Genomic DNA, 54,365 nt, shown 5'->3' on the forward strand with positions numbered 1-54,365 from the left:
TATAAATATCTCCACAAGATTATCAAGCAAGAAATGAAATTATTCAAAAGATATCAAGGAAATATTGGGAAGTAGCCCTTAATCCTCACTATGTTTCTGACTAGTGTAGTATCTGAAAGTTTTTTAGTTGGAAAATCATGCTGAAAATTATGCTCTTCACCCAACAATAGCACCAAATGATGATGCATCTTAATTTTTAAGATCACATCTTCAGAGGAAGATCAAATAACATTTCATTAAAATTTATCTGCTAATTTATTAAAATATTAGCATATTTAGTATTTGTTTTCTTTAATAACAGCTTTATTGAGGTACTAACTCATTTAAAGTGCTCAATGTTTTTTAGTATTCTACAGTTGTGCAACCATCACAATTAATTTTAAAACATTTTCATCACACCCCAAAAAGAAACCTTGTACACATTAACGGTCATTTCCCATCACTCACCCTTCCCCCAGCCTCCCAGCCTTTGGCAAATACTATTAACCTACTTTTGTCTGTATGGATTTGCCTATTCTGCACTTTTCATATGAATGCAATTATACAATATATGATCTCTTGTGACTGGCTTCTTTCATTTAGGATAATATTTTCAAGGTCCATCCAAGTTGTAGCGTATGTCAGTACTTCATTCTTTCTTATTGCTGAGTAATACCCCATTGTTTGGATATACCACATTTTGCTTATCTATTTATCAGTTGATGGGACATTTGGATTGTTTCTACTTTTTAGTTATCATGAATAATGGTGCTATAAACACTTGTAAACACATTTTTACGTAGACTTAAATTTTCATTACGTAGACCTACCTAGTACGTAGACAGACATAGGTTTCATCTAGGGTATATACCTGGGAGTGGAATTGCTGGGCCATATGGTAAATTTGTTTCAAAGTGGCTGTGTCAGTTTACATTCCCATGAGCAGTATATAAGGGCTCCAATTTCTCCACATCCTTGCTTTTACTCACCATCATCTGCAGTTTTTATAGCAACATTTGTTCTTATAAATGACACTGATATTTTATAATATATTAGACATCAAAATTTTGAATTATATTAAGTGTTTAATGATATTTTGCTTTATGAATTCTAAACTCTTTTAAAAAAACACTGATATTAATACATATTTCAGTCTTAAAGTTAAAATCCCAAGCTATCTTTTTTGCACTAGTTATTTCAATAAATAATTGCATTTTCTTATAACACTTCACATGATACATTATCTTTAAACCTCAGAACTAGGCAAAACTTCTCTTGTATTTTCCTTCTACAAAAAAAAAAAAAGAGAGAGAGAGAGAGCTATATAATTCATTCATTCTTTGTGCTTATTGCTAGAAATCTTAAAAGCTAGAGCTTTTTTTAGTTGGGAATTCTCACAAAACATTAACTGTTATCCGTTATGATCATTTTTTTATGATCATTGTTTTTATACCTCTACATTTAGTAAAAGCTAACATAATCCTTTTTAGAAATAGGGTATAAAAAAGTAAACAAATAAATATGCAGTAAGTATCCTTGATCTCCATAGAAATTTATTCCTAATTCTACAAATGATGAAAGTGAGGCAATGAAAAGTAAAAGTGACTTACTCAATCTCAGAAGCTTAGAGGTGGCAAGCTGGTAGACAGTCCCCCTACCAGTTCTTTATGCTACCCCATCCCTCTGTTTAAGACAGGCCTTTTCTGCCATTGGAAAGTATCCCAGAGTAGCTCCTGCAGAGCTAATGCTTAAACATGACAGATTCCCCATAAAAAGAACTTCATCTAATATTCTGTCCTAGTGGTGATAATTTTAAATATTCCAAATCCAATCCCCACAATGGCTTGCTCTGTATGATAGAAATAAATTTATTTTTTAGTGTTGACTCTGAGATGATAATTATGAAAATTTAAGTCATCAGTTTGCTACTAATGCTAAAAGAGATTGTATAAGATTTAAAAATCTATTATTTGTTTAATAATATGGGTTATAGTATCTGATCTCTGCAGTTAGCTTAAGGACAGGGGAGATGGGGTGCCTGTGTGGCTCAGCTGGTTAAGCCTCTACCTTCGGCTCAGGTCATGATCCTGGAGTCCCAGAATCAAGCCCCACATCAGGTTCTCTGCTCAGTAAGGGATCTGCTTCTCCCTCACCCTTCTCTCACTAGCTCTCCACCCACCCCCCCAAAAAAGCAGGGGAGATATTTCCAAACAGTTCCTGTTTGGAATAATTTATAGAAAGTTACTTTGTATTTTCTGTATTACTTTATAAAGTCACATAAAGGAATTGTCTACATGAAATTTGTGAATGCTTCCTTAAAGAAAGTGAATATGTATAAAAGTTATTATAGAAATGTATTTAGTATTCATTACTGTTGATATTGAATAGAAGTTTTAGTTCCAGATATAAGGTGAGAATACCATTAGTGGGAAACTAAGGTAGCTGTGAGTTATTTCTAGAAATATAAAGTCCCAGTAATTTTACTTATTAAGTTGGGCAAATAAATCATAGGTATGTTCCAAACCTAGGTAAAAGTTATAAAACAACCTAAACATATATAGAAAAATACAATAAACTGCATTAATCCCTTAAACAAACCTCTCTCCTCTCCTCAGTCTATCTCCACATTGAGACTTAAGTATTGTGAAGGCTTGCAATGTATGGTCTAAAGAATTATGCCATCACTATGAAGTAAGAAACATCATAAAATGATTTAAATCACTATGTGCTAAGTAATAGGACCTTGTAGTTGAATAAATACTGGTTTTCTAGCAAAGTACAGACCTTAGAGGTTGTATCATTTGCCGCCATCATTTTACAGATGTGGGACATAAAGATGAGAAAGTGGAACCTGTCCAAGATCTCCTAAGTTCATGGCAGGTTGGGAATTATAACCAAGCTGATTACTGATTGAAGGCTATTTCCATAACACCATCATAGTTCAAATCAAAGTTTAAACTCCATCTGATCTGTAGTTTTGTTTAAACCATCAGTTTAAAAGATCTGAACATGATATGGCCTATAACAGCAAAATGTTTTCATGAATTCACATTATTCACATTTCTAGTCAACTAGAAACCAAATCTAATACAGCAATGTTACTATCAGCACAGATTATGGATATATTATTAAAAGTAAGTGTAATAATGCCAACCTTCAGGCTTTTTAGGATATTTTTAAAATCATAAGCAATGCTATTAGATATTTTAAGATCACTTAGAAAATTACTTTCATAAGGCAAAGGAATAAACTTCTGGAAAAGGAGCTAAAAAGAAGTTTGATAGTTCTTTCTTATCTATTTCATTCCCTGAAAAATGAGTTAAACATTAACTTCACAAGTTGAATATTACATATGAAAAGAGGAAAGAAATAGAAATCCGCCCAGTTCTAGAATTACAGATTGAGTTTTGGAAGATGGTTTGATCTTGTAATCTTTTTTACTGGTCCTCTCTTGGCATTCATTGTCTTTGGTTAACTGGTTTATATCTTCCCCTGAAATAAAAACAAGTGTTAATCATTATTTTAAAGTCATCATTGTGTATCATAAAAACATATGCTTATAGTACCAACGTAAACAGCCATATGTTATACCATAATATCTCATTAACAAATAGAGAGAAAACCAACTCAAGGGCAGATAATCCAAAAGCCAGGAAGGAGATCATGAGGTGTCCTAATGTAGAAAGCTCTGACCAAAGAGGGATAAGAGGGGCCATTCTGATATTGCCTCTGGAAATATGAATTAAAGCTAAGAAAATAGAAGCCATTAAGTAGGGCAGGGAGAATAAAGAAATAAGATTCATGAGTAACCCAAAGGTATGTTACCTAAAATTATAATAAAATTGAAACTAAGACATAGCAAGGTCTGTGATATTAAAAAGATATAGAGAGTGAAGATGGCAGTTGATAATGAGAAGAAAAGTGAAGTAGAAGACTGAACTAGTTGAAATAATAACAGCAACAGTTTTAAAGCACATAAGTTATATCAGGAACTATTCTAAATTCTAATTATTAATTGATTCATATCAACCTCACAAAATCCCTATGATGTATGTTTGATTATTAGCCCTGTTAGATAGGTGAGAAAATAAGGTTATATAGTCTGTAAGTGGATCAAGAATTTGAATCCAGAAAGGCTGAGTTCAATGTCTATACCTTTAACTACTTTTCTGTATGGCAGACAACTAAAGTGAAGAACTATGAAGTTCTGCTCAGACTTTTAAAGATTCCTTGACCTCTAGTTTTAATATCTGTGGGCCCAGTTATATTGGAATTCCTGTTCTTGGATTTCCATGGGGCCATCTTTCCTTTATTGATTTACATGTCTTTATAAAGCCAACTTTCCCACCCTCTTACTTAAGAGTAGAGTCAGCTTCAATTCCCTGCAAGGTGCTTTTCAAAAATGTTTTACTCAGGGAGTGATGTCAGGAAAAATGACAGAATGACTTTAGAAAATTCGTTCCTCCATAAAAGCAATGGGAAAATTGGCAAAAATGGTGAGAAGCAACTTTTTCAGAGCTCTGGAAATTAATCAAGGACTTGAAGCAATTCTAGAGAATTCATTAAACACAGTACATACCACATACAACACACACACAAAGCTGAAACTCAGCAAAAACATTGAACTTTGTAGCATTTTAACTTGCCCTAGACCCCTTTCCCCAGCTTTGTGGTATTCCTATGAAAAAATTGAAAAACTGACCCAAATATTCATATGGAAATTAAAGGGACTCTGGACAACCAAAACAATCTTTTTTTTTTTTTTTTAAGATCTTATTTATTTATTTGACACAGAGAGACACAGCGAGATAGAGAGAACACAGCAGAGAAGTAGGAGAGGGAGAAGCAGGCTTCCCACCAGGCAGGAAGCCCGATGCGGGGCTCAATCCCAGGACCCTGGGATCATGAACTGAGCTGAAGGCAGATGCTCAACGACCAAGCCACCCAGGTCCCCACCAAAAAAATCTTGAAAAAGAATTAAATTGGAGGAATTACAATCATTTATCTCAAAACTTACCGAAAACTGAGTCATGAAGACAGCATGTAGGATTTATAGATCAATGGATTAGAACTTAGAGTCTAGAAATAAACTCATATGTCTATGGTTGATTTTTTAAAAGGGTGCATGACAATCAAATAGGGAAGAATAGTCTTTAAAACAGAGGTAGTGAAAAGAAGGGCCCTATGTACCCCAATGCTTATAGCAGCAATGTCCACAATTGCCAAATTGTGGAAAGAGCCAAGATGTCCTTCAATATACAAATGGATAAAGAAGATGTGGTCAGTATGTACAATGGAATATTACTCAGCCACCAGAAATGATGAATACCCAACTTTTGCATCAACATGGACGGGACTGGAGGAGATTATGCGGAGTGAAATAAGTCAAGCAGAGAAAGTCAATTATCATACGGTTTCACTTACTTGTGGAGCATAAGGAGTAACAGGGAGGACATTAGGGGGAGAGGAAAAGTCAGTTGGGGGAAATAGGAGGGAGAGCTGAACCATGAGAGACTGTGGACTCCGAGAAACAAACTGAGGGGAGGGAGGGGAGGGAGTGGGGGGATGAGTGAGCCTGGTGGTGGGTATTAGAAGGACACGTATTGCATAGAGCAATGAATCTTGGAACACTGCATCAAAAACTAATGATGTATTTTATGGTGACAAAAACAACACAATAAAAAGTTTTTCTTCAATAAAAATAAAATAAATGGTGCAGGACCATGGGATAGACATGTGCAAAAGACTGAAACTGGATGCCAGTCTCACACTATATATAAAAATTGACTCAAAAATGAATCAAAAAGAACTTAAACTATAAAACTCTAAGAAGAAAACATATGTATAAATCTTTGTGCTCTTGGATTAGGCAAAAATCTCTTAGATATGATATCTAAAACACAAGTAACCAAGAAAAAAAAATCCTAGGAAGCCAAGGTCAATTGGCTTCCACCCAAATCAAAACTTTTGTGCTTCAAAGGACATCATCAACAAAGAAAAAATAACAACAAAGAATGCAAGAAAATATTTGCAAAACATGTATCTGATAAGGTCTAGTAACCAGAATATATAAAGTACTTTTATAACACAAGAAGACAACAACCCAATTTAAAAATGAGCAAATGGGGGCAAGTAGATGGCTCAGTAGGCTAAGTGTGTGCCTTTATCTCAGGTCAGGATCAAGCCCTGCGCTGGGTTCCCTGCTTAGCAGGGAGCCTGCTTTTCCCTCTCCCTCTGCCACTCCCCCTGCTTGTACTCTTTCATATGCTCTTTCTCTCAAATAATTAAATAAATAAAATCTTTTAAAAAATGGGCAAAAGACTTAAATACGCATTTCTCCAAAAAAGATATACAATTGGCAAGGAAGGACACAAAAAGATGCTTAACATCATTAGTCTTCGGGGAAATACAAATCAAAACTATAATAAGAGTACAAATCAAAACTACAATTCACAAGTACTGGAATGGCTTTAAAAAAAAGGACAATAACAAATGTTGATAAATATGTGGAGAAATTGGAACCTTCATACATTGCTAGTGGGAATATAAAATGGTGCAGTTGCTCTGGAAAATAGTTTGGCAGTTCCTTAAAAAGATAAAAGAGCTATCAATTGACTCAGCAATTCCATTCTAAGGCATATATCCAACAGAATTAAAAACATATATGCACAAAACCTCATGTAAGAATGTTCATAGCAGCATTATTCAGAATAGTCAAAAGGTAGAAACAACCCAAATGTCCATCAACTGATTAATGGACAAACAAAATGTGACAGATCTAAGAACTGAAATATTATTCAGCCACAAAAAGTAATAAAGTACTGATATATGCTCCTACATGAATGAACATTGAAAAATTATGCTAAGTGACAAAGTCATAAGACTTTGAACATAAGAACACATACTGTTTGCTTCCATTTATATGAAATAACAAGAAGAAATAAATCTATAGAGACAGAAAGTAGATTAGTGAGTGCCAGAGGCTGGGGTGAGGGAGGAATGGAGAGTGATGCTAATGGGTAAAAGAGTTTTGGGGGGAGATGAAAATGTCCTTTTAAGCACATAGTGGTAATAGCCGTGCAACATTGTGTATATACCAAAAAGCACGAGTTTCACTTTAAAAGGGTAAATAAGAGCATGTAGAAGAATAAAACTGGACCACTTTCTTACACCATAAACAAAAATAAATTAAAAATGGAATGAAAGACCTAAACATGAGACAGGAATCCATCAAAATCCTAGAGGAGAACACAGATAGCAATCTCTTTGACCTCAGCCATAGTAGCTTCTGCCAGATGTATCTCCACAGACAAGGGAAACAAAAACAAAAATGAATTATTAGGACTTCATCAAGATAAAAAGCTTCTGGGCGCCTGGGTGGTTCAGTGGGTTAAGCCTCTGCCTTCGGCTCAGGTCATGATCCCAGGGTCCTGGGATCGAGCCCTGCATTGGGCTCTCTGCTCAGCAGGGAGCCTGCTTCCTCCTCTCTCTAACTCTGCCTGCCTCTCTGCCTACTTGTGATCTCTCTCTGTTAAATAAATAAGTAAAATCTTAAAAAAAAAAAAAAAGATAAAAATCTTCTGCACAGCAAAGGAAACAATCCACAATACTAAAAGGCAACCTGTAGAATGGAAGAAGACACTTAAAAATGACAGATTGGATAAAGAGCTAGTATCCAAAATCTATAAAGAACTTATCAAACTCAACACCTAAAAAACAAATCATACAGTTAATAAATGGGTGTAAGACAGGAATAGACATTTCTCCAAAGAAGACATACAAATGGCTAACAGACATAAAAAAAAATGCTCAACATCACACTGATCATTAGGGAAATACAAACCAAAAACACGAGATACCACCTCACACTAGTCAGAATGGCTAAAATTATCAACTCAGGAAACAACAGACATCAGTGAGAGTACAGCTAAAAGGGAAACCTTTTGGATTGTGGAGGGAATGCAAACAGGTGCAGCCACTCTAGAAAGCCGTATGGAGGTTCCTTAAAGTTAAAAATACAACTACCCTTCAACACAGCAATTGTACTATTAGGTATTTATCTAAAGGATACAAAAATAGTGATTCAAAGCACTACAAGCACTTCAACATTTATAGCAGCACTAGCCACAATAGCCAAAGCATGGATAGAGCCCAAATGTTCATCAACTTATCAATGGGTAAAGAAGATGTGGTATATGTATATACACAATAGAGTATTACGTAGCCATTAAAAAGAATTAAATCTTACCATTTGCAATGACGTGGATGGAACTAGAGAATAGTATACTAAGCCAAGTAAGTCAGTCTGAGAAAGACAAATACCATATGATTTCACTCATATGGTGAATTTAGGAAATGAAACAGATAAACATAGGGGAAGGGAAGGAAAAGTAAAATAAAGACAGGCAGGAAGGCAAACCATAAGAGACTCTTAACTGCAGAGAACAAAATGAAGGTTGCTGGAGGGGAGGTGTGTAGGAGGATAGGGTAATTGGGTGATAGGCATTAAGGAGGGCACTTGATGTAATGAGCACTGGATATTACACGGAACTGATGAATCACTAAATTCTACCCCTGAAACTAAGAGCACACTATATGTGAACTAATCTGAATTTAAATAAAATCTTGAAAGAAAAAAAAGGGTAAATTTTGGGTTATGTCGATTATAACTCAATATAAATATATATATATATATATATATATTTAAAGATTTTATTTATTTATTTGACAGAGAGAGATCACAAGTAGGCAGAGAGGCAGGCAGAGAGAGAGGAGGAAGCAGGCTCCCTGCTGAGCAGAGTGCCTGATGCGGGACTCGATCCCAGGACCCTGAGATCATGACCTGAGCCGAAGGCAGCGGCTTAACCCACTGAGCCACCCAGGCGCCCCTCAATATAAATATTTTTAAATGTATTTTGGGAACAAACCATTTCCTGTGCAAAGAGTTTCCTTAATCAAATAACAATGTTTTAGAATAATTTCATCTTCTGGTGTAATACAGAATTAACCACAAGCATTCAATTATATCATATTCAATTAAAAGCTCATTCTAGATATTTATTGTTTACTATACTAAATGCTTTTATATTATGTTAAGGGTATTTTAAATAGTTTCCTTAATATCAATCAGTTCTATAAGATCTAACTGACATGATTATGCCACTAATCATCAAAGTGAGGTACATAACTCTAAAAATGTTTAATTTCCTAGACCTCTTTTAGAACAGTGTTTTTTGAACTGCAGAATGCAACTCAATAGTAGATTGATTTAGTGAATTATAACAGCAGTACAAAAAAATAGGACAGAATAGAAAATACCAGCATGCATCACACATAATAAGGCTAAGTACTGTTTCATAATATTTTTCAGTTATATATGAAAATATATATGGGTATCCTGAGTCATAATATGCGATCAGTCACGGTCAACAAAATTTGGAAACAATTTTCCATTCCTGGAAATGGAACCATTTCCATTCCGTTCCATTCCATTCATGGATATAGTTTTTGCATACATGATAGTAGCTAAGACCCTTGCAAGATTATGCTAGCTTAACAGTGTTGTAGCTTTGTCACTTGCAGTTTCAAATTATTGTCATATGTTTTAACTCTTCCCACAAATAAATTCTTTGTTACTTTATTAATTCTTTATACTCAACAAAATATTATACATTATAGAGGAATAATAATAACTGATATTTACTGAACTAGGGATTTTTCAATGATCTCTAATTCTCATATCAACCATTTAAAACAAATTTTTTTTTTTATTTATTTGATAGAGAGAGTGAGATCACAAGTAGGCAGAGAGGCAGGCAGAGAGAGAGGTGGGGAAGCAGGCTTCCTGCTGAGCAGAGAGCCCGACGTGGGGCTCGATCCCAGGACCCTGAGATCATGATCTGAGCCGAAGGCAGAGGTTTAATCCACTGCGCCACCCAGGCACCCCTCATATTAACCATTTAATTTGGATTTTGTCATCCCTATTTTATAGGTGAGTAAACTAAATTTGGTTACTTACATAAAGCCACATTAAATAAGGCCTGACAGAGGCAATAATTGATTCATCTGTCTGCTCCAAACACAGTGTAAATTTTCATTTACACCTTACTTTTACCACACTCACTATTTTTAAAAATATCAGACTGTATTACCTACACAAATATTTATACTTGTATTTTGACCTGAGGTATTCTATAGTCATTCTAGTAGATGAACTTTTTCTATTTTTCTATTTTATTGAATATTTATGCTTTTTTCTTTTAAAATTTTTATTATTTTTTATTTAAAAAAATTTTTTTAAGTAAACTATACACCCAATGTGGGGTTTGAACTCATAACCCTAAGATCAAGTGTTGCACGCTTCACCAGTGAGCCAGCCAGGCACCTCTTGATTTTTGTCCTTTTTTTTTTTTTAAATATTTTATTTTTTTATTTGAGAGAGAGAATGCATGAGTTGGGGGAGGAGAAGAGACAGAGGGAGAAGCAGAATCCATAGTACTCTATGTAATAGATAATATTCAGTATCCCTCTTTGAAAGATTTCTTTTAATAGTATATCACAGTCAAATTGGCATTTTCTTTTTTTCTTTCCTTCCTCCCTCCCTTCCTTCCTTCCTTCCCACCTTCCATCTTTCTTTCAAGAGAAGGAAAAAGAGAATGAAGAGGGTGTGCACGGGTGGGGTGGTGGTAAGGGCAGAGAGAGGGGGAGAGAGAATTTTAAGCAGGCTCTGTGCCCAGTGCATAGTCCAATGCAAGGCTTGATCTCATGCACCTGAGATCATGATCTGAGCTAAAATCAAGAGTCGGACACTCAACCAACTGAGCCACCCAGGTACCCTGTTACGGGTATTTTCTAATGCTCTCGTTTATTCTGAGCATTAGGAAAACTCCAAAAGTCAGTATTTAACATTAGCATATGTAGGAATATCAACAAAGGGAAACCTTAAAAGCTACTAAAAATTGATTTCTAAAACACCACTTTAAGTATAACACATAATAGAAGAGTGAACAAAATAGATATGTAAGTGCCATGAATTATAATAATGCAAATACTCATATAACCACCACCGAGGTCAACAGACAGAACATTGCCATCACACTAGAAGACCTTGTGCTCCTCCCAATTATCATTCCCCTTCTCCTTCCCATCGGTAACCACTGTCCTGTCTTCTGACACCACAGTTTAGTTGTGCCTGTCTTTGAACATCATATAAATAGAATCATACTATATGTATTCTTTTATTTCTGGCCTCTCTTTCTCAAAACTGTAATAATTATCCATGACGTTGTGTGAGCTGTGATTTATTTTTATTGTTGTTATTATTCATATATATATAAAATGTATTCATGTTACTATTCATAAATATATGAATATTTGTTTTTATATAAGAATAATATATATTATGAATACATATCTCGTAAAATGTGGTTTCTGTGAACATGTTTTCCTTCTGGAAGTCTGGAATTTGTTATGTGCTAAGTAAGCAGAGGGTACCTACACAACTGGACCCAGGAAAAAATATGGGCACTAAGTATCTAATGAATTTCCTCAGAAGATAAAATTTCATGTGTTGTCACACATGTTCCCTGACCTACGGCTGGAGGAATGAAGTGTGTCCTCTGTGACCACACTACAGGACTTCTAGAAGCTTGTACCTAGTTTCCTCCAAACTTCCCCATATACCTTTATCCTCTGATGAGTTTTCTTTGTATCCTTTGGCTGTAATACATTTTAGCTGTATGCACAAATATATGCTGAGTCTTTTGAGTTGTTCTAGCAAATCACTGAATATGGGACTGGTCTTGAGGCTCCCCAGCACAGAAGTATAATATTTTTCATAGGGAAGTCATTTTCCAGAATTTAATGCTTTAACTACATTATATTTCTATGGCTATAAATGTATAGGATAATAAGTTATAACTTATAATATTTATGACTACTCAAGGAAGAATACACTTTTATCCACCTAGCCACATATTGGACAATATATTCCTTTCCCATGAATCTCTACCAAAAACACTTGCTATATTGCATATATCTTGAATGCCTGTATTTCAAAAGAATTCTGATTGATTGCTAATTTATATCCTGGTTTACATTTTTGGTATTAAGTTATATATGAACATATTCCCCTATATAGAAAGGTTATATAAGACAAGAATTGCCTGACAAATTATTCTATACTTAGTACAGAACAGGAAAAATTATGTGTAGACATAACCTCCTAAACTCATAAAACATTCCTCTCTTCTTTATCCTAAATTATTTTTGTTTGCATTGGAAAACACAGTTTAAACTGCACTGTTTTCTTACACTAATTTCATTGTCAGTATTTTTTCAGTAAAGAAGTTAAGGCTGGTAGTTTAATTGTATTTATGTTGTTCCTGGTATAGATTTAGGCTCCTCTTGGGTAGGGTATTGTTTTAGCCTAGAAAATAAGAGCTTGTCATGTTGGAAGACAAAACATATTCTTGGGATCTACAAAAATGTATATAAGTAGTGAGTAGAGAGCACAAATTTCTTTAGGTTCTTTTACCATCTGTTTGTTATTTTATATCATTGCTATAAAATCTAGAAGTTCAACTTCTAAAATATAATGGACACCTGTTTTGTCAGTATCATTCACATGCAAATATAATTAATTAGAAAGGAAAGATATAGTTAGACTTACATTTTCACTAGATTCTCTTTCATTCTAGGCAGTTGATCCATCTGTTTCCTTTTAAAAACTTGGTATGAGTCAGAGACCTGAAATACAAACATTTGAGAATTTGTTCTCTTATTTCATGACTGATTTTGGAGATAAGAGGAACAGTCCATTCTCAACTAACTCTTTTATAACCAGGTCCTTAAGTGGTATGCATAAGAGAAGCTAAAGAATAATGGGAAATTCTGGCTTTCTCCAGTATTTTTTTTTTTAAGATTTTATTTATTTATTTGACAGAGCGAGAGAGAGAGATCACAAGTAGGCAGAGAGACAGGCAGAGAGAGAGGGGGAAGCAGGCTCCCCGCCAAGCAGAGAGCCTGATGCGGGGCTCAATCCCAGGACCCTGAGATCATGACCTGAGCTGAAAGCCGAGGCTCAACCCACTGAGCCACCCAGGCACCCTTGGCTTTCTCCAGTATTAAGAGGTTTCTAAAGATTATGTAAACTCCTTCATCTCAACCCCACATTCCATGTGATTTTTTAAAAATAAATATAGAGGAAATTTTGACAATCATATCATCTTTGTGGCATAAAACCATTAACAGTTTTTGTAATAGATACTGAATATAAATAATACATATGTTCTCTCATTAAGAAAGACATAACAATAGAAGCTGTATGTATATTGAAATGGAGAAACAAGATCATATTTTCATTCTTGTCTGTTTTGAGATACTTCTGTGATACAAAAGTGGAGACTTCCTATAAGTGGTGTAAATAAAATTTCCAGTACAGGAAGAGTTGAGGCTGGTGACCTTAGAGACAGCAATTGAAGACATGAGTAAATGAGATCACTTGGTAAGAACACACAGAGAAGTAAGAGAGTTGAGGACATAAACTTGAGAAAGCAACTTTTAAGGGGCAGGAGAATTACTAAAGGCCATCCTTTAAAGAATAGGAAAACCCAGGAAAAAAAATAGTTCATGGAAGTCAAGAGGTGGGTGATATTCAAAAAAGTGAACATGGTTAGCAATATGAAATTCCTAAGAGATGTCTACACTGCCAGGAGGCTTGAAAAGGAGTCATTATGTTTGGCTATTAAAAGGTAAACTGTGCCAGAGCCCAGTGCTGTGGGTCAGAAAGTTGAAAGAGGTCAAAGATTAAAAGCAAGGCAGTGAGTATATCCACCCTTGCATGAAGTTTGACTGAGAAAAGGAAAGCTGAGGTAGTAGTTTTCTTAAGAGGGGGTAAAATAAAAGTTGGTTTCTGTTTTATTTTGGTGGAAGGGATGAGCGTCTTTGTGAAGACATTAGAGCATCTTTGCTAAGTGGGACAATTTTGGGCACACTGGACCAGAAGATGAAATTGATTCATTTATTCACTCAGCAAACACTAGTGAGCATCCACTAGGTTCCACTTCTAGTTTAGCACCAGGGCACAAAGATAAGTCATAGTTCTTACAATCTATTGGAGCATGATAAATAGATTGTACAATTCACTGCTTTGGCAGAGGTTTGCACAGGTGCTTTGTAAGCATAAAGCAGATGCTAGTTCAAGCCATCAGAGGCCTGGAAGAGTAGCTAATTAAGAGCTAAGGAAAGGACATTCGAGGCAGAAAAAGCAGGAAGGGCCTACAAGAATAAGACAGCATGGCATATGCAGGGACCATATATGTCATTGGTCTGGGGGCAGTACAGGGTGTGAGTATGGACACAACTGGAAAGGCAGGCACTGGGTGTTGGAAAGGACCTTGTAGACTACACTGAACTTTGTTGAAATCCCCTGGACAATGCAAAGTCACTGAAGGCTTTAAATAGGGAACATCACTGAGGTGCTTGGGTTGCTCAGTCAGTTAAGTGTCCAACTCTTGATTTTGGCTCAGGTCATGATCTCAGGGTCCCTGGGATCCAGCCCCAAGTCAGCTCCATGCTCAGTGGGAAGTCTGCTTGGGAATTTTCTCTCTCTCTCTCTCCCCCTCTCTCCCTCAAATTAATACATAAACCTTCAAAAAAAAAAAATAGGGAACAACACCATATCTATATTTCAGAATGATTTCTCAGGCAGCAGAGGGGAAAAAATAAGTATGGTGAGGGCAAGATTTTAATAGCTATGCTGTTGAGATTATATTTAAAGTCTAGATTTAAATCCGGGGAGCTCTAGTGTTCCTGGGTGGCTCAGTCAGTTAAGTGTCTGCCTTCAGCTTGGATCATGTTCCTAGAGTCCCTGGATGGGGCCCCCCATCTGAAGCCCTGGTTGTCAAGAAGTCTGCTTCTCCTTTTGCCCCCCCCCCTCCTTCCCACTCTCTCTCAAATACATAAAATCTTTTAAAAAGAAAATAAAAATAAATCTGGGGAACTCTATTTTCAAACAAACAATAATAAAATAGAGTTGTCCAAAAAGACAACAGAAACAGCTGGATAGTCTGGAACCTATGATGTAAGGAATTGCTAGTGTAACTTCTGTGGTAATTTAATATTTTAGTTTAGGGAAAAAAAAAACTATGGAAACACTTAAGAGTTGGTTTCACATCTTTGAGAAGCTGTCACATAGGAGATGTATAGAATTGTTCTGTGTTCTTTAGAGGAAGAAACCAAAACAAATGTTTTAAGGAAGGAGAATAAGGAGCATCATATGATGCTTTAACAATTCTAATAATTAGAATTGCCTGACAATGAAACAGAACAGCCTCAGGTTCATTACCTGTAAACCAAAACATTATATTCAACAATATCTCAGATCTACTGACAAAGTTCTATGTAGAACTTAAGTTTATTGTGTTACAAGTTCTACGCAGCCTTTCTGCCTGACTTTAATGCAATAAACCTATATATCTTAAAACTCAATGTCTGTACTCTATACATACTGCATAAATTAGAAAAGCACTGAGATATGGAAACACACAATTTCATTCAAAACAGTGAAGACAGCAGAAATATAAACAGCAGTCTCAGCAAATAGCTCTAGTTATCTACCTAAGAATCAATTATTTATGTATTCAGCATGGAAAGAACTGCAGATCGTCTCTTGACCTTTCCGGTCACCCTAATATCTACATGGTCACAACCGTCTTTGACTACAAAGATTAACAATTCATTCTAGAGTGAAAATCCTTATTAACATTTATACTGGAAACAGGATTAACATCTTCCTGGGAAGCTGTTAAAATAGGCTTTGATTATATGCTGAGTGAGCCTGTATAATCAGAGTAGAACCTATTCCACCTAAGTGAATTTTTCAGACAAACAAAGGCAAAGGAGGAAGGCTGAGGCAACTAGAAATTCTAATGCCCCTGTCACAGAGAGAGAGGCTAGGGAGATCAGGAAAAAAAAACAAAAAACACAGGAAAATAATGTTCACCATTTCCTAGAATTTAGAACATATTTATGGGCTAGGCATTTTACTCAGCACTTTACACACATTACATCTCTAAATGCTCACAAATCCCCTGCAAGACAATACTATTATTTCCCATTCTACCAAGAAGGAAAGAAATTAGGCCCCAAAAGGTCGCATTACAATTAAGTACCAGGCTGGGATTTAAATCCAAATTTAAATGACTCTAAAATCTGTGGTCTTTCCTCAAATCACATCTTGTAAAGCAGTTAGCATTTATGCTAGAACCAAAAGGAAGCAGAATTAGCATGTATGAAAAGCAGCAAATTCCAGGCGGAGAAATGGTCTGAGGAAAGGCATGAGGGTGCCTGTGCTGCAGGAGTAAGCAGTGATGCCAACTGAGTATCCAGGAACCATCAAGTGTGAACTGACTGTTTTACAAGTAAGAGACTACAAGGATTGATTCTATTTTGTCTCAATTTTTTTTTAATATTTTATTTTTTATAAACACATGACTATGTATTTCTTTTTTTTTTAAATAATTTTTTATTTTTTATAAACATATATTTTTATCCCCAGGGGTACAGGTCTGTGAATCACCAGGTTTACACACTTCACAGCACTCACCAAAGCACATACCCTCCCCAATGTCCATAACCCCACCCCCTTCTCCCAAACCCCCTCCCCCCAGCAACCCTCAGTTTGTTTTGTGAGATTAAAAGTCACTTATGGTTTGTCTCCCTCCCAATCCCATCTTGTTTCATTTATTCTTCTCCTACCCACTTAAGCCCCCATGTTGCATCACCACTTCCTCATATCAGGGAGATCATATGATAGTTGTCTTTCTCTGCTTGACTTATTTCGCTAAGCATGATACGCTCTAGTTCCATCCATGTTGTCGCGAATGGCAAGATTTCATTTCTTTTGATGGCTGCATAGTATTCCATCGTGTATATATACCACATCTTCTTGATCCATTCATCTGTTGATGGACATCTAGGTTCTTTTCATAGTTTGGCTATTGTGGACATTGCTGCTATAAACATTCGGGTGCACGTGCCCCTTTGGATCACTACGTTTGTATCTTTAGGGTAAATACCCAATAGTGCAATTGCTGGGTCATAGGGCAGTTCTATTTTCAACATTTTGAGGAACCTCCATGCTGTTTTCCAGAGTGGCTGCACCAGCTTGCATTCCCACCAACAGTGTAGGAGGGTTCCCCTTTCTCCGCATCCTCGCCAGCATCTGTCATTTCCTGACTTGTTTATTTTAGAACGCGCCTGATCTTGTCTCAATTTTCTAACTTAATCTTAGTCATTACTAGAAGTCCAGGCCTCCCTTTATTCACCACTGCCCTGACTTTCATTCCCAAATTGTTTTATACATCTCCTTATCAGCTCCAACCCCCAATCCTAACTCCCTTCCTCTCAATCTTTTCATGAATCTGCTGGAAATGCCAGAATAGTAATTAGCAGACTTATTTTATGGCAAACCAAGCCCTCAAGGTCTTCTACTTCCTTGCCTCACCTAGTTAATGTCCTGAAGACTCCAACCTTCTTTTTGGGTCTACCTCCCCTGACTATCACTGTTGAAACTCTTCAGAGCTATATTCTAAACTATCTTTTCTTTTCACCTTGTATACTCTCCCTGAAGCATTTCATTCATTCAAATGGCTTCATTTACTATCTCTATGCTAATATGGGAGATACAGACCTATCTCCCATATTAGTATAGAGATAGTAATGTCTGTATCTCCCATTTTTTATCTTTTCTACCCTGAGATTCATATATCCAACTGCTCTCTGGACACTTCCATGTAGATAGTGTGCATTGAAAACTAAACTCATATACTTACATTGAAACATACATCAAAATAAAGTTAACAAGGATTAACAAGGATTAAATAAATGTAAAATATTTAGCCAAGTACTAAAAAAAGATGTGATGTTATGAAATATTGCAACAAAGACTTTTAAACTATGATATCAGAAGCCATAAATAAAAGATAGCTCTGATAACATCAAAACAAAAACTCAGTAATACTAACATCATCATAAATGAAACTGAAAGGCAAATGGAAAACTATGGAAAATATGTATCATCCATAATTTACTGATTGCTTTCCTGTCCTGTCGATGTATGTGCACACTTGCCTATCCTGTATCATAAATACAACCTTTCTAGTAATCCTTTCTAGTAATAGCAGTGCTGTATCTAAGACAGATACATAATTATGTGCATAATTATGACATAAAATACCATGAATTTCATGATAGCAGAGGGATAACTGCTTATTGTTTGAATTCTAGAAATTATAGATCAAACTAAAAGGATAACTAAGGAAGCAAGTATGTAAAATATTCCCTTAATCTGGGCAAATTTTATCTCCTTTTTCTCCTTTTATAAAACCTATAAGTTTTCCTTTTACCTTTCATATTTAGAAACTTGGTAGATTTTTTCCCATAATTCCAATGTGTGTTTGTATACCAAACCGAACCAATCAAAAGTCTAGAAAAGTGAAAAATGTAACTTACAGTAGGAGAAAACTCTTAAAATTTAGAAGTAAGACAAGAAAAGTTACCCAAGACATCTCAGCTAGGTACCTACAGCACTCATCGTTGGTCTTGCGGTAAGCCTACAGGAAAAAAATACAAAAGTAAAGAATCCAACATCAGAGAGGATTTGCAATACTAGCAAGGCTATTAATAAGTAAAGTTTATGTCTCTACACTGTTTTTTAAAATAGTATAGGAAATAGTTTTATAAGCATTTTGTGATAATAATATAGTAGGTTTGTAGATAACATACTAAAAGTAATAGCAGTTACAAAGAAATGTCTAGTGTAGAATAAAAACAAACCCTTGATTCTTGTTCCAGTCTGAGTGCACAGTCTTTCACTTGATTTTCAAGGCTTCTTTTCTCTTTTTCTAGCTGTTTAAGTAATGTATTTAAGTATTCCTGAAAGTATAAATAGTAAATTTTACATGAACTCATATTCTAAATAATAGTAAGAAATTTCTTCACTGGCAAATGCCTTTACCTCATAACATTCTGTGACTTCAAATTCTATAATATGTACTTTTTAAGTAATAACAATAATAATAATTACAATATTTATTTAACCCTAACAATATTCCAAGTCAGTACTTGTGCTAAGTGCTTTCCATAGATGATTTCATTTAATCCTTATAAAAGCCATGAAGATGGCTAATATATTTATTTCCATTTTACTGTTGAGAAAATTGCATCTATTAGATGTTAAGTAACTGGTCCAAAGACACACAGCTAATAAGTGGTAGAACTGGAATTAGAACGCAGGTATTTTAGAGTGCCTGGCTGGCTCAGTCATTGGACCATGAGACTCTGGATCTCAAGCCCCACGTTGGATGTAGATTACTCAAAAATGAAATCTTAAAAAAAAGAAAAAAAAAAAAAAGGATCCAGGTAATCTGACTCCAAAGGCCATGCTAAACAATATTATTATATATTTTTCACATGACTGGTACCAGTGTAACAACAGTACAATAGAAAAGAACAGACAAATAGTTGATGACCAGGAAAATTGAGAAAATATTGCAGAGTAGGACAGTTCTGGAAACTAAGATCTCAAGCCAAATGTCATTCATCACAAATAGCTGAAGCTGAGTAGAGCTTTAGCCAAATGCCAGAAAAATACTGCATTATATAATTTGGTTTAAAACTTTAATCCCTAAACCAATAACAAATTATTTGCAGTAACTTCAATTTTTTCTCATATTCTTACACATTACCACATTAACATTAAAAAAACCCTCCAGACTGAATTCTACCTAACCGTTATTGGTCATGATTTAGATCACTGAAGTTATTAAAAGAAACATTTAAAGAAAAACAGAAGCATCTGATTTAAATCTCCACAAGCAAAAGTGCAAGATATTTTAGAGCTCATACCCTCCTCCTAAAAAACAGCTAATTCTCTAAAAACGTATTCTCTCCTAGATACTTGTTAATATAAAAAACTGTATCAATAGGATAATTAGGTCAGCTGAAACAGGCAAGTTCTTGTCTCTTAAAATAACATCGTGATAATACAAATCTCTTGGTTATGACAACTCTCCACTATGCATATTTGATTACCATTAAAATATAACTGGGTGATATTTCACAGGCAGGCCTTATTTGTCTTTGAAAACCATGCACTGGTGTCATAAATAGCTTTCAGTCTCCCTCCCCAAATAAAAACCTGCTCCAGAAGAAAGTCCATGAAAGCCCCACAAATTTAAGAGGTTAAATTGAGTTATCTTATAGAAAATTAAACCCTTATGAAATAAATCACTGCTCAAGTATGAACGGTTTTTGAAGACGTGATCAAGGAGTGATGAAAGTAGTTCAAATTTTTGCTGTATAGACCTTTGCTAGGAGAATTTCTAGCTTAGTCTACCATATATATGGTATATACTATAACTATAGTAATATGGTTTAGTTATATCATTTGTTAAATACATTTTTATAAATGTAAAAGAGAAAGAACCTACTCATTTTAATATTGTTTCAATGGGAAAAAGCATTCTAAGTTTTAAAAGAAATTAGCTTATCAAAAAACTACTAGAATACAAGTTATTTTTATATTAAAGATCACCTGTGTGAGATATGACCCAAAACTCTAGAAACTCATAGAAGAAATCATATGAAATAGGTAAAATTCAGGCAGGAGGCCTGCTTCTCCCTCTCCCATTCTCCCTGCTTGTGTTCCTGCTCTCCCTATCTCTCTGTCAAATAAATAAATAAAATCTTTAGAATCAATCACTCAATCAATCTGCCACCTCCTGCGATCTCCTTCTATATATGTCTTATCCATTCACTTCAATTATAAGCTATCACTTCTCTGATAATAAATATCACATCCAAATCTAATCTGTGTGCCTATCCTTAACATTTGTTTGACACCTCAAGCTCAGTTTTACCAAAACCACATTCTACAACTTTACACAACTTATATCCCAATAAACTCAATGCTTTAATGGTACCAAGCATAGATTTCTAATTTTGCAAGGGACATTTGGATTTCATTAAGTAGGAGTATTTTAGGAATTTTGTACATGGGAAGAAGAGTATGGGTTTGTAAGAGTGAATATGTCAAACAAAGCACCATTCTACTTCACTAATAGTTCTTCAATAATTTTGTACTCAAACAGCATGAATTATAAAACAGGCTATATACAAGATGTATATATACAAGATGTCAGCTACCTGTCCTGGTACTTTTATTAGGAATCCCTAAATTAAAAAGTGTTAAGTTAAAAATGGCAACATACTAAAGCTGGGAAAATCTGAGTATCAAACTGGATAATAATGCTAAAAATTATATAAAAGTATATAACATATGGGCGCCTGGGTGGTTCAGTAGGTTAAAGCCTCTGCTTTCTGCTCAGTTCATGATCCCGGGGTCCTGGGATCGAGTCCCGCATCAGGCTCTCTGCTTCGGCAAGGAGCCTGCTTCCTCCTCTCTCTCTCTGCCTGCCTCTCTCCTACTTGTGATCTCTATCTGTCAAATAAATAAATAAAATCTTTTTTTTAAAAAGGGTTAAAAAAAATAAAAGTATATAACATAAAATTATAAAAATCCATGAGTTAATCCTGATCTAAATTTTTCAAATAAATAAATAAAGAGAAAAGAAAGATTTTCTCCATAGTACAATGACTAATAAATAGTGAAAGTCATGGACAGGATAGTAATTATCAACCAAAAATATCAACAGATGCTAAAATAGTGGATGAAAGTCAATATGGAATGGTATATTTACATGCTGTCAAAATACTTCCCCATAAAATACCTTCTAATTACAAAGGGAAAAAGAATAACTGCAATGGAGATGCCTGACAGACATCTTCTTAATTAAGTGATCAAAGTTAATGTTAACAATTATGAGGCAAGTTGAAATAACCTCTCAATTGACTGGATGAAATAAGAACACTATTTGACTTATGTGGCATTCTTACAAAAAAATGTATAATTAGCATTTAATCATAAGGACTCATTAAACACACATACTAGGATATTCTACAAAATGTTTAGCAAGGAATCTTTGAAAGTGTCAAGGTTGAAAGTCAAAGAAAATCTGAAAAACTACTTTTTCCCCAGCTTTACTGAGGTCTAACAATTAAAATTGTAAGATGTACAATTACAACATAAAAGACATAAATTATAATGTTTAGGATGTAAAATGTACAATGTAATGATTTGAGATAGAAAGGTAGATAGATAGATAGATATGGTGAAAGTCTATTCTCCATCAATGAAAAACTATTTTGATTTAGGTCACTAAAGCACATGACAACTAAATGCAATATATGATCCTGAATAGGGCCTATTTGTATAAAGAATGTTATTGGGACAACTGATGAAACTGTATGAGCAGTGAAGAATCCGTGCTAATTTCTTGATTTTGATGGCTACACTATGATTGTGTAGGAGAAAGTCCTTGTGTATTGTAGTCAGAAGTGATAGCAACTTACTCTAAAACGGTTCTTGAAAACAGAAGTTTCTTGCACTATTCTTGCATTTTCTCCTGTAAGTTTGAAGTTATTTCTATATAAATAAAATTGGGGGCACCTGGGTGGCTCAGTGACTTAAGCCTCTGCCTTCAGCTCAGGTCATGATCTCAGGGTCCTGGGATAGAGCCCCACATTAGGCTCCCTGCTCAGTGGGGAGTCTGCTTCCCCCGCCCACTTGCCTCTCTGCCTATTTGTGATCTCTCTCTCTCTCTGTCAAATAAATAAATATAAATAAGTAAGTAAGTAAGTAAATAAATAAATAAATTTATAAATCCATCTAACAAAAAATGGCAGCATACTAATTTCATAAACTTATAGATATATATGGAAAGTGTTATTAAGCTGAAACTTCATATCAGATGTGGACCCCTTGCTTGTTCTTCTGACTTTCTTTATAACCACCCTCACCTTTAACATCTTGATTTCTTATCCCTCCGGTCTATAACACACCATCTCTAGCTTTGTGCCTGTTTGTTTCCCCTAGACTCAGTATAGAAACACAAAGTATTTTATTTTCTCTGGTTAACCTTTGGACTACTCCCACAAGTAGAATTCCTAGGACCCCTCTCACTTTTCTTCCTTGAGCCTGCTTCCTATTTGAATTTTAGATGCACTATACTTTGTTATTATGCCATAACTCAGGAAAGTAGGGTGGTTCATTGGGGCAACCTCATGGTAATAAGGCAAGCATTAAAAAAAGGGTCTCAATTAATGGCATTTATCATATCAATAGACTAAAAAAAATCACATGATCATATCAATAGATGCAGAAAAGGCAATTGACAAAATCCAACACCCAGTTATACAAAAAAGTCACAGTAAACTAGGAATAGAGAGGAACTTTCTTCACTTGATAAAGAATATCTTAAAGAAGAAGAAGAACAACAACAACTATAATACCACACACTTCATGGTTAGAATTGTGAAGCTTTCCCACTGAGATGGGATGGTACAAGGCAAGGATGACCCTTCTCACTTCTTACAATATCACACTGAAAGTCCTTGCTAATATAATAAGTCAAGAAAAGGAAATAAAATGTGTATAGACTGGGAAGGAAGATTAAGAAAAAACTATGTTTGCAGATAACATGATCATCCATGTGGAATACCCAAAATAATCAACAACAAACTCTGGAACTAATAAGTGATTATAACAAGGTTGCCAAATGACAACCTTGTTATATATGGAATATATAACAAGGTTAATATATGAAAATCAATTGTTTTCCTATAGAGTGGCAATGAACTTTGAAATTTTGAAGAATTTTGAAATTAAAAAAACACAATATCATTTACATTAGCACCCCAAAAGGAAATACTTAGATATAAATCTAAAAAGATATGGGTAAGATCTGGATAAGGATAACTAAAAAACTATGATGAACAAAATCAAAGAACTAAATAAATGGAAAAGATATTCCATGTTCATGGATAGGAAGACTCAGTATTATTAAGATGTCAGTTCTTCCCAACATAATCATTTTTTTTTTGAGATTCAATGCAATCTCAATCAATCTCAATCAAAATTCCAACATGTTATGGATATTGATGAACTTATTCTAAAGTTTATAGAAGTAAAAAATTCAAAGAGCCAATATGACATTGAAAAAGAAAAAAATTGGAGGACTGATGTTTACCAACTTCAAGACTTACCAAAAAGCTACAGTAATCAAGATTGGTACTATCAAAAGGATAGATATATACATAGAACAGAAAGCCCAGAAAAAGACCACCCAGAACAAATAGATCTTTTTTCAACTGTTTTTTCGCAAAGGAACAAAGGCAATGCCACAGAGCAAAGATAGTTTCTCCAACAAATGGTGCCAGAACAACTGGACATCCACATGCAAACAAACAAATCTAAGCCATGCCCTTCATAAAAATTAATTCAAAGTGGATCACAGACCTAAATGTAAAATGCAAAACTAGGGGCTCATGGCTGGCTCAGTTGGTTAAGAGTCGGACTTCAGCTCAGGTCATGATCCCAGGATCCTAGGATCAAGCCCAGCCATCAGGCTCCCTGCTCAGTGGGGAGCCTACTTCTCCATGCCCCCACTCATGTTCTCTGGCTCTCTCAGATAAATAAATAAATGAAATCTTAAAAAATAATAAAATGAAATGCAAAAATATATAACTCCTGCTATATAACATCATAAGATGACATAAGAGAAAACTTAGATGATCTTTGGTATGGTGATATTTTTTAGATACAACACGAAATGCACTATTCATAAAAGAAATAATAAAAGCTGATCTTCATTAAAATTAAAAACTCTGCTCCATGAAAGACAATGCCAAGAGAATTAGAAGATTAGCCACATACTGAAAGAAAATACTTGCAAAACACACATCTGATAATGGACTGTTACCTAAAATACACAAAGAACTCTTAAAACTCAACAACAAACAACCTGATTTAAAAATGGGCCAAAGCTCTTAACAAATACATCAAAGAAGATATACAGATGAAAAATAAGCACACGAGGGGCGCCTGGGTGGCTCAGTGCATTAAAGCCTCTGTCTTCAGCTCAGGTCATGATCCCAGGGTCCTGCACCGGGCTCTCGCTTGGGAGGGAGCCTGCTTCCCCCTCTCTCTCTGCCTGTCTCTTTGCTTACTTGTGATCTCTGCCTGTTAAATAAATAAATAAAATCTTAAAAAAAAAAAAAAGAAAAAAGAAAAAGAAAAAGAAGCATATGAGAAAATGCTCCATATCATATGTCATCAGGGAAATGCAAATTAAAACAACAAGGAGATACCACTACTCATCTATAAAAATGGTCAAAATCCAAAACAGTGAAAGTACCAAATGCCAATGAGAATGTGGAGCAATAGAAACTGTCATATAATGCTGGTGTGAACGCAAAATGGTACAGCTTCTTTTGAAGACAGTCTGGCAGTGGTGCCTGGGTGGCTCTGTCGGTTAAGGGTAGGACTCTTGATTTCTGCTCAGGTCATGATCTCAGGGTTAAGGGATCAAGCTCTGACTTAGGCTCTGCATGGAGTCAGCTTGTCCCTCTCCCTCTGCTCCTCCCCCTGCTTGTTCTCTCTCTCAAATAAATAAATAAAATCTTTTAAGAAAGAAGAAGAAGAAGAAGAAGAAGAAGAAGAAGAAGAAGAAGAAGACGACGACGACAGTCTGGCAGTTTCTTACAAAACTAAACATACTCTTACCATATGATCCTGTGATTGCACTCCTTGGTATTTGCTCAAAGGAGTTGAAACTTATGTTCCTACAAAAACCTGCATATGGATGTGTATAGAAGCTTTATTCATAGCTAAAACTTGGAAGTAACCAAGATGCCCTTCAGTAGGTGGATGGATAAATGAACTGTGATACACCCAGACAATGAAATATTATTCAGCACTAAAAACAAATGAACTATAAAGGCATGAAAAAACATGGAGGAGGGGTGCCTGGGAGGCTCAGTGGGTTAAATCCTCTGCCTTCGGCTCAGGTCATGATCCCAGGGTCCTGGGATCAAGCCCCACATCGGGCTCTCTGCTCCATGGGGAGCCTGCTTCCTCCTCTCTCTCTGCCTGCCTCTCTCCTACTTGTGATCTCTGTCTGTCAAATAAATAAATAAAATAATTTTTTTAAAAAAGGAGGAATCTTAAATACATATTACTAAATGAAAGAAGCTGATCTGAAAAGGTTATATGTCGTATGACTGCATCTATATGACATTCTGGAAGAGGCAAAACTATGCAGACAATAAAAAGATTAGTGGTTGCCAGAGGTTGGGGGTGGATAGTGGGAAGGAACACGTGGAGCACAGAGGATTTTTAGGGCACTAAAAATACTCCTTATTATATTACAAGGATGGATATATGTTATTATACATTTTCCAAACACACAGAATGTACAACAAGAGTAAACCCTAAGGTAAACTATGGACTTTGGGTGATTATGATGAGTCAGTGTAGGTTCATTCTAGTAATGGAATGAATAGTGTTGATAATTGGAAGTCTATGCATGTGTAGAGGTAAGGAGTATATGAGAAATCTCTGCACCTTCCTTCCAATTTTGTTAAGAACCTAAAACTGCTCTAAAGAAAAGGTATTAATTAATTAATTAATTTAAAAAATTGTCCTGGACAGAAAATGAGAATACATTCTGGATTTTGTAAAAACTGTATTAGTCATTAAGTACCATGAGTCATTAAAAGCAAGATATTTGTAATTATCCATTTTAAAAATTATTATAAACATCAGAAATCCTCTAAAATTAAAAAATTTTACTATAGTAACTTCAACATTCATTCTAGATTTTGCTTCTTTATTTTACTGACTCCAAAATGAACTATTCTTTAAAAATGGTTTTATCAAGGGCACATATTCTCTCATCCCATCACTTATAATCCATTAGAAGACCCATAACTTAAGCTCTTTCCAAGGAGCTTGTTTTAGCTAATTATATAATCAATGGCCACATACTAGAAAACTATAGCCTGAAAAGACATACTAAAGCCATAGCTCAGTTGAAGATTCCACTGGAAATTAACCAAAAAGAAATTAGATACATAAAAATTAATTTTTCTCTTATCATACAGGGGTTGCTTTGTTTTGTTTCTGATGTTAATCAGTCCTTAATATTTCACCTACACTCGTGTCTTAATTTGCTTGGAACTTCCCAACAGTACATTGAAACAACAGGGTAAGAATAAGAAATTTCAGGATACTTTTACATACGTGAAATCAAACATTCTTAGTTAAAATTTTTTTAAGTCCTTTTCTTCTATCCTAAGTAAAAACAAAGCTGTTTTAGCTACCTATCTTTTAAGCAATGGTAATTGCTATACTATACTAAAGAACATATAAAAGCCACAAGTAAAAAAATCACTCTACTGAATGCTTACAAAAGAAAAATAAAATACAATTAATCACAGCTCCTAGATAATGCTGTACTTTTTTCAATGAAGGCAATTGCAATGAATGAATGAATGCAGCCTTCTGCATGCTTAAATACCAAGTGCCCCCTTGTGGACAACATTGTTATTAGATTTATATATAAAAAACGCGTTACTGGTTTTGTGTTCAGAGGCTACACACCTGTATCCAAACTGACATATGATCTTTGGGGAGAACACAAATCTGGTGATATCTGGGAAAGAATACATGAGGAAGAAGTATCAGATGGGTTCTACAGATCTACCACTAGCCAGATGGCTAGTAGGAATTCCTCTTCTTGCTTTGTTTCTATCACATTCTTGAGAATCCAAGATCTCTTGGATTTCACTATGTGGCTGATATATCACTTAAACACAAATGTATTTAGGGGTGTCAATAGTGCTTTAGGCTGACTACTATTAATGCCTGGTTATTAGGTTCTAACTGTATACTTATGAATTTTAAAACAAAATTTCTAAGAATGTTCTTAAGGTAGAAATGACAAGAATGAACCCACTGGAATCATGACCGGATACTGTAGTGAGGTAATAATAGCTCCTTGGGAGGTCCAAACTGGGCTGGATATTTTCAGGCCCCATGAAGCAGCATAACTAAAAGAAGAATCTGACTCACAATAAGGGAATCACATTCAGGAAAATGATATGGGGCATCAGGATGAATAAAAGAGCAGGGTGAGGGGCCTGGGTGCCTCACCCTGGTGAGGTGAGCCTGGATGGCTCAGTGGGTTAAAGCCTCTGCCTTCGGCTCAGGTCATGATCCCAGGGTCCTGGGATGGAGCCCCGAGTGGGGCTTCTGCTCAGCAGGGAGCCTGCTTCCCTTCCTCTCTCTCTGCCTGCCTCTCTGCCTATCTGTGGTTTCTGTCTGTCAAATAAATAAATAAAAATCATAAAAAAAAAAAAAGAGCAGAGCAATGATTAAGGACATCAGAAATCAGCAGGTAGAACATAAATGGACCAAAATAGAAAACGATATGAGGGGAGAGTCTTGTTTCTTTAAAGGCTCAAAGTGCATGATGAAGAGACTAGTCTGGCTGTTTGAAAGAATTTGTAAGACTTAAAACCATCTCTTCCTTCATGCTTTTCCTGCTAAGCAGGGCAAGGAGAGAGATTTTATGGTTTGTCCTAAGGAAAGCTGAAACATACTTCAGAAGGGAAGCTAGGTAAATATCCACAAGTTAATATTTCAATAAGTCGATTGACCAAAGGATTAACTTACAAAGAGGCCATTCACCTAGGATTCTAAATTTACCAATTTATCCAAATCTTGCTTTTAGGAGAGTCTTCCATGCATGTGAACTTATAACCAAAACATATTCTTTTTCCAAATACATTTTTCCATGATGATAATAAATGCTAAGCCATTTTCATTAAGTTTTAGTTTTTAACAAATCGAACACTCTTTAAAATGCTTAGGTTATAATCATAGGAATGTATTCAAAGATTTAGATTTCAGCAAGTTAATTTCCCATTGAGTTGATTTTCTACAAATTCATCAAGAATCTTTCAGAGAACATTTAATGTCAAACTCAATGTTTTCCTAAATAAAGTTTCTCTGTTTCCATACTTTCTCCGTCATGTCTCCCATCACCAGATAGCCTTATTGGCTTTGGGAGCAGGATCTTCTGTGCTATCTCTGTCTGACTGACAGAGTGTGTGTTCTGGTGAGAGGTTTCCCTTAAGGGATCAAGGTGTCTGTGTGTAATGAGAAACAAGGGAATGCACTGATTGGAAAAAGAAGCAGAGAGAAATAGAAGTGCTATGGTCTGAATGTCTGTGTCCTCCCCAAGTTCAAATGTTGATATCCTAATGACTCTTATGATGGTATTAGGAGGTGCGGACTTTGGGAGATGCTCAGGTCACGAGGGTAGAGGCCTCATGAATAGTATCAATGCTCTTATATGGGGCACCTGGGTGGCTCAGTGGGTTAAGGCCTCTGCCTTCAGCTCAGGTCATGATCCCAGGGTCCTGGAATGGAGCCCTGCATCAGGCTCTCTGCCTGCCTCTCTGCCTACTTGTGATCTCTGTCAAATAAATAAAATCTTAAAAAAAAAAAAAGACCCTTAAGAAGTCCTTAGTCCACTCCCATGATGTGAGGACACAATAAGAAGGAGCCATTTCTGAACCAGAAATCAAGTTGTTACCAAACACCATATCTGCTGGTACCGTGATCCTGGACTTCCAGACTCCAAAACTGTGAGAAATAAATTTCTATCATTTGTAAGACACCCATCTGTGGTTATTTTTTTTTTAATTTTATTTTTTTATAGCAGCCAAAACAGACTTTAAGTAAGGGGTCATCAATTTTCTGACTCCTAATGAATCAAGGAAGAGAACTTCCACCATGAAATAGAGTTGACCACAGGGATATGGTAGAAGTGTTTGATACAGTCTTTACAGTATCTTTTCACAAGAGAGGCTATCTTTCTCTGAGGGATAGAGATCCCCTAAATCTGTTGTTGTCGTTGTTATTTTATATATAATAGTGTTTTGCAATAAAACCTATTGAAATATATGCTAAAAAATACAAATGTCCAAGCCTTATCCCAGACCTACTAAATAAGGGTTTCTGGGCATAAGCCCAAGAATGTGCACTCTTGGTAAGTTATTCACATGATTCTTAGACAGTTTGAAAATTAAAGGACCACAACTCTACATATTGACAAGCAACTCGGGACAAGGCAGTGCTGGACAGTAAAGGAAAGTAGGGAACCAGAAGGGTCAAATACTGTTTTGTTTGCGGCACAGTGTCACAGGTACTAAGCTTGAGTGGGCCTAAATAAACTAACCAAAGAGAGAAGACATCAACTACCAATATGCTAATGGTGAACAGTAAAGCACTGATGATTACTCAAAACGTTGCTGGGGAACCACCTATGGGCCTGTCTACCAGGAGCCGTAAAGGTCTGATAAAGAGTTTAGCTGAATTCTCAGCTTCACTTTCTAACTGGAGATAAAAGAAGCCTAGAACGCCATTATCAGAACCTGAAAAATAGCTACTGCTTATCAGAGACAACATGGCCTAATTATCCTTAACTTGCAGTCATCTGGAATGGTTAAAACAGACTCTAGTCTTCCAGTGAATGACTATAGATCTTTGCTCAATATACCAGGAAATTCTAGAAGGTAGGCAGTAGGTTCTTCTGGTGAATGTAAATATGAGGGATTAGAAAATGTCCACCCAGTAACGCCAAGAGAAGTGAAAGTTCAGTGCGTTTTATTATATCCCTGAAGAAGCCCCTGCTTTCTGGGAGGGTACTAAAAAGGCACAGAATTCTTCTACACTTTTAAGAGGTACCAGAAGATTCACTACTTATAGAACGGCACAGCTGAGTAAGTGAAAATATATTGCCCGACTCACACTTGCCCTTATTTCCTTGAAATGGGTTAAGGTTAATTTCACAACAGACTTGTTCTAATGAGACTTGGAGCTCCCTCTAAAGTTCCCATTATTAAGGAAAGGGAGGAAGGGAACTAACACTTGATCAAGAGATATGCTGACTGTGTTAGGCACTATGCTATTTGCTTTATACATTTCTGTAATAACCTTTATGACAATCTTGCAAGAGTGCTTAATTAACTGCATTTTACAGATGAGGAAATTAAGCCTCAGAGAGATGAAATAATTTCCTTAGTACCTCATAGTCTGAATTTGAACCAGGACAGTCTAATTCTAAAAGCCAAGTTTCTGGGTAAAGTGGGTTACACCCACTCCGCTGTCTTGCCCCTTCTTTTTCCACTACACCACCTTTTCTTTCAATAGCCTACCTTCTAACTTGCTTCTAACCCGCTTACTGTCTTTCCCTTTGAATCAGTTATGTGCTGGAACTTCAGACCACGTTCTTTATGCTACTCTGCACCTGAAATTACTTGGAGAACATTCTTCTGCTGAGCATTCATTAAACCCTTCTCCTCCCTTGGCTTCTGTGATACCACTCTTTTCCCTGCTCCCTTTCTCAATAATTTTCCTTCTCAGTTACCTTTGCTCAATCACCTCCTCAGCTAACACCTTAAGTGTTCCATCCTTAACCCTTCTTTTCAGACTTCACATTTCTTTCCAAACAATCTCATACTTTCATGACTGCAGGTGACACCAATGACTCCATGATTCTCTATCCAGAGAGACAACTTTACATAGTCTACAACCATGTCCAGGTGCTTGCTGATCACTATCAGATATCTGTGTAATACGCACAAAACTAAAGTCATTTCGTAAACTCCCCCTGCTTCTGATCCTAAAGTGCTGTTCACTGTAATTGTTGTTCAAAGGAGAGTCCTTAATCTTTCTCCAATCTGCTCCCAGTCTCACCCGAGTGTCCATGCACTCACAAAATCTGCATTCTTATAAATACCTCTTCAATCTCTCACCTTGCCTAGATCATCATATACTACTGCCCAAGCTGAACAACTCACTTTCCCTTCCTTGGACTGCTACAGACGCGTCCTATCTGGTTTCCCTGCCTCAAATCCCACCCACCCTGGGAAAGCCTTTCTCCATGGGGGCAAAGGCTTTTAAACTGTATATTAAATACTTCAAAAGCTTCCCACCACATATAGAAAGGTTCACACACATATAAAATCCTTTGTTATCGAGGCCCTGCTTATGTTTCCAGTCTTATCTCTCATCACCTCTTTTATTTATTACAGACCTACTGAACTAACCACAGACCTGGGGTGTCTTTCGACTGATCCGGAGGGAGTCTATCATTATTTGAAAATGTGCATATCCCATGATCTAAAATCTCACTCCATGTACACTAGAGCAGTGGTTCTCAAACTCTGGTGTATATCTGAATTATCCGGAGGGTTAATAAAGAACTCAAAAGTGGCAAACTGGTTGAAGGATAGGGCTGGCCTTTGTATTTTTATGAAGATCCCTACGTGATTCTGTTACCTACCAACGTTGGAGGACCACTGCCCTAAAGCAAGGGCCAGCAAGCTATAGCCTGAAGACCAAATCCAGCCTCAGGCTGTTTCTATAAGCCAAGATTTGTTAAAATAAAACCTTACCCATTCATTTAGGTATTATCTATGGCTCCTTTTACACTCTAACAGCAGTATCAAATAGTTGCAGGAGAGATCAAATGGCCTGCAAAGTCAAAAGTATTAAGTATCTGGCCCTCTACAGAAAAATTAGCCAATTCTGGAGGAACACTTCATTATCAGGAGATGTGCGTAAGTATGTTCCCTGTGGCAATGTTTGTCACAGTGAGATTTTGAAAAATCCTCAATGTACTCAAATAGGGGAATAAATAAATAAAGATATCTCTCTGTGTGTATATATATACATATTCTACTATATACATAGTATATAAATAAAACATAGTAGTAAATAAAATTTATCAGATCTTTATGCCTTAACATGGAGAGGATAAAAAAGGATGATACATACAATATATTTTTACATGCATTTTTAGACACAATATCTGTCAAAAGGAATTTAAAAATAAATTAGAATGGTATATACCAAAGCCATGATCATACTTGCCGATAAAAGGGAAAGAGACAGAAAAGGGAATAAAAGGCTCCTGAACTCTATAGATAGTCCTCAAATCTATAGACTTCATTAAAACATTTGAAATAAAAAAGTGACAAAAATTAAAGATTTGCTAATACTAGAATATATTGTTTGCCATATTATCCTCTGTGGGTTTTATTTTATTCAAAATTAAAACCGCAAATAACCTAAAATATTCAACTATAGGGAAAAGGAATTGAACATTAATAATCCAATGCAATGAAATATAATGTAGCTCTTAAAAATACACATGAAGAAAATATAACATGAGAAATTATTGATTTAATCGTCCATGAAATAAGGTTAAAATTATATATATATATACTTTTTAAAGGGTTATCCTTTAAAAAGGTTGTTCCTTTTTGGGGTTCATTTATTTAATGGGTTGTATTTTTTAATCAATATAACATGCATGCAAAACTTTAAAAAAGAGGTCAACAGTAGATATATTTGACTTAATATTTATCTTTGTCTTTTGTTTTCCAAATAGTATTAAATGAATACATATTATTTTAAAATGAAATGATACTTAGGGCGCGTGGGTGACTCAGTTATCTAAGCGTCTGACTTTGGCTCAGGTCATGATCTCAGGCTCCTGGGATAGAGCCCCCGACAGTCAGGCTACCTGCTCAGTGGGAAGTCTGCTTCTCCCTCTTGCTCTGCCCCTGACCCTCCACCCAACTCAAATCCCCCCACCCCGACTTGTGTGAGCTCTCTCTCAAATAAATAAAATCTTTGGGAAAAAAAAAAAAAAAGAAAGAAAGAAATGAAATGGTACTCATTGAAAGTGACCTTGTGTGGCAAATAGAGCTAATTGCATAACAGATACTCATTCTACCCTTCTTCCTGCTACTTTACTCAGTAAAACACTAAATTGCGCAGCCTTTCTTGCAAATACCATATGGTATTTGCCATATGATGCAGTTCTAGCCAATGAGATGTAAGCGGAGACTCTGCGCGCAGCATATTGGGAAATGCTTTGAAACCAAACAAACTTGACTGGCCTTTACTTTGCCCTTTTCCCTTCACCTACTTCTTTCTATTGAAAGAGAAGGTGAAGCAGGTGAGAAAGTGAAGCAGCCACCTTAGGAGCAAGGCAAACAAAGGTCATTCATTAAAGAATGAGAGTGGAAAGTCAAGTCAGGAGCCTGGAGGAGCCGCTGTGCCAACCTGAACTGCATCCCTCTAACACTTCCTGTACATGAGAAAACAAAACCAAAGACCTTACTCCCTTTAAGCCTTTCTTTTACATGCAGCCATTTACTGATACGTCTTGCTAAAATTAAGTATTAATAAATTATACTGTTGAAAGGCACTATCCCCCCCAAACAATTTAAACCCTTTTCTCTAAATATCAACCTAATAGAAACCCCAAAATGTCGAGAAATATAATTCCCTGCCTCCAGATCTAAACCTCTTAGAGAACCACATTTTTTTCAAGAATATCACAAACTCATCAAAGGAAAAAAATTTTTTTGCCAACATGAGTATGTTACAGAGTCAGAGGTAGCAGTTAGAAAGCCAATCAATTGCTTCCTACATATGCTGTAAATCATCATAGCAGGTCCCACCAGCATTTGCTGCTATTCTGGCAATACCCAATTTCTTGAAGCTAGCACTGATGATGAGTTATCAAGAAACTTGGAGTCAGAATATTTTATGTTCTGTAGCTAGTATTATATTTTATATTCTATAGGTAGAATTAAAATTCTATCCATAGTTTAGTAAATACAAGGCTTAAAATGGCCCTTGCAGTAACTTCTAACCACCACAAGATGGAGATATGACTCCATGATTTTTTCCTGACTTTCCAAGACAGGAAAAAAGGTATTTCTGGGTTGAAAATAACAGAGGTGTACAAATTGGGTTATTTCTCCCCTGATTAATTATTTTTAAAAATATAATATTTTTCTGTATTTTTCACTAAACATCTGCACTTATTCAAAAAGCAATCTCTATAATGCTCTGGTCCTCAGGACCTCTGTGAATATAGCAGTCAGTTAAGTGCTCTACATTAAAGCTATTAAAAAACATGTTATTTCTGATAGGCTGTATAGAATGGCTTCTGTCATCGCACACACTAGTCAAATGGACATAGATATTTTTAAAAAGAGAATCGACCTCCACATTTCCAGACTGTGTGATTCTGAGCAAATCACTTAATTTTTTTAAGTTCAGTGTCACATGCATTAAAGGAAATAATATTAAATTTTATCTCATTGGATTATGTAGTCCTGCCAATTTAGCAGAGTATTGTATTGTATTTTCATTTTCATATAAAGTACCCTTGGTTGTTTTTTTTTTAATAAGATTTCCATGTTTTCCTGAATATTCTTGAAATTAAAATTCAGCAAGAGTTCTAAAGAAAAGCCTACTTCCAAGCATGCTCTAGACCTGGCATAAGCCATGCTTTAGGTCTTCTCTACATTTTAAAAAAATAAGCATTTAAACGAATGAGAAACAAATAAATGTGCTTTGTAAAGTATAAAACATATAAATTCAAGGAATTTTTCCAGAGGAAAGGCAGTCACTTGGCCAGTCCAAAGAAAAAGTAGGTTGATCAGTACAATAAGGTTTCTTTCATGTCATAGGGTAATTTTATGGGTTCTCTGTTGGATTTTATACATTGTGTATGTGAATGTGAATATATGTGTGTGTGCATATCTACATGTGTATATGTATATTCCAGAGGAAATGGAATGGATATGTTTTCAGATAGTTATGAAACATATTTTTGTATTTAATAGGCTCTTTTAGGTTACAGGAAGTAGACACACTCAGGTTGCACCTGGACTAACTATTGAGATTCTTTTTCTTCCATTTGGTATGTATCTGAAACTCTGCCCAGCTTTATTAAGGTAGAGATTAGGATTCCTTACTTCCTAGAAACAGTTCCACTGAACAAAATATTTTATTTGGAACTTGCCACAGTCTTCAAGCATTTTTTGGAAGCTGCCCCCAAAAAAAGTACAAATTTTTTCCCTTCTATTATTCTTTTTGTTTAACTAGCTTTTACTTACCACTGGCATTTGTTCATAAACACAGAAGACAATCTATCTACAACAAAACAAATATGAAAATATTAACAATATTTTATCACTTTTAATTCAACTTACAAAACATATATATATATGTTTTGTATATATATACATTATATATATATAGTTGTATATATATATATATATATATATATATATATATATATATATATATAGTTGCTTCTGTACCTGGAGAATTTCCATGGATTTTTTCCATTTTATCTTCCAGAGAAACAATTTGCTTTTCTAATTGATCATTCAGTTCAAGTTGTGTCTCATAACGAACTTTCCATTCACCACCTGATGGGAAAATGGGGTTAAATCAAGATCATCTTGTCACCTCTCATTTATCTACATTAATCAGCTCATTTAAATCTCCTTTAAAACAACATTAATCAGCCCAATCCTACTGTACTTTACTTTGTTAGCAATGTAGATGAACAAGAGTGAACTCATTTTTAAGTTTGCATTTCTCTGTTAGATAGGATCTTTGAGATTGCAGACAGTAAATTCACAGCGGATTACCACACAGTCAGACCTCACTAGGACTATTGTGATTCCTGGTTTTCTCATGCCCTAGTTCCTTTGTCTGTTAGTTCCTCACATACCCTTACAAGGAATTCCATTAAAGGGACTATCAGGAACGTGTTTCTTTCTTTGGAACTTGAAATATCCATACATAACAGCTTAAATAGTTCTAGCTTCCATCCAAAGTCATGTCCACTTTTTTTTTCCTTTGCAAACAAATTCTTAAGTCCTTTTAACAACTACCACTTACATGTTTGCTATGTAAAAAGTACACAATCACATATATAATCACATATATTAACTAACTAATCCTCATTTGAAAAAACTTTGTTACCTGTTCTACGGATGAGGAAACTGATGAAGTTCTAGAACCTAGGTGAGGTTCGGTGGGCTGAGGTCCGGAGCCGATGACCAAGAAAGAATTCTTGAGACATCTTTGGTGCAAAATGGTGGTTTATTAAAGCACGGGGACAGGACCCGTGGGCAGGAAGAGCTGCTGCCCCGGGTTGTGAGGGATGGCAGGTTATATACCTTGTTGTTGGGGGGAGGTGGTGAAGGGATGGGAGGTTTCAACAGAGTTTTCACATGTTAGGGAGGGCCTACAAGGTGCTGGGGGGGAGGCCTTACCCTTATGGCCTGATCAATGTCGTTAGGTCAGGCATTAACATCAAGATAATTGGGAGATTCTTGGTGGGGTGTTATGATCCTGCTGTCATTTACATTCCCTTCTACCTCAGCCTCCTCCAGTTTATGGTGGGGAGGGAGACATTAGGGCTTCAGGAACCGAGAGTTATTTGCCTCTGGAAATTGGTGCTATTGCTAAGGTAACCTCCCTGTTTAGGTCTCTAGGACATCTGTAGAGCAAGGGAGATTCCTGTTCTGCAGGATTGCGATCTCTGCAAGTTAACTATTTATCGTTTGATGGCACTCAGGGGTGCCTGAGGAATGCCACACATATTATGGAGGGGAGCGGGTGAAGAGGGGGTGCAAGGCGCCAGCTTCTGCTCTGTCCTCAGCCAGCCTCCTGCTCCCTCAATACTCTTAATTGCTATGCTAATACATGCAGCTGCCTATTCAGGCATATTCTCTTATCCTTAAGCAGGTTTCTTTCACCAAGCCCCTTGGATTATTAAGGCCAAAACAGTTTTCTAATTGCTAGAGGAGGGGAGAATACAGTCTAGAATTAAAACATCTTTGGTCAGCTTCAAGGCGCAAAGCCAATTTTTTTTTTTTTAATCTTGAAAATCATGGTTTATAGAGAGAAAAAAGGTGGCTTGCTTCTAAACTTTAAATGCTCGGGGCACCTGGATGGCTCAGTGGGTTAAAGCCTCTGCCTTCGGCTCAGGTCATGATCCCAGGGTCCTGGGATCGAGCCCGCAACAGGCTCTCTGCTCTCAGCAGGGAGCCTGCCTCCTCCTCTCTCTCTCTACCTGCCTCTCTGCCTGCTTGTGATCTCTGTCTGTCAAACTTAAAAAAAAAAAAAAGAAATGCTCTTTCCTTATATGAGACAATTTCTGCTCCATTATAGTTGACAGAGGAATCTAGGTAAAAAGAGTATTAGCACATACCACTGGCCTCAACCTCCTCAGCCCGGCCACACGTCTCCCTTAAACCCCTCACCTCTAGCAAATATAGTATTCCAAAAACAGAAGCAGGAACACCCTTCCAAACTGAAGTTGAAAGTCATTAATCCAAACGCTTTAGGAACAAGAAGGAAAGAGAAGCCTGAAAGATAACACTGAGTCCAAACAGATGCAATTATCTATATAACTGGCTAGCGAGTCTCTTGTAATTGGACCCCTTTCTCCCACCATGGGAATAGGGGCTTCAGAGCAAAATCAGAAGCTACCAAAAAATTTCAGAATGTAATTTATTTTTAGCACATCCGACAATAGTCTAGAAATGTTTGCTTCCACTTTAAAATATTATTGATCTATGGGGCGCCTAGGTGGCTCAGTGGGTTAAGCCTTTGGCGCAGGTCATGATCCCAGGGTCCTGGCTGGGATCGAGCCATACACTGGGCTCTCTGCTCAGCGGGGAGCCTGCTTCCTCCTCTCTCTCTCTCTGCCTGCCTCTCTGCCTACTTGTGATCTCTATTGCCAAATAAATAAATAAAATCTTAAAATTTAAAAAATAAAATATTGATCTAGAGATCCTCAAATATAAGCCTAGTAGTTAACCATCATGTATTAATATTAATAAGTGCCAGGTCCTGGTGGTAATGATGTCAATATTCACCTTCCCCAATATGATGAACTGACCTCAAATGTACGTACACACTCAAACGTGTAACTCCTTCAGTATATACAGACTGCTCCTGATTATAGGGCATAAGGACAAAGAGAAAGCATATGGACTGCTGAATTACAAGAGATAAATTTAAAATAGTAGTGCTTATAAAAAGGGAAAAAATAGACTTATGCTGCTGTGGGGTCACAGGGTGACTTTCATTGGCCCTTGTGGGGCTTTCGCCTTTGTGGGCCTCTTCCTCTATAAAAAAAAATATTGAAAATTCTACTTTACTACTATGTTGGTATAAAGACAAATATACTCCAGACTGAATCATATTCATTTTTTCTTCTGATGTGAAAATAAAATATCTCTTTGGCCTCTAAAAGTATCACATAAATCACATCAACTTCCTACTTACCAAGTATTTCCTTTTTCTAAAAAAAAAGACCACACTGATTATTTCTTTCCCTACCACATCTTGTTCTATGATAACCCAAGTACCAAAAATATTAAGATATATCATTTTTGTATAATTCTTTATTGGTCTTTAAAAGGCAATAATGTCTAAATTATATTTTTAATATGGAATAAGAGTGGCAGTTAAAAATAGCAAGTTTGTTTTTTTTTTTTTAATACACTTGGTACTAAGGGCACGTAAGAGACATCTGGAACAGCCAAATAAGAGATGTGATGCTACCTTTGAGACAGCCACAATACACTTGACGCCAAAAAAGATGATACCTGACCTTCAGCATAATAGCAGCCAACCTATAAAGGCCAACAATATACGTACAAACAAGCCATTATTTAAAATACAGACTATGAGGATAAAAATTTAACAGAAACATTAGTGTCCCTTGGTGGAAAAAATATCCTGAGCAATACTTCCATGAACCATTGCTCCTTCAGTCATTCTAAAAAACAAACAAACAAAAAAAGCACCAATTTTTTAAAAAGATTCATTTTGAGAGAGAGAGAGAGAGAGAGAGAGCGCGCCAGCGCGCACATGCCTGGGAGTGGGGTAAGGGGAGGGGCAGAGGGAGAAAGTCTCCAGCAGACTCCCGACTGAGCATGGAGCCTCATCCCAGCTGGATCTCTTAACCTTGAGGTAATGACCTGAGCCAACATCAAGATTATGAAGCTTAACTGACTGAGCCACCCAGGTACCCAAAACAAGCACCAATTTTTAAAGAAAAATCAAATTGCTTTGCATTATCAAAGAAGGATCTTGGCTAGGATCAGTGCAATGAAAAGCAAAATCAAACCAAAATTTGAAACACTGTAGAAATTTGATTCATGGCCAGTTTTATGAATTGATCTTGGAAGAGGAAGTTCATAAAGTAAGAGAAAATTAAATTATGGGGTGCGTGGGTGGCTCAGTCAGTTAAAGATCTGCCTTCAGTTCAGGTCATGATTCCAGGGTCCTGGGATCAATCCCCTCATTGTTGGGTTCCCTGCTCAACACAGGAGTCTACTTCTCCCTTTCCTCAACCCCTCCCCCTGCTTCTGTGCTTGCTCTCTAATAATTAAATAAAACTCTTAAAAAATTTTAAACTAAACTAAGTAAATAAATAAATAAACTAAAAAAACCAAAAGCATTTAAAAATAAAAAAAATTAAACTAGGTAGAGTTCTACCTTTTAGATACGGATTTTTATTTATTTATTTATTTATTTAGTCTAAGAGAGATAGCAGTGTTAACAAAAACAAAGCCCCACCAAGCAACAATGTCAAATAATACATTTTTAAGTATTAAAAACAACACAGTGGAATTGGTCGAAACTTGACTCTGCATAGACTTTAATAATTCAGTCATGTTTAGTTGTGCTGATCGCTGTATTTATAAGGATAACAGTGATGAAGTTATGTTAATTTGCAAAGACTTTGTAAAATAAGAAAATGTTAACAAGGAAAGGAAAAGGCCTAATATGTGGCATTGTACTGGGTATTAAGAATACAAAAATAAGACAGACACAGTCCTGCAGTCAATCAGCGTAGGACAGATGGTGGTGGGGGAAGACATACGGCCAGAACATTTGAGAAAACTTGGTTAAGTGGATGCTATGGAAAACACAAAAGGACATCCAGTCTGGAAGGTGGCAGAAGACACTGAGAGACAGGGAGGTCAAGATTGAAGAGGCTCAGGAAATGCTCTTGGGGGAAATGACATTTGTTCCAAGCCAGAAGAGGTGAGAAAAGATTTTGAAGCAGCAAGAGCAACACGAACAAATGAAAAAAACTCCTGTGGCAAAGGTGTCCCCAACAAAATTTTCAGATTTCATGAGGAAAAATACCCCCAAAGTAGGACTAGTTGAGTCATGTCTCTACCACTTATTAGCTTATTTTGTGATCTTGAGGAAGTTACCTTTTCTGTGCCTCAATATCTCATCTCTAAAATAAGGATAATTGAAGTTCCTATATTATAGGATATTGGGAGCAGTCATTAAAATATGTAAAATACTTAGAATAGAGCAGGGCACACAGCAAATTCTATAAAAGTTAGTTGATATTGTCATTATTTTCAACTTTTCCTTCTTCTTCTTCCTCTTTTTCTTCCCCTTCCTCCTCCTCCTCTTCCTGTTCTTCTTTTGCTTCTCTTCCTCCTCCTTCTCCTTCTTCTTCTTCATCACATCATCGTCATCAACACCAGCAGAAATTTACTGCAAAATTGTTCTCCAAAAGGGTAGCACTATATTGTTAGCAGTAATGTATGAAGTTACAATTTCACTTAAAACAAACAAACAAACTTTACTTCTTCAATAGCAACAAATTGCTTCAAGTTTCTTTGAAGAAAGAACAAACTGGATAACTTCTATATGCATAAACTGTCTCTGTTCTACTCATATTTATCTACTGGGAACTTTGTATTTTCTAATCAAATTGCAGAGGATATAGATGTAGTAAAAATATGGACCTTTTGTCCACCATGTTGACTACTAACATATTTACCATATATATTAGGGATTCCCTAATATAGGGAATATTCTCACACTTTTCACACCACTTTTTTTTTTTTTTTAATTTAAGGGAAGGTATTTGTCAAAATGAAACATATTTTCCTCAATGATCTATTGTCTTAAACTAAGAAAGGTCAACTTTAGCCATAAAAGGATAGATACTCATCAATATTTTCTTGTAATTAAAAAAATATTTAATCCTGTAATGCATCTGGAAGGTTTTAGAATTAAGGAAGCAGTGATGATCTAAAGGGATTTTTCTCTAAATGTTATACCAATTTTCCAAACAGAACTTATTGAATAATTCATCCCTTTTCCTTTAGCTCCTTTAAAGGTCTATGTGATGACACAAATTCCAATAAAACATTATCGATAATTGGCTCTTTGGCTCTACTTCTCCGCTCAGAAGCCTCTTCTCAAACTTGGGCAGGCAGGCCAAAGTTCTTATTTCGTGATGGTGGGAGAAAGGACCACATAGCAATTAGAAAGTTGTTGTGGACTGAATGTTTGTGTCCCCCTAAAATTCCTGTGTTGAAGACCTAACCCCCATGTGACTTTATTTGGAGATGGAACCTATGAGGAAGTGCTAAATGTTAAATGAGGTCAAAATGGCTGGTACCCTTATAAGAAGAGAAAGAGATACCAGAATCTGCTGTCTCTGCCATGTAAGAAAACAATGAGAAGGTGGCCATCTGCAAGACAGGAAGTGGGCCCTCACTGGGATCCAAATTGGCTTGATCTTAGACTTCCTAGCTTCTAGAACTATGAGGAAATAAATTTCTGTTGTTTAAGTCAATCAGTTTATGGTATATTATTATGGCAACCAGAGCAGACTAAAATAAGGATCATTTGGTACTTTCCTATTTCAATGTATGGTTCAGGTTTTGTTTGTGATAATCTATTTCCCACAAGTCTCATAAATGAAAATAGTTTTCTCCTTTTTTTCATAGGTAATTGGAAGATGATTGAAAAGATAGGAGTTTTTGAAAATTAACAATAGCTTGAATTTCACAGCATTACGATATGGTTTTAACAAACCAGAATCTCTTTCTCTTCTATCTGCTACTGGCTGAGTTGTGATCACTTCCCTCCTCCTCTCAAACTCATATGCTAAAGTCCTAACCCCAAAGACTCAGAATGTGATCCTAATTAGGGATATGGCCTTTAAAAGAGGTAATTAAGGAAAAAAATACTACTAATAAAAAATAAAAGAGGTAATTAGGGTAAAATGAATCATATAGATAGCCATAATCCAGTATAACTGGTTTTAGGAGAAGAGATTAGAACAGACATACAGAAGGAAGACCATGAGAAGACACAGGATGATGGCCATCTACAGATCAAGGAGAGAGGACATAAAAGAAACCAACCTTGCCAACATCTTGATCTTGGACTCAGCAAGGCATGTGCTTTGGCTACAAACTTTCCCAATTTCATTTTATTCCTGGGTTTCTTTCTAGTGTAAAATCTCTTATATTAAAAAAGGTGAGAATTCTGGTTAAACTGTTATTACTGCCTTATAGTTAACAGTCTTCTGCTGTCCTTCGTATAAGTTCTGAGTATTTTTTATCAAGGATATTATCAGATATTTTATAGTTTGGGCTGAAATTGGGAGCATAATCATTTAAAAACCCTATTTATTAACTGATTTTTGCTGGTGGTTTTTTTTCCCCCTTAAATAAGCATTTCTTCCATTACTGCATTCAACCACTTCCTAATTCTTTACTAATACAGTTTTTCAACTGATCTCTGGAAAATTCTGGATATCAAATTATAAAAGCTAAAAATTATAATAATTTTATCTCTTCCTATCTAAAATCTACAACTCTTATGTCTGTTCATATTTTATTACTTGACTGAAACTTTCAAAAATATTAAATTTTAATGGTGGCAGTTGACATCTCTGTGGTTTTTTTGGGGGGGGGGGTTGTTTTTTGTTTTTTGTTTTTTTTATCCCCAGGAATAGGAATGCCTCTAATGTTTCATCACTAAGTATTAGACCAGTTTAAGATAAATAGAAGTGTTCTTCTGTTAAAAAAAAAAAAAAAGGAACATAAATTGAATTTTATCAAAACATTTTTTAGCATTTACTGAGAGGAATTAGAAAACTATTTGATTTGTGAATATATTAGTTAATAGCCAAAGTGGCTTGTGGACAGAAACCTGCCTATAAATATTCGAAAGAGATCAAATGACAGGCCTTAGATTTAGATGTAAATTTTTGTGTTGTCAGTATACAGCTGGGATTTAGTAGCATATGATCAGAGGAGATCACCTAAGTAGTGGGTGCATGAGTTCAAGAAAGAACAAAACTATCATGCCTGTGCTGAGCAAATCCAGCCCATTTTTAACCCTAGATGAACAAATGTTCCAGAGCCTCCATAAATCAAGTTTCTCTTCTCTAGATGAAAAAATACTGAGAAACAAACAAGCATAAGCCATGGAACAAGAAGAGGCTAAGAGTGTGGGCTTTCATGCCGGAATGTCTAGATTCAAATGCAGATCACTCACTTCTGTAGCCTTGAGAGAGATACCTTAAGTCTCAGCCTTTTCATCTATAAAATGGGGTAATAATAAGTTTCAATTTTTAAAATACACTTAGAGCTCTACATAAATGCTGATTTTTCTCACTTTTTTGAAAAAACCACCTGAACATCCTTTCCTGTTGTCTTTTCACTGAGCTTTAAGATGAACTTCAGATTTAATCAAAACATAAACCACTTTTGTGCTCACCTCAGCAGCATATATACTAAAATATAAACCACTTTTTCTGCATATAGTTTCCTATGAACCATAAAGGGCTTCGAGAGGCCACTATAGAAATGTGAAGCCCTTGAAGTTTATTTACCATTTAGCCTAAAAATTAATAGTTATAAGCCAGATAGACTAAAGAAGTATAAGCAGGTCAGAGTGGAAACAGTAACCACTCTTGAAGAGTTCTGCTGCACATAGAGCAGTAAAAGATGACAGTAGAAGAGGAAATGTGGGGCCAAAGAAGCTTTGTCATTTGTTTTTTCAACAAAATAAATTCAGCCCATCTGTATGCTTTTGGAAAAGATCCAATGGAGCAGGGAAACAGCACAAAGAGAGAGAACAAACACTTGGAGTAATGTGCTTAGTAGGCAGAGTAGTTAGGATCTGTCACACAAGTGGAGGAGTTCTTAGATAAGAACATGCAGAAGAACGGGAGGGAAGGAAGAGGATGTGCAAAGATACAGGCAGGTGGGTAGCTTTCTTGGTAGAAACATGTGGAAATCTTCTGATTGTTTCTCTTTTCTCTTTGAAAGTAAGCTCATTAGCTGATAAGGAGATGGGGAGGGGGTGATGGAGATCTGGAGACAGTGGTAAGCATGAAAGAATCATCTATACAAGTGTACCCAGAATGGCCTCTTGTGCACTATTTCTTTTATAATATTAAAAGTAATAAATTGGGCACCTGGGTGGCTCAGTTGGGTAAGCGTCTGCCTTCAGCTCAGATCATGATCCCAGGGTCCTGAGATTAAGCCCCACATCCAGCTCCCTGTTCAGCAGGAAGTCTGCTTCTTCCTCTCCCTCTGCTGCTCTCCCTGCTTGTGATCTCTCTCTCAAATCAAGTCTTAAAAAAAGTAAAAATTTTATTTTATTATTATTATTTTTTAAAGATTTTATTTATTTGACAGAGAGACACTGAGAGAGAACATGAGAGGGGGAAGGTCAGAGGGAGAAGCAGACTCCTTGCTGAGCAGGGAGCCTGATGCGGAACTCGATCCCGGAATTCTGGGATCATGACCTGAGCCAAAAGCAGTCCTTAACCAACTGAGCCACCCAGGTGCCCTAAAAAGTTTATTTTAGAACATGTTTAGTATAGCCCTATTGGCTTCAGGATCAATACAAACTAATTAGCATCATATCAAAGACTATTCTTCATTTGTCTTCTTCATAAACCTTAATCTCATCTCCTGTCATATTTTCAGGACAGTCTCTATTCCATCTTTATCAATTACATAACAGTTCTCCTCAAATGGCATTATGTTTAATGCCCCTGTGACAGACTGTATTTTCCAAAGACGACTGAAATAATATATCCCATCTCCTATATTCTTCTGTACTGTCAACTTGATAAGTAGAGTTTCCTTCTACAGCCCCTTGAATCTGTGACTGTTTTGACCAATAGAATACAGTGGAATCGATATTGTACTGGTTCTGGGAGTAGCCCTTAACTGGACTGGCAGTTTCTATCACTTGTGCCTTTTGAAATGCTTGCTGTTGGGATACATTTTCTTGGAACCCAGGCACCATTTGTGAGAAGCAAAAGCTACAAGAGCCAGGAGTAGGTATCTCTGATAGGCAGTATTCTGCCAGACTCCCAGCCAACAGCCAGTAACAAATATTGGCTATGTGAGTAAGTCATTTGGGAATGTTCATCCCAATTCAACCTTCAGATAACTCTGATCCAGACATCTGACTGTAATCACATGAGACCCCAGTTACTAACTTCTCAGGTGAACCCAGTCAATCCACAAAATTGTGAGATAATTTGCTAAATCAAGCTCCAAAGTTATTAGGTGGTTTGCTCTGCAGCAATAGATAACTAGAACTATTCAATGCTGATGTGGTAGAGAGCAGTTGTCATAGCAATAGTGGTACTGGTGGATAGATGATTTAGGAAGAAATGATATGCTATATAATCTTAGCAAGTGACTTAAATTCCTAAAATCCATATTTCTATCAATGGGGATAATAATGACTTCACCTGGCATAGTTCCTGGCTTTATTTAAAGAAGGGGTATATATTTCTGGCCACTTCAGCTTAGAGTTTAGCTTTGGCCCATGGAGGAAATAACTTACTTGTCCATCATTTTACCTTTTCTTTTTATACGCACGTACCAGTTCCTCCCCGTAAGATTTACTGATAATACCATTTGTTGGGCTTACATTTTACTAATGGGCATGGTTATTGAATTGCATGCGTATCTGTGACTGTGACCTGCATTGCTGTGCATTTGACCTGTTTTGTCTGTAACTGGATAGATGAGAAAATTCCAGCTAGTCTTGCCAATGCAACTCTTTGGTAAGTGCACTCACAGTTCCCGGCAAAAGCCAGTTATATATATCCCAGATATAGATGTGGAGACATAGGAAGCTACTTCAGCCTTAGGACAAAGTAGTGTTCTCCAATCAAGCTTTAAAAGAGCATTGGGTACTTAAGAAAAATAGCATTTCATTTATCATATGATTACTAACTGTGTTTGTTCATGGCTTCCCCAACAGAAAAGTATAAATGGATTTAAGAACCAAAGTCCAGGGGTACTCCGGTGCCTCAGTTGATTAAGCCTCTGCCTTTATAGCTCAGGTCATGATGCCAGGGTCCTGGGATCGAGCCCCACATCAGACTTCCTGCTCAGTGGGAAGCCTGCTTCTCCCTCTCCTCCCCACTCATGCTCTCTTTGCTATCTCTGTCTTTCTCTCTCTCTCTCTCAAATAAATAAAATCTTAAAATAAAACAAAACTCTACCACCTTAACCTAAGAAACTCCTTTAGCATTCAGTTCAAACCCTGCCTCCTCTGGAAAGGCTGCCTTTATGTCTTCATCCAAGTTGTGTTAGGTTTCCTTAACTAAGTTTCCATTTCTCCTTACATCTCTTCTAATATTCACATTTTGTTTGATACTTTCTCCCTATAGTCAATGAACCTCTTCAAAATAGGGAAAGGTCTTCCATTCAAAGTGTTGACACATGGCAGGGTCTCGATATTTGTAGAATGAATTAATATCTTACATACATTATAAATTTTAAGTTTATATGGATATGTGGGTATCACCACACACCCTACCCTTATCATTCTTCTAAAGCAAATAGCCAAAACCTAGCTAAAGATTTTCAAGTTATAGCCAAATCCAGAAGTTAAGATACAAGGGGTATTACTTGCGTTAAATGGAAAATTTGTGGCATTTTATTACTTACCAAAAACAATAATGTATTGGTGTCATGTAATAAAGGTTTTACTAACTGTTGAATGAACATTTTGAATTTAAGTAGATGAATAATTATGCCTTAACAGGTTTGATACTGAAATATTAGTTTTAAAAGTCTCTATAATAAATTATTATTAATGCTGCCAAAAAGCAGTACTGAAACCTTGGTACTATTATTTCCTATGTATTTAATGCACTGTAAATATCTTGGCAAAATAAACAATAATTATATAAGAGCCACATATAAAAATATTTACTTATATACCTTCATCATCAGTATGGAGTTTGGCTTCCAGTTCTGCTATCTTGTGTCTTATTTCAAGCATTGATAGTTGCACTATATCCCTATTATTAAAAATATCTTGTTATGATCTAATTATAATGTATAAATAATAACATATAATAACACACCACTACTTTAGGAACAATTTATTATGAATCATCACTTATTGAAGGCATGGTTGAGGATCCGAAATCAGGCAAATGGAGACTTCTGATTACCAAGGTCCATACAGACCCGAATATGCACTAAAGCTCAGAAGCCCCCTGGTGACCTTTAGAAACCCTTTACTCTTAACTTAAATATGATCCCAAGAAGTTGTTATCTGGTTTCTCAAGGCCTAAAAAATTAACTAGGATGAGAGAATGGGATAGCTAGGGCAACAGGTAACTGAAAACCTGAAACAAAGAGTAAAAGGGGAACTAATAAAAAAATAAAATATAAAAAAATATATAAATATAAATAAAAATTTAAAAATTAAAAAAACCCAGTAATTTTAAAAAACCCACATACACACAAATAGCATTCCAGAAATTATCTATTTAGGACATCAGTACAATAGCACATTAATTATCAAAATATGGCAGAATCATTTATGCACTATGTACTTTTGATTGCCTATTATGTCAAGGCATTGTGATAAATGCTGAAAATACTACAGTGAGTACATGAACTGAACAATGACACTAACAGTGGCTAACATCCATCGAGTGCTTATTATAAACTGATGTTAAGTGCTTTACACACTTTTCATTCAATCCTGGCAACAACCACATGGGGCATAATGATTTGCACACCAATCTTAGAGTTGAGTGAACTGAAGCTTAGTGGTTCATTAACTAGCCCAAGATCATGTAGTTACTCAGTAGTAAGAGCTGCAATTTAAATTTATGCAGGATTCCTCTAAAGTGCTTGCTTTTTTTTTTTTTTTTAAAGATTTTTTATTTATTTATCAGAGAGAGAGGGGGGAGCGAGCGAGCACAGGCAGACAGAATGGCAGGCAGAGGCAGAGGGAGAAGCAGGCTCCCCGCCGAGCAAGGAGCCTGATGTGGGACTCGATCCCAGCACGCTGGGATCATGACCTGAGCCGAAGGCAGCTGCTCAACCAACTGAGCCACCCAGGCGTCCCTAAAGTGCTTGCTTTTATACTCTACTGACTCAGGGAACATTCCCAGAATGTAAGCATTCTCAGAATGCTTACCGCTTAATATTAGGCCAAGAAATAACCAAGCAATTAAACAAGTGTTGTTAGAGCTACAACAGAGGAAAGCACAGGAAGCTTTAGGGGCACAGAGGTGACTATAAATCTCATGGGGCCTGCTGGTGAGACTGTGGGTATCAAAAAAAACCCACTTAAAATGTCTCAAAGATTTAATAAAAACTATGATATGGAGTATTTTTAAAAAGTACACAGGAGGAGCATTATTTTTACAAAATGTCACCGTTTCATAATTTCTCCTCAAGGGATATTAAGACAAGCATAACTAAACAAAACCTTTGTTTTGAAAAAAGCTCAGAAAAGCTGAATTTAGCGGAACATGAAAATCAAAGACATATTTCAGCATTACAGTATATGCACACCATACACTCCATCTGACTTGATGCTAAAGACAGAAGATCCTACCTCATAATCTGCCTATTTTTATTTTATTTTATTGCCAAGCAGTCAAAGAGGCAAATGAATCTTTCCTACAAAACAGTTTCTACAAGTCGCCGGACTGCCGGGGTATTAATCACATTGCTGGCGTCACATCGACCTCAGTGGCTCCAGCTTTCAACAGCAGGGCACACACATGGGCATCTCCTCAGGAGGCGTGTACCTGAACCAGACACCCGCGTGGTAGCCCGCGCGCCGCCCTCCAACTCACTTCAAATGGATTTCTTCCAGTAACTCCATTATAAGGCGGTAGGTGCTCACACCGTCGAAGTTATCGCCTCTCCCTTCGTCCATACTGTGGGATCAGAAACGCCCCTATGCCCTTCGCCTTTTACAGCTAAGACCACAAGACCTGAAGGGACATCCAGAACCTGGGAGGGCGGGTATTGTCAGGAGCTGCGGTCATGGTGTACTCACAGTCGCCGGCTCCCGGGCGCCTCGCAGTGACGTCACAGGGCATCGCCCCGGGGGCGGAGGATGGCTTGCAGACCTAGTGCAGGAATGGGACAGTTTCCGCCGCCACCGAGTGTAGCTAAAACGGAAAAAGGTCTCATTGTCCTGGAAAGACGGTGTCAGAAAAGCGCCTCTCAAGGCCCAAAAGCTGGGGCCCCATTCCTTTTTCCAGGTGGAAGGAGGATGTTTACCAGCTGCATGGCTGACTGTAAGGGAGTAGGGACTGTTGGTCTTGGTGCTTTTTTTTTTTTTTTTTTTTAAAAACACTGACCCAGGCCTGATGTTTACTTTACTCATATCCCTTGTTAGGGAAATGCGGAATCCAAGAATGGCAGTGCCTTTCTTCAAGTTTACTGCATACTACAGGCTCTGGTTCGGAGTGCCTGAGGAGCAGACTTTGAGAAGGCAGGGCCTGAACTCTGAGTTGCCAGTACAGATTATTCTTTGTTTTGCCAAATCTGCGGACTGTCCGTGTACAACTGCTTGAAGTTTCATGCTTATATTTGTAATCACAAATTTTGCATTCTGCTCCTGACATGTCTGTGCTTTAGTATTATCCCTGGCTCCCATCCATCTTTGAGTAGAAAGATGGGCTGCCTTTACCTCTGACTTCTCTGTTACATTTTCCATATCCTGAATCAATTTAAGAAGTGTGAGCATGGGACATTTTCTGACACAAATCAGCACAAGTACTCTGGTAAAGAATTTCTTTATTCTGCTTATTGCTTTGTCTTTAGTGTTGAGAAGAGTGACCCATGGTAGTGGTCAGTATATACATATCGGTTATATCCGTAGGATACTCTTTCAAAGATTTTTTTTTTAAGCATAAAAAGCATACTTGGTAAATGCTTGTTTCATTGGGTTGCTGCTTACCAGCATACTTATGGAAACTTGATCATTTGTGGGAAAAATCGAAAAAACCTTTGAACCCATGGTTGCTATACTTAAAGTTTGTATAAAATAGTAGAATGGTTCATTAGATAACATGCTGGAAATAAGGCAAGTCTTCAATTAAAAAATGGGTTTTAAAAGAGCGAGGGGAGATTCTGGAAATTTGGAAAGACTGTAGTGGGGGATATTTTAAGCATGGGGACAATTCAGAATTTAATTGTTTGAATTGAACATCAAGTGTAGTAAGTAGCACATTTGGTACCTGTTTAGTGTCAAGAACCCCCCAGATTAGTAGGTGAAAAGAGAATTTGAAGCATTTTGAGAAATTAACTCAATTAATAACAATTGAGGGTTTATTACGTACAAAGTGATTTGTAAGAAATGCTAAATAGGTTCATCGCTTTCAAAAAATCCTATAGTTAATTTTAAAAGTTTAATATGGAAGAATTCCATCAATTAAGTCATGGAGTATGGCAATTCTTTACTCCCACTTTTGTGCTCAGCCTAAGACAGGTTGTGGGGAGCAAGTTGCAGGGCTCAGACACTCACCAGTGTCTATTCCCAGCCTTGGTGGCTTTCTTTGTTCTTATCCAGCCAGAATTCTTAGTTTCTGTCTCTCACAGACTGAAGGGGTGAGGATGGAAGTGAGCTGGGGATGTTTTTTTGTTCTCTGGTTTCTTTACAGAACCCTCTGCCTCTTTGGGTCAGAAGGGTCAAGAATTCTCTTCACCTCTAATGTCACTTCTAGATCACTACTCTTCCATCCTCATGTAAAAACCCACTCCCTTTTTAATTAAAAGAAAACTAATTCCAGAAGTTAACATAGTGTTATATTAGTTTCAGGGATGTAGTGATTCAACAATTCTATACATTACTCAGTGCTCATCATAAGTGTACTCTTAATCCCTTTCATCTATTTTGCCCATCCGCCCACCTACCTTTCCTCTGGCAACTATCAGTTTGTTTATACTTAAGAATCTGGTGGGTTTCTTTTGTTTTGGTCTTTTTTGTTCATTTGTTTTGTTTCTTACATTCCATATATAAGTGAAATCATATGGTATTTATTCTTTCTCTGACTTCCTTCACTTAGCATCGTATTCTTTACAACCATCCATCCAGTTGAAAATGGTAAAGTTTCATTCTTTTTTCTGAGTAACTTTCCATTACATGTATTATATAATGTCTTCTTTATCCACTCATCTATAGAAGGAATTGTGGGCTGCTTCCATAATTTGGCTATTGTCAATAATGCTGCAGTAAACAAACGTAAATCTTTTTAATTAGTGTTTTTGTATTCTTTGGGTAAATACCCAGTAATAGAATTACTCAATCATATGGTAGTATTTTTTTGTTTTTTGTTTTTTTTTTTAAGGAACCTCCATGCTGGCTGTACCAGTTTGCATTCCCACCAACAGTGCACAAGTGTTCTCTTTTCTCCACACCCTTGCCAACACTTGTGTTTTTTAGTTTAGCCATTCTGACAGGTGTGAGGTGGTATCTTATCTTGGCCATCGGTGTGTCTTCTTTGAAGAAATGTCTGTTCATGTCTTCTGCCCATTTTTTAAAAAAAATATTTTATTTATTTATTTGACAGACAGAGATCACAAGTAGGCAGAGAGGCAGGCAGAGAGAGAGAGAGGAGGAGGAAGGCTCCCCGCTGAGCAGAGAGCCCGACACGGGGCTCGATCCCAGGACCCTGAGACCATGACCTGAGCTGAAGGCAGAGGCTTTAACCCACTGAGCCACCCAGGCACCCCATCTTCTGCCCATTTTTAATTGGATCACTTGGCTTTCTGGTGTTGTTATAGAAGTTCTTTATATATTTTGGATACTAATCCTTTATTGGATATCATTTACAAATATATTTTCCTATTCAGTAAGTTGTCTTTTAGTTTTGTTTCCTTTGCAGTGCAGAAGCTTTTTATTTTGGTATCCTCTTAATAATGGAGTTTTTATGGTTTCAGTTCTCACATTTAGGTTAGAACCATTTTAGGTTGATCAATTTTGAGTTTATTTTTGTGTACAAGTGATCCAGTTCCATTCTTTTGCATTATGGCTGTCCAATTTGCCCAGCACCATTTGTTGAAGAGACTATTCTTTTCCCCATTGCATATTCTTGCTTCTGTTGTCAAATATTAATTGACAATGTAATCATGAGTTTATTTCTGGGCTCTCTATCCCATTACGTGTTGATCTTTGTATCAGTACCCCACTATTTTGATTACTATAGCTTTGTAGTATATCTTGAAATCTGAGATTGTGATACCAGTTTTGTTCTTCTTTTTTAAGATTGTCTGGCTATTTAGGGTCTTTTGTGGTTCCATACAAACTTTAGGATTATTTGATCTAGTTCTGTGAAAAATGCTGTGAAAAAATCCCTATTTTGATAGGGATTGCATCAAATCTGTAGATTTCTTTGGGTAGTATGGACATTTTAACAGTATTTGTTCTTCCAATCCATGGGCATGCAGTATCTTTCCATTTGTTTGTGTCTTCAATTTCTTTCAATGTTACAGTTTTCAGAGTAAAGACCTTTCACCTCTTTGGTTAAGTGTATTCCTAGGTATTATATTTTTGGTGCAACTATAAATGGCATGCATTCCTGATGTAACAACCTTCTACTCCTTCTCCTTGTTTCTACCCAGAGACTTCACAGTCATTCCTTATCTACTGACTTTGACATTAAAAATGTCTTTCCATGGAAAGTTTTCCCATAACCTTGCCCTTTAACTTGCAACTCTCATCGCTTTAATCTCCCCTCCACTTTCATAGCTATAAATACTCTGAATCCTGTCACCAGAGTGGCTTTACCTGAGAAAACTTAAGTTCAAAAACTGCTATCAACCAAAACCTCATTCTTTCAGCTCCCAATTCAGTTACTCCCTAAAGAGCAATGTTTTATTAACTAATTGTCTGTGGAGCTTCTTAAATCTGTAAACGCCGGGGCCCTATCCCTTTTCACAGCGATCTTGCTTCCTTAACAGCACACTCTAGCAATTTGCTCCTCAGCTGGCTTCCAAAATGGATTGGGGTGTGTGTGTGTATGTGCCTATGTAGAGGACACTTGCCATTAGTCACTGTTTCCTCTTAATGAACAGCTTTCAGGGTGATCAAATTATTTCTTCATATGTGACAATTTTTTGCATAGAATACATCTGAAGATATTATTTGGGGGGGGGCGCCTGGGTGGCTCAGTGGGTTAAAGCCTCTGCCTTCAGCTCAGGTCGTGATCCCAGGGTCCTGGGATTGAGCCCCGCATCGGGCTCTCTGCTCAGTGGGGAGCCTGCTTCCTCCTCTCTCTCTGTCTGCCTCTCTGCCTATTTGTGATCTCTGTCTGTCAAACAAATAAATAAAATCTTTAAAAAAAAAGATATTATTTGGGGCCTTCCCCCCAACCTAATCTATGTTCTTAAAGATATTCAGCTTTCTATATCTTTAAATATGAATAGAAAAAAATTTTGAC

General features: G+C 36.5%; 1 protein-coding gene across 1 annotated transcript; it reads right to left on the minus strand.

The window, feature by feature from the left end:
* Positions 1-292: 292 nt before the first annotated feature.
* On the minus strand, positions 293-50,001 carry CCDC169 (coiled-coil domain containing 169). Its single transcript, XM_059377708.1, is given in 10 exon segments — positions 293-3,449; positions 3,452-3,471; positions 12,650-12,726; positions 18,540-18,593; positions 18,817-18,915; positions 35,935-35,957; positions 35,960-35,971; positions 36,142-36,252; positions 47,887-47,966; positions 49,770-50,001. Coding segments are annotated over 10 exon segments (636 nt in total). The 5' UTR covers positions 49,853-50,001; the 3' UTR covers positions 293-3,372.
* Between the last annotated feature and the right edge of the window lie 4,364 nt (positions 50,002-54,365).

This window comes from Mustela nigripes, chromosome 15, assembly GCF_022355385.1.
Source record: "Mustela nigripes isolate SB6536 chromosome 15, MUSNIG.SB6536, whole genome shotgun sequence".
Lineage (NCBI taxonomy): Eukaryota > Metazoa > Chordata > Mammalia > Carnivora > Mustelidae > Mustela > Mustela nigripes.